This window comes from Lissotriton vulgaris, chromosome 6 (genome assembly GCF_964263255.1).
Source record: "Lissotriton vulgaris chromosome 6, aLisVul1.2, whole genome shotgun sequence".
NCBI lineage: Eukaryota > Metazoa > Chordata > Amphibia > Caudata > Salamandridae > Lissotriton > Lissotriton vulgaris.
The window spans coordinates 400,457,669-400,529,757 of record NC_141694.1 but is presented as its reverse complement, the minus strand read 5'-3'; positions in this window follow the sequence as shown (position 1 = coordinate 400,529,757).

Below are 72,089 nucleotides of genomic sequence, written 5' to 3'. Positions count from 1 at the left end.
ACTCATATCCTGTCAGACGAGCACTAGTTAAGTGCGGCGCCTTTGTTTGATTTAAAAGGGCATCAACGGCAAGAGGTACCAACACCAACAGTTTATGTGATAAAACTATCCCTTCACTCTGGCGTATGGACACAGCTGTTGCTGCAATGGAGCGAAAACAACCAGGCAACGTTCGAGCAACAGGATCAAGTACTGCTAAAAAATATGCACAAGGGCATTGCTTATCACCATGTGTCTGTACTAAAACTGACAATGCACTTCCATCCCTCTCGTGTACCTACAATGTAAAGAGCTTCGTGTAATCTGAAGTACCTAACACTAGTGCTGAGCAAAGGGCTTGTCGTAACTGTCGAAAAGCACTCTCACATTCATCTGTCCAAGGGAGGGGTATTGGAGTATCTTTTGTCAAAAGTGCTAGCAAGGGTTTAGCCATGTATGAAAATCCTAATATCCATTGCCTACAAAAAGAAGTAAGACTTAAAAATGCTCGAACCTCTTTTTGTGTGGAAGTACTGGTGTGTCTAGAATTGCTTGAATGCGATCTGATGTGAGTGCACGCCTCTCCTTAGACAAAAGGTGACCTAAGTAGGTTACCTTTGGTCTACAATACTGCAGTTTCTTTCTCGATACCTTATGGTGATGTGAGGCAAGGAAAGAAAGCAAAGACAAAGTACACTTCTCACATTGCTCAGGGGTATCAGCTGCCAATAAAATATCATCAACATGCTGTATGAGCGCCACACCCTCGGGTAGAACAAAAGAATTAAGTTGTCTTTTCAATGCTTGGCTGTAAATACTAGGACTCTCAGTATAGCCTTGAGGAACTCCACAGAATCTATACGACCGATTATTCAAAGTGAAACCGAACAAATATCGGCTATCAGGATGAATAGGGATCGAAAAGAAAGAATTCTTCAAGTCTATAACAGAGAACGTAGTTACAGTAGGTGGAACTAAGGTTTAATTGTAATTTCACCTATACAGGAGAAAAACCTTTTACTAACTGCAAGCTCTGCAACCCGGCCCTTACCAACGCAGAATGCCACAGACTTCAGCTCGGCCTCCTTAACTGTAGGTCTCTTCTTAAACACTCCCACGAGATAAACCTTCTTGTCCATGACCTCGCCTACAACATCCTGTTTCTTACGGAAACCTGGCTCACCCCCTACACCGAATCTGACATCGTTAATGCTCTACCACCTGGCTACCAAATCCACTCTCAGAACAGACCCCTCGGCAGAGGAGGTGGCCTGGCAATAATTTACCGAGAGCATTTCGCCTGCAGAACTAACAATGGTAACATTGATGACTGCGAAAGCTGTCATTTTGCTTTACAGATTTCACCTGTTACCTCCCTCTCTGGTCTACTGATATACCGCCCACCTGGAGCCCCAGCCAAGTTCTCCAGCGCCCTTGTTGATGCGGTTACCCTTATGGCAACAACAACTCCCAACTTTCTCATCCTGGGAGATCTCAATCTCCATCTACTAGACCCCAAGGACATAACTGCCTCCGAACTTCTCCTTGACCTCACGTCTTTCGGCATACGACTTGTGAATTCAGAGCCCACCCATGATAAAGGACATCTTCTGGACCCCATTTTCACTAACATCCACGACCTTAAAACCCATGCTCACATTCCCTTACCATGGACAGACCATTTCTTGATTCCTATCGACTGGCATCTTTTTGTCCCGCCACACCAACCGTCCAAAACCCGGGTCATCGATAGATGCTGGCACAAACTCTCGCCAGAAGAATGGGCTTCTACGCTCATGGTCACTCTCCCCCCCACAGCTCCTGACCCAGTTACTGCGGATATGCAGTTTAACTCCTGGCTCACTCATTCACTGGGCGATCTCATCCCCAAAACAAGTACCTTGAAACGAGCAAAAAAGTGAACCCGGCCCCCTGGTACACTCCTGAGCTTAACCTACTACGTAAGGAGTGCAAAAGGACAGAGCGCTCATGGAGGAAGGACAAATCCACAGCCAAAAAAGCTGCCTTCCGTGCCTCCATAAGAAATTATAAACTCGCGCTACGCAATGCTAAAGGCCAATTCTTTGATGAAAGAATAAAAAACTCCTCCTGCTCCGCCAGAGACACCTTCATCATCTTAAAAGAACTACTCAAAGTCCCAGACCCTCGGCCAGAGAAACTCCCAGATCCCAACACCTCTGAGGATAAATGCCACAAGCTGGCTAAATACTTTGACGAGAAAATTCAGAAAATTCTCGCCTCCCTACCCCCAGCCGACCACAGTCTAAACGATGAGGGTTGCTCCAAATCTGACCCAACCACCAACCACCACCCACCTAAACACCCTCGGCCCGGTAACCATTGAAGAGATCTCGACTATGTTCGCAACAATTAAAAGTGGTTCCCCTAGCAACCCGGTCCCCTTGCGCATCCTCAAAAAAGTGGCTCCTACAATCGCCCCCCCTCTTACTGACCTTATCAATTCGTCTTTACTTCAGGGAAAGGTCCCCCCCAGCTGGAAAGCAGCTGTTGTCAAGGTTCTCCTTAAAAAACCTCTACTTGACCCTCTGGACTTGGCCAATTATAGGCCAATTTCCCTCCTCCCCGGTATCAGTAATATCACTGAAAAAATAGTCAATAAAAAGCTCTCCCAGTTTCTGGAGTTTAACAACCTGCTCAGAAGCTCGCAAACTGGATTCCGCCCAGGTCAGGGCACGGACACTGCCCTCCTTGCTGCGATGGAGGAGACCAGATGCATTCTGGACGCAGGAGGATCAGTGGCAGTGATCCTCCTGGACCTCAGTGCGGCCTTTGACACTGTCAACCACTGGGTTCTAATCCAGCGACTCAGAGACATCGGTGTGGAGGGCACTGCCCAGGCCTGGTTCGCATCATTCTTAAACCATCGCTCCTTCCAGGTTTGGGAATACGACACCCGCTCCCCAGCCATCCCCCTCCAATGCGGAGTGCCGCAGGGCTCTTCACTAAGCCCGACATTATTTAATGACTACATGACCCCGTTCGGAGTGAAAATCATCAGCTACGCGGATGACACCCAGTTAGTGGTGTCCCTATCCCATCCCAACCAAGAACCATCTAACCTCCACAACTGCCTTTCCAAAATCCAGGGGTGGGGAACAATTCTGCGTTGAAACTCAACGGTTCCAAGACGGAAATCCTACTCCTTGGCCAAAAAGGGCTCTCCCTTCCCTCTAACATCTGGCCCTCCTGTCTGGGTGAACCCCCGGTCCACAAAACCGAGATCAAGAGCCTGGGAATCTTGCTAGAGAAAGACCTGTCCTTCAAAACCCAAGCCAAAAAAACTGCTGGGATTTGTTTCGGGCTATTTAGATCAGTCAGGAAAATCCTGCCCTTACTCCCTCCCATCTCCCAGAAACTGCTTATCCAAGGCCTTATTCTTTCTAGGCTGGATTACAGCAATGCCATCTATCTGGGAGCCCCTGAAGCCACCTTCCATAAATTACAAAGGATTCAGAACACCGCTGCCCGGCTTCTCACCAACACTCCGGCTAGATCCTCAGCCAAACCATCCCTGAAGCATCTCCACTGGCTCCCAGTAAGAGAAAGAGTTTAATTCAAGGCTATCTGTCTGGCCCATAGACTCCTGCAGGATAAAGGCCCCCCATCCTTAAAAACTTCATCAGGCCTTACAAAGCCACAAGATCTCTCCGCTCTGACCATGAACACCTCATCACAGTTCACAGAGTGAAGAAGGTGCGCACAGGCGGACGGCGATTCTCCGTGAACGCAGCCCACCTTTGGAACACCCTCCCCCGCAATCTAAGGATGGAATCTGATCACCTCCGGTTCAGGAAACTTCTGAAAACGCACCTCTTTCCCTGATCCCCCTTCCCCACTTCCTCCCGCCATTCCACCCTCTTGACTGTCCTGGTCTCAGCGCTGGGATGCTTCCGGGTTACTATGCGCTTTACAAAACCCTAAATAATAATAAGTGTTGTGATATCAGAAACCTCTGGGTATTGTAGTACCACTATCTTATTTACCTCCCGTAAATCAATAATAAATCTGTAAACCCTGGTATCAGTGTCTTTCTTCAAAATTGGGTGGATCGGATTGTTACAAATGTTAAATGGAACTTCCTCAACAACTCCAACTTCAATGAGATCCTGTACAATTTGTATGAGTGCTTCCTCACCCTCCTGTTAAATTTCGATATTGAGGCAGGTGTGGCAACACAGCTCCCTCCTTTACGCTAATGTGCACTGGTGGAATAACCATCTGACCCACATCGGTATCCGAAGTAGCCCACAGAGTTTCATGTAGGGAGGCTAATGCAGCATCCTCTTGAATAATACAAACTCTGTTACTGGATAATTCTCATTCAAAATCACTCACACTCCTATAGGGAAACATCTTATTGTGGCTCTGAAATACTTAAGCATATCAAGACCCACAATATTATCTGGTGTATTTGGGGAAAGCAAAAACAGACATGGAGCAGCAAATTTATCAACATGAAATGCAAGTGGTTGTGACAATGAGCTAAGGGAAGGTATTCCATCGAACCCTATCGATGTAATCGTTAAGCCAGACAGGGGAGCCCTTGGAACCAATTGTTTAGATAAAGAGCTACGAGTAGCTCCTGTATGAACCAGAAACTGATCAGTAGAACCCAAAACATGTGCTGTAACATAAGGACCCCTCTGATCTACTGGAACTTCAACTGATTCCTTACCCCATCCTACGCAATCCTATGCATAAACAGAATCATGCAAGCGAGGCTGCACATAATCAGACATCTGGTATTGGTTGCGCCTATCAAAAGTATTGAACCCATTTTGCACCCACACATTAGAATCAAACCTAGCACGATCATTCATGGCACCTCTGGGTCCTGAGTTCCCCGAGCCTTTCCTCATGGATCCTCGGCCACGAACATAGCGCTGTGAGTGCAACAATGGACACTCATCTGCCCAATGACCAAATTTCCTACAATACGCACATTGATCGATGGCCAAAGAGGGACAAGTATAAGAGGAATTAGAAAATCCCTGTCCGCCTCTCAAGCTACCTCGAAGAGGTGGACCATAAACCTGAGATAACATAACCTTTGTTTTTATTTCTTTGGACTTTTTATCTTTGTTACCCTTCGCATCTAGTTCCTGACGCTCGTAATATTGAGCCATCGTCAGGACGGATGCCGGAGAAGAGGTGGTCCAAGAGCTTTCGCTAGCTTTCAAGCGGCTAGCCAATCCTGGTAATAGATTCGTAACATACTTATCTGCAAACAAGTGTCGGCCCGTATCGTCCGATAGGGACTGGCCACTGAAATCATGAAAAGCTTCCTCAAAACGTGTGAAGAAATCTGAAACTGATTCATCCGTCTTTTGGTTACAAGATGCTAAAATAGTCCAATCAATCTTTTTAGGGGGGATAATCATTTTTAACTTAGCTAATATTGCACCGGGAAGATCTAAAATCAACTGACATGGCTTCTTCGCTGATTCCCTGGCCTCATCTTCTCCCTCTATATCTTTCCATAACGCCCCATACGTTGCGCGATCATCGATTTTTACGCACGGATCTCCACATATCAGGCGGCAATATTAGCCCAAAAAATAAATCAATATCAGCTAAGGTCATGGTACAAGAATTTAAGGCTCCCTCAACTTCCTCATAGAACGCGGCAGGATTTTTACGCGGACCAGGCAATGCAGCTTTAAGTGCCATAACATCTGCTCTATTCCAGGTAGTAAATACCCAATTATAAATAAAATACCCTTTAGCAACTACTGAATATTTATCCTCACTTTTACCCGTTCCTTTAGGAGGAACATATAAAGGCGCGGCCTCTCGCATAGGCTTTGCATGCACTATTGCGGTCTTATCTTTTTCCAAAATAGATGATTGTTTCCCGTCGACCAATCCCGATCGTTCGTCTGTTCTAGCTTTCCGTTTCTCCTCCCGTAGTCGAAGCGCCTCATTTCGAAGTTTAACCAGCCCCCTGATAATGTCAGTCACCTGGGAAAGAGTAAAAAGACCCTTATGTAATTGCTTACAATCGATTGCCACAGCAGGTTCGAGAATATCAGAAACTTTTCGAAACATGTCAACAACTTCTTCTGCAAAATGTTCAGTAAAAAATATCTGCTCTCTATCTTTCCATCCCTTTAAAGTCTCTAAAATATCGAAACAACAACAGTATCCTTAAGTGATTGTCGAGCAAACTTTCTAAGTTCAGCCGCACGATCGACCGGTATCATGGAGCGGGTATCACATTTCGTTGAATCTGCCCCGGAATCCTCATCTTCACCGGATGGAGCGGACGGAACGACATACGGAGGCGGAGAACGATCTAACAAAGAAAAATCATCTTGTGGTTTATTAAGGACAGGATAAAGAGGTTGTCGAACAGCATATTGGCCAGATATCTAATCTATGCTCCTTCTCGTGTCTTTCTTCCAACTCTTTCGCCTCCTTCTTTCTTAATTCTTGCACTTTTTCATACACATTCTTCCATTGTTCTTTGTCAAACAGCGCTTGCTCACGTTTCTCACGCTCACGTACTTCTTTCACCCACATACGCACTCTCTCAAACATGTCTTGTCTAGATTTTCGCTTAAACATATACTGTTCCACATACTCAATTTTTCGCATATCAAACGACTCATACTTCGGCCAACATAACTCAGGATCCTTTCGCGTGTATTTCCTCCACAATGTGCTGTACGTTATAGAAGAAAGACCATATTTTAAGTACATCTCTCGATGATGCGTCCACTCTGGGGGAGCCGGCTGCGATTCCTTAAGACTTAATCGGTTATTTCAACAAAAGCAGCACAACTTACGAAGTGCGCTAAAAACAGGCATGCCAAAAATAGTGCAAAATATGCAGAATTATGATCAAAGTAGCACTTAAGGTATCTGTAATACGTTGTGCCGTTCAAATCAAAATCGCATTGTGGAGAAAAATCTCCTCATTACCTGCCTATATATGTTGCAACACATATATTTCACATACACATACACATCATTGACAAGTCATTCCAAACCAAAATTGCCACAGCAAGTGTGTCCTAAAACTGCCTTGCCACTCCCAGGCTTCCAAACCCACAGCAAGTACCGTACAACGGTTCTTACCAATCACAGGGCGTCCAGATTCCGACTGCCTAGTTCTAAATTCGACCACGGCAACGCACTCTACACCGGAATAAACAAAAACCTCATCCGCAAGCTACAGAACATCCAGAACGCCGCCGCAAGACTGGTCCTCAACCTGCCAAAACACTGCCACAGCTGTGCTGAACCAAAAAGACAGTAAGTGGAACCAGGTGTAGTGAGAAGAGTGGGGCACGGCCTATTTATGGGGTTAAGTTATTTGACTAAACAAATTTCCCCACAATTAAGCCTGATGATTCCTTCTCTGTTTTAACAGTAATTGCTTGCCTTTTTTCAGTGAGATAAAATTACTTTAAGCATTAATTGAATAAATCCAAAAGCATGCACAAGGACTCACTACAGTGACCTGAGTTTCTTGGCAGTGCTCTATGACAATTGATCAACTGACTTATCATTGATGTGCTTTGCAGCCTGATGCCTTTCCGACTTGACTTTTCTTACATGCATTTTAGTACAACAAGAGCAGACATAGGGGCAGGCAGGTGTCCCAGATGGTGGCCGCAAGCAATTGATGTCTTACAACTCTTCCCATGTGCATTGAACAGTTGCTATTAGGCCTCAACTACTGTGGTCACACGTATTCACCCCAACAGCACTTAAAGGTGAAGTGTTACTGTACTCCTCATCCATACGTTTAGAGGAAATTCCTGTCAAGTCTGTAGTGTTGTGTGTATTATAGAGTGTGAGATCCTGACATTCCCTAATGGACTCCGTAGTCTAGTGATGTAAGTGCTTGTGTGTGGTTAATATAATTCATGACACAGTACGTGTTCAGTTAACGCTTGCACTCTAGAGAATAAAGATGTGTAATACTGTGCTCCGTGTGTCGCATAATTAATTTACATAGTACGGGAAGGGGAGGATACTACAACTGGAGATGAGATAGGGGAAACGTAAAACCCACAACCCAAAGAGTAGAGAGTGGCCTCTCAGAGAGTTTGATGAGGTCCAGAAAACTGCTCCTGCACGTATGTGTGCCTCATTCGAAATGAATAATTGACTGTTTTGTTATGTGGAGGCTTTCAAAGAAAGTGAAGGCCCCACATATAGCTTAAATTATTGTCAATCAGAAAATTGCTAATGCGACTGAGATAAGTAGTGGGATGCCACGACTTTAAAAAGAGGCATCATTCATACAGTACGGTATGGCTAAGGCAATGACTGCCTGGTACAGAAAGCGCAACAAGTGGTGCCAGCCAAATGCACGAGAACGCTGGAAGGGTAAGCAGATAAACTCAAAGGAAGGCTAAAGATGGAGAAAAACTGTAGAAGGGTGAGAGTGGTGAAGTACAAGAGCATGCATCCTTCATTTTTGACATTGCGGCAGGTGGTGCTCTCAGCACCGCCCGCCGCAATGCCAAGAAGGCATGTCATGCAGTTCCATGCACAACGTGTTAGGCACCGTGCGGTGCATGCCATGTTGTGCATGGAACAGCAGGGTACTATAAGTACCCCCCATGTGTACCCCCCATCCCCCAGAACCCCTGGGGGCACGCTACGGGCCCCCAATTGCGAAAACCGCCTGCATTTCTGTGGTGCCTTTTTTTGTGCAGGAAGGGGCACCATCCTGAAAAGAAACATTCCTTAGAGGCATATTGCTTCTACTATGTGTGCTGCAGAAAGCAGAACTTGTGGAAAGTGGAATTAACAAGGATAAATAAAGATATGTCTCTTTGTTACGTCTGTGTTGGGTATGCCCACCATGATGTCACAAATCTAGCTTTACAAGTCTTTATGAATCTAAGTATGCACCGAAATACATGCGTGTTTGCATGGGAACACTCATGCTCCACCTATGTAATGCCTATGTGAAACAAAGTAGCACAAGGCAGGGTATGTGCTGTGTTGTGTTATTTTGTATCTACTAAACCATGCTGAACCATGCAAAGTGACTTGCGTGGCTTGTTTTCAAGATCTACCGACCCATCTCGCTCCTTCCTTTTCCTGCCAAAGTCATCGAGAAGACCGTCAACAGACAGCTGGCCGTCTTCCTCGAGATGAACGGATCCCTCGACCACTCGCAGTCTGGCTTTCGGGCCAACCACAGCACCGAGACCGCCCTCATTGCAGCCACCGACGACATCCGAGCCCTGCTCGACAACGGGGAAACTGCGGCCCTCATCCTCCTGGACCTCTCCGCCGCGTTCGACACGGTCTGCCACTGCACCCTAGTTCAGTGCCTGAACAACATCAGAATCCAGGAGAAGGCACTGGAGTGGATCGCCTCCTTCCTCGCCGGAAGAACCCAGAGAGTCCGCCTCCCCCCGTTCAGATCCGAGCCACCAAAGTCATCTGCGGCGTACCACAAGGATCTTCCCTCAGCCCCACGCTGTTCAACATCAACATGAGCCCCCTCGTGGCCATCGCTCGCCAACACAACCTCAACATCATCTCCTACGCCGACGACACCCAGCTGATCCTCTCCCTCCCCAACGACCCCGCAACTGCCAGAACAAACCTACACAAAGGGATGAAAGACGTAGCCGAGTGGATGACGAACAGCCGCCGAAACTGAACTCAGATAAGACGGAAGTCCTCATCCTGGGATCGCCACCCTCCGCCTGGGATGACTTCTGGTGGCCCCCTGCCCTGGGCAACGCACCCAAACCAACGGACCACGCACGCAACCTGGGCTTCATCCTGGACTCCTCCTTCTCGATGACCAGACAAGTCAACGCTGTCTCCTTGTCATGCTTCAACATCCTACACATGCCAAGTAAGATCGTCCGGTGGATCCCCACCAAAACCAGGAAGACGGTCACCCAGGCCCTTGTCAACAGCCGACTGGAATACGGCAACTCCCTCTACGCAGGAACCACAGCCAAACTACAGAAAAGACTCCAGCGCATCCGGAATGCCTCAGCACGACTCATCATGGACATCCCCCGACACAGCCACATCACTGGACACATGAGAGACCTGCACTGGCTCCCCGTCAGCAAGAGAATCACGTTCCGACCCCCCATCCCCCAGAATCCCTGGGGGCACGCTACGGGCCCCCAATTGCGAAAACCGCCTGCATTTCTGTGGTGCCTTTTTTTGTGCAGGAAGGGGCACCATCCTGAAAAGAAACATTCCTTAGAGGCATATTGCTTCTACTATGTGTGCTGCAGAAGCAGAACTTGTGGAAAGTGGAATTAACAAGGATAAATAAAGATATGTCTCTTTGTTACGTCTGTGTTGGGTATGCCCACCATGATGTCACAAATCTAGCTTTACAAGTCTTTATGAATCTAAGTATGCATCGAAATACATGCGTGTTTGCATGGGAACACTCATGCTCCACCTATGTAATGCCTATGTGAAACAAAGTAGCACAAGGCAGGGTATGTGCTGTGTTGTGTTATTTTGTATCTACTAAACCATGCTGAACCATGCAAAGTGACTTTGCGTGGCTTGTTTTCAAGATCTACCGACCCATCTCGCTCCTTCCTTTTCCTGCCAAAGTCATCGAGAAGACCGTCAACAGACAGCTGGCCGTCTTCCTCGAGATGAACGGATCCCTTGACCACTCGCAGTCCGGCTTTCGGGCCAACCACAGCACCGAGACCGCCCTCATTGCAGCCACCGACGACATCCGAGCCCTGCTCGACAACGGGGAAACTGCGGCCCTCATCCTCCTGGACCTCTCCGCAGCATTCAACACGGTCTGCCACTGCACCCTAGTGCAGCGCCTGAACAACATCAGAATCCAGGAGAAGGCACTGGAGTGGATCACCTCCTTCCTCGCCGGAAGAACCCAGCGAGTCCGCCTCCCCCGTTCAGATCCGAGCCACCAAAGTCATCTGCGGCGTACCACAAGGATCTTCCCTCAGCCTCACGCTGTTCAACATCTACATGAGCCCCCTCGCGGCCATCGCTCGCCAACACAACCTCAACATCATCTCCTACGCCGACGACACCCAGCTGATCCTCTCCCTCACCAACGACCCCGCAACTGCCAGAACCAACCTACACAAAGGGATGAAAGACGTAGCCGAGTGGATGACGAACAGCCGCTTGAAACTTAACTCAGATAAGACGGAAGTCCTCATCCTGGGATCACCACCCTCCGCCAGGGATGACTCCTGGTGGCCCCCTGCCCTGGGCAACGCACCCAAACCAACGGACCACGCACGCAACCTGGGCTTCATCCTGGACTCCTCCCTCTCGATGACCAGACAAGTCAACGCTGTCTCCTTGTCATGCTTCAACATCCTACACATGCTAAGTAAGATCGTCCGGTGGATCCCCACCAAAACCAGGAAGACGGTCACCCAGGCCCTTGTCAACAGCCGACTGGAATACGGCAACTCCCTCTACGCAGGAACCACAGCCAAACTACAGAAAAGACTCCGACGCATCCGGAATGCCTCAGCACGACTCATCATGGACATCCCCCGACACAGCCACATCACTGGACACCTGAGAGACCTGCACTGGCTCCCCGTCAGCAAGAGAATCACGTTCCGACTCCTCACCCACACACACAAAGCTCTCCACAACCACGGCCCCAGATACCTCAACGACCGCCTGATCTTCTACACTCCCACCCACCAGCTACGATCGACCAACCACGCCCTCGCCGCCGTTCCTCGCATCCAAAGAGCCACAGCGGGAGTAAGATCCTTCATGGTCAGACATGGGATGCATTGTACCCTCATAAACACAGTGCAAGACTGCACTTTCCTATTCAATCAGCTTGACTAAGCAAGATAATTCCTTGTGTAGTGTTGCACCACATGTCTATGAAAGATGCACCTCTGTCTCTCCTGGACCCATGTTCATTAACCTTAGGCTCCAAATTCCTACAATACAATTGGTAGCTCACAGGAGAGTCAACATATCTGAGGGGTGATAGATATGTGGGCCATGGGTAGTTTGTACACATAGAGACATTTCAAGACTCAAGTCCATCCTTCCCTAATTCAAACACATAGTACGCGGCTGTTCTGGTATGCAGGTTCAGAACACACAGGTGTTAGCTGCCATGGTATGGACTATCTGAACCCTCTCAACTACATATATGACCGGGTGTGTGGGTGATTGCAATTTATGTACACAAGTTGGCCAGGGGGCATATTTTGAGTGATAACAGCTTTACTAAAAACTGGGAAGTTTGGTAGCAAACGTCTCAGCACATTAAATCCACACTGATGCCAGAGTGGGATTTATTGTAAAATGTACTCAGAGGGCATCTTAGAGATGCAACCTTAAAATTGACCAGTCCTGGTGTGGTTTCTGAATGGCTACTCACCATTTGCCACCACCAGACAGGTTTCTGGACTCCTGGATACAGAGCCTCTGATCTCTGGGTCCAGAAACATCCTGGGCAGAGGTATCATACTTCTTCCCCCAGGATGGGCTTGGTCGAAGAAAGGGGAAGCTTCAAAGGCCTGGTGGATTTGGAGACTGTCTCTGCCTTTCGCTGCCCCCAGCAACTGGCTCCCACTCGTTCTGGCCCCCACTTTAGGCAGGAGAATCAGCAGGAAAACCAAGCTAGGAAGAGAGGTATCCTCACCTATGCCAACCCCACCCCGTAGGTGAGGCCCACATCACAGCCCCCTCCATCTTGGAGATGAGGGAACTTACCCAATTAGGAAAAGCCTCATGCCCATCTGACTGGATGGTGGCATAATAGGGGATTTACCCACCCTAAGGAAAGGACCTATTGGTCTCAACCTGCACACCCCTTTAATGCCCCTGAATCTAGTATATTTGGGTGACCCTGAAGCTTGCCTCCTCAGATCTGAGGAATAAAGAAGAAGAACCGAAGTACTGTGCTGACCCAGGAAGGAGAAGAGGACACGAACTGCCTAGGTCCTAGCCCTACTGGCCTGTCTCATCAACGACCTGCCTACGCAATAACCCCTGTGAGTCCAGTAACCACTAACGCCCAGAGCACGCAAGACCTGCCCTGTGCCCTTCCCACAGACTTTGTCTCGCATGAGCACAGGAATTGCTCAATCATAAACTCACCTCCAGGATCCAGATTCCGTTAACACCGCGGATCTGCACCACTATGCACCTGATGCCCACAGTCTGAGTTTGAGTGGCCCAACACCCAAAGGAGGTCTCCCAGCAATCCTGTCCTGGGATTTGATAATCCCCGACCTCCCCCAAGACTCCTGATGATGTTTGCAGCCTCAACAGGAAGTGTCCCCCTACCGGAGCTGGTAGGAAAACTCGATGCCAGAAGACACCATTGCACCTGATGTCCTACGGCCTTGGGTGGTCCAACCGACAGTGTCCAGGCATCCCCAAGCATCCAACTTACCTCTCCAGCTGGTCGTCGCCTTCAGGAAGTCTCGCTGACTGAGCCTGCCGCATCTTCCAAAACCGAAGGTCTCCATTGGAAAGCACAGGGTCCATAATGTCCCTTTTGCACCCTGCACCTGGCTACCCTCGTTCCGTTGGCAGTGCAGCTCCAGTGCTGGTAATTGGCCCTGCAGTGCTGACCTTAACCCTAGGAGCTTTCCTCCCCCACCTGAGTGGCCTGCTCGTCAGCAGTCCCTAACCTAAGGTCCACTTAGCCCCATTGGCAAACATTGGGCCTCTGCACTCTGCACACAGCCATCCCAGAGCTGCTGCTGGTGTAACTTGAGTGGCCATCCAGAGCTGTAGGGAACTTTGCTCCTAACCCCCAAAGCTTGCCCTGATAAAATGATTACTTACCTTCAAAGCTGATAACCATTTCTTTCCCATAGAAACCCATGTTATAAGATTTTGGTACATTCAAAATCGACCCTGAGCACACAGTTAATACATTTAACAGTCCATGATATATTGAGAAAGTCCAGTAATTTTCAACCCAAGGACCATTTATTTATTCAGTCTTTCCAATTCTCAAAACAGAACCAGGTAAACTTTTCTAGACACAGATAGATCTTCAGTTTACAAAGCAAAACAGCCAACATGAGTTTCGTTGTGCAGTATGATGCACAATTCAGTTCTTCAGGGCAGCAATCTCAAGAGGAAGTGGATTACGCAAACATTCTACATAGTAACATGTGCATATGAAAGTGGAATGTGGATTACAAAAGTATAATCCACTACCACAGTATAAGTGAAAAATCTAAATGAAGTGTGGATTGCAGGAGTTTAATCCACTATTACAGTATAGGTGAGCACACCCACCAACGAAGTGTAGCCGAAATCCAGTGAAGAAAGAATAAAGTTGTAACAAATCCCCATAGACGTGATTACCAGAGAGCAGAAACTGATCAGATAACAGAGCTCCAAATCACCTGAGAAGAAGGATTATTTATAAATTGTAAATGATAGAGTATTCCAAGTGTAGGACTCCTATAAGATCAGAAACCTATAGAAACAAAAGACACAACATGAAATCATCTCCATTAAGGACTATCTACTTAACTTAGTCAACCCAAATTATTAACCATAGTGTCAATTTCTGTATCCAAATTTCCCAGGATGTAATATTATGACCTAAAGTAAGTGCCTATGCGCAGAGTAAAGCATGAAAGAAAAAGATTAATTAAAAAAAGCTTTATTAAAAAATGAATAAGTCTGAGACACCCCAAACACACCTAAATTCCATCCATGCCGATATTTAATACTCTCACCTGCGGTAAAGGAGATCAATATCTGAGAGTGATATTTCATCAGCCAACTTCTCTAGTGCCCAAGTAAGAGACGAGCATAAAAAAACATGAAAAATCACGAGGTTGTGCCCTACGGACACAACAAAAAGGTGTAAGACCACAATTTTCTAATTTCGAATTACATTTTTTCTAAATTTAAATTATTAATATTAAAATTTTGACACAACTTTTTAAAATTACTACCCACACTTATCCCCTATAAACCCAACATCCTGCTCCTAAAATATTTACAAATTTTTAAATTTCATTATTAAAATGTACAATTTTAAATTACTACCACCCTTATCCCCTATAAAATAAACATCCTGCTTCTAAAATGAATATAGAAATGTTCCCAATTGTTTTTTCACTTTTATTCTTTGTGTATAGGGTGTATAGGCATTTATATAGCGCACTACTTACCCGGAGGGTCCCAAGGCGCTTCGACCGCTGCGAAACCCTTCCTGGCTTCCCTGAGAGATGGTCCCTTAATGGGTATCTCCAGGGTGAGGCCAGGCATCCCCGGCGGTCTGGTGGGGCCGTTAGTGAAGATGAGGCAAGCTAATGCCCAGAGTTGCCGAGTGTGATCGCTGATCAGAGTGGGCACCGAGGCGAGAGAATTATCGAGTCCGCTGACCCTGGTCCAGAAACCTGCCATGCCGGGAATCGAACCCTGGTCCCGGGCCGTCCTCTGCTCTCGGGTCTGCCGCCTCTAACCAGTGAGCCACACTACTTCACATTCTTTCCATACAAAGATTAGAAATTTGAAAATATAACATAAAATAACTGATAAACAACTAAATAAAATTCACTTCATATACATAAAATGGATATTATTTACATCGATATTTTTACATCTATATTTATAATATCGATATTTAAGATTCTCGCTATTCTTACACAACTAACAAATCGATATTTTTACATATATATTAATTACATTGATATTTAAGACAAACGATATTCTTACCTCGAATTTTATGTATGTCGACATTTCCCCGTCTGTATTCTTGCTCTGCTTGCTTATTTAGTATTAAATTAATTTGGTAGATTGGTATTATGATTCTCAATCAACGACATGATGGTTTGAGAGAAATAAGATGCAGTTTTTTTTAGATATTTAGACGTAGCGGAGTAGTTTATATAAACTATAATCTATACTACATTGATCACTATAAGATGGCGTTTTTTTGCATTGTATGTACAGAATGCCATTTAATGGCACTTATTTTGTACGCTTTCGAGTGAATAGAATTACCAAAACACAGCATATCAAACAGATAGGTGAGGGGGAAGCAATTACATTGATGTTATAGATTGTAACTGTGGCATTCGTTATTTTGGGCATTGACTGCTTGCTGTATAGCTAATGAACAGGTATCTTAACTTGGTAACTAATTATATTAAGTTTGTATATTGCGTACCACTCTAAGATGGCACCTGTTCTGAAATAGTGTATAATACTACACCAAGATGGCGCTTATGGTGTATGCCCTCAAGGGAATATGTCTACCAGGACGCGGTAATCTTTACAAGTATGAAGATGAGGATTTACGGTTTGATTTTCCTGGATTGCTATTTCCATTAATATTTGCTTTGTTGACTTTTGGTCCTACACCTTTTTGTTTTATCAGTAGGTCACAAACTCGTGATTTTTTAGTGTTTTTTATACTTGTTTCTTACTTGAGCTCTAGAGAAGTTGTCTGATAAAATATCACTCTCAGATCTTGATCACCTTTACCATAGGTGAGAGTATTGAATATCCTCATGGATGGAATTTAGATGTGTTTGAGGTATCTCTGACTTATTCATTTTTTAATAAATCCTTTTTTAATAAATCTTTTTTTAATTAATCTTTTTCTTTCATGCTTTACTACAGCTCATAGGCACTTACTTTTGGTCATATAATTACATACTCGGAAATTTGGATACAGAAATTGACACTCTTAAAGAAGAATTTAGCGAGGTGAATATGGTTTATAATTCGGGTTGACTACGTTAAGTAACTAGTCCTTAATGGAGATGATTTCATGTTTTGTCTTTTGTTTCTATAGGTTTCTGATCTTATAGGAGTCATACAATTGGAATACTCCATCATTTACAATTTATAAAGAATCCTTCTTATCAGGTGATTTGGAGCTCTGTTATCTGACCATTTTCTGCTCCCTGGTAATCACGTCTCTGGTAATCATGATATTGGTGATTTGTTACAACTTTATTCTTTCTTCACTGGATTTCGGCTAAACTTCGTGGTGGGTGTGCTCACCCATGCTGTAATAGTGGATTAAAGTCCTGTAATTCACACTTAACTTTGATTTCTCACTTATACTGTGGTAGTGGATTGTACTTTTGTAATCCACATTTCACTTTGATATACATGTGTTACAATGTAGAATGTTTGAGTAATCATGTTCCTCTTGGGATTGCAGCACTGAAGAAGTCAAATGTGCATCATACTGCACGCCGAAACACGTGTTGGCTGTTTTGCTTTGTGAACTGAAGATCTAGCTGTGTCTAGAAAAGTTTACCTGATTCCGTTTTGAGAATTGGAAGGGCTGAATAAATACATGGACATTGGATTGAAAAATACTGGACTTTCTCAATATATCATGGACTGTTGAATTTACTAACTGTGTGCTCTGGGTCGATTTTGAATGTATCAAATACCCCTCAGAGGAGGGTAACCACAAGATTGAATTGGTAACCAATCTTTATTCCCTTTTGCGCACCACCAAGGTTAGAAAGTGTATGGGTACTTAACCCGTGACAAGAGTAGAGGGCTCAGTAGCGTTACCTGGTTACCAAACTAAAGTTGTATTATAAGATGTTGGGCCTAAAAATGTTCTAACTGTGGAACTGTTAATGTATGGAGAACAGTGACCTCTGGGTGTCGTGGGTTTAAAAGTTCCAGATGCCAGCATATGTAGTATAGCCAGTAGCTTGGCCTGTTCAGTTATGTTGGTGCAGCGCTGCAATGTTGGCTACAGCCTTGGCGGATTCTGGTGAAGGAATCGGACAATGGTCTCCCTCCTTAGCCTGTATTGGGCAATTACCTTCTACTCCCTGAGTTCATTGAGGGTTATCATCTTGCTGGTGCCTACTCCCTTCTCCTGCACTGCCTCTATGGTTGCGGTGAAGGTCTTCTTGGTACTCCTGGCTGCAATACAGTAGATCCATGTCATAGTTGAGCTTGTCAAATTGCTTTGACCTGTTCTGCTTTTCTACCAGTGTGCTAGCATCATTTTTAAAACGAGCTTTTCTTGAGCAGTAATAAACTGCCTTTAATGGGAGTTAGTGACAGTTTTTGAATAGTAGAGGCGTTTCAGAAAATCCTTGTACATATGGTGACATCAGTTTTGCAAGGGTTTTTCCAGGGGAATCTCTACCTTGCATATAATTGTCGGAAAATGCTGCTAACAAAACTGGCGTAGACAAAAATGGGCGCTAACAGTGGAAAAGTGAAGCTGAGGGTCTTTATTGTCACTTGGTAAATATGACAAGAAAAAACAAATGCTGCAGCAGGATCAAAAAAGTGACAGTTCTTGTAAATATGCCCCTATTTGTACTGCACAATGCAGCACACATGGAAAGAGGTACAAATTAGGAAAAATAATAATATTTCTCCTCATTACGCCTGCTCTGGGCAGGCTTAACGTTTTGGCGCTAACCCGTGTTTACTTGATTAACCCCTTCCATGCTGATGACGGAATCGCTCCGTCATCAGCTACAGTTGAGCTGTGCTGATGACGGAGCGGTTCAGTCATGGCCCGGCCGCCGCGCCAGCGCGGCGCTGATTTCGCGCCTGCGCGGGCGTTCTAAAGAGCGGGGCGGGTCATGACGGAACCGCTCCGTCACCAGCACAGCTCAACTGTAGCTGGTGACGGAGCGGTTCTGTCACCAGCATGCGGCGGCCGCGCGGCCGCCCCGCCCCTTTAGCGCTGCGGCGGAATAGCCACCGCAGCGAAGGGGTTAAGTAAATCTGAGTCAGAGTTAAAGCCCATGGGTGTTATATGGGAAAACCCACTGCAACGCCCATGGAACATTTTCCTGGTGCAGAGTAGGACAACCCAGCGATTTGCACTGCTTTGTCTTACTCCAAATCTATACAGCTATTCAAAGGCACGCAAAGTGGCTTTGTGTGACCTCATAACTATGGTTGAGCGGTTTGCACCGCCAGAGCGTCAGAAAAAGTGACGCTCCTGCGGCGCAAGACTCTCATAAAAAGCCCCCTAGTTGCCATTTCTTCTTGGTGGAAGACTGACCTTTACACAGATGCGTACTTTACACCAGTAGGGAGTTAATGTAATGCTGAAATTAACAAGCCGAAAATAACAGGCTTAGAAAAAATGAAGGCGACAGCTGGGTGAGCTGATGGGAGACAATTTCTTTGCCATTGCGCTGTAGATTTATGTGCTATAAGTTGTTGCCCTTCCAACAGCAGCTGTTCTACATGTCCAGTTCGCTCAGCAGCTTGAATGAATCAGAGGTTTTTGCAAACGGCATCACTCAGATGGAAGACATGCGGGTCCTAAATAGGCATTTTCTCATAGCATAGGACGCTGTTTAGCTGTACACTCAAATAACGCGTGTTTGTGTGTATCCTATAATGCCTGCTGTAAGGAAAGACATTACATCTGAGAAATTGGCTACATGCAAATGTAGAATATATTTAAAATCTAGCTATAGTAGTTTATAATAAGATGCATAGATGCGTTTAGAAACATTAAAGGTATACTGCTTCTTTCCACCTCCCAGAAAGTTTAACAAACTGTTCAATTTAAATAACAGTTTAAGACCAAACAAGAAAATAAAAATAAATCGCTCAGCAAGGCAGGAGTGACTGAACACTAGATGGTAGCAGTGTCTTGTTTTTGATTTGAGGTAGAATTTGTGGTCCTCGAATCAGAACCTCAGAACCCGCACTGCAAGTAAGGTTTACTAAATCAAGCAGCTTAGCTGTAACCTCCTTTTGCTATTTATTGGCAAATCCAAACTAATAAAACTTTCTCCATGGCCATCTAAAATCAGAAAGATACTGCTGCATTTGTTTAGGAGGCAGAAATTCCACGGATTCCGTTTGAAGTGCAGACTTTACTGGGCAATATGTATTTGTCGTATGCTGAAAAACGTATGTGCATTTTCATTAGCTAGAAAGAAAAACCGCAAATGAAATTAATAAAGCGCTCATGTTTGTCAGTTAGATAATGTGACTTGGCGTTCATTTGCTGTGGGTGGAACTCCGCGGTGCTAATTCGATAGATGGAAACGTAGCTTATTTTAGGAGCCTTATAAATATGCTGTTCCTCCTCACCCGCACAGCTATTTCCCACAGATAAAAGGGTCACCTTTGGGCGCCAAATTACTGACAGTTTTCACCCCGAGGAGTAGGTCGGAGCTAGGACGTTTAATGGTGCCTGTCCTGGTGCAAGTAAGTAAATGGTCCACTGTCTGACAGTATAATACAGCTCTCATTTGGGTGCATTGGACACCTAACAATGCTGGGCCCTGGTACCGATGCACCTGCTACACTATTGATAACTACGCCCCAGGTTCGTAGAACTCAGTCAAGCTTCGAAGCTTGATCCTTGCTTGCTGACTAGTCATTTCACATAGTGAGGCCCAGATTCACATGTGTCATGCAAAGCAGCTGTGCTGTGTTGCATCACATGGAGAGAGCATGAGAGCACTATATTCACAGGTATATGACACTCACCTCCAGGGCCAGATTGGCCATAGTGGGCACCGGGCGTTTCCCCGGTGGTTCGCTTGGGCGGGGCCGATTTTGGACCCCTGGGGGCCGCAAAATTGGCCCCTGTAACAAAGTTGGAAAAACCGGAGGTGGGACACAGCCTGGCCGCTCCCAGGGGGGCCAGCCAAGCTCTTTGCCAGGGCCAATTTTGGTTCCCAGTTGGGCCCTGCTCACCTCCCCTCTCCTTAGCACCAGCGATGATTTGTTCTGCCCTGTGCCAGGCACACAACTTAGCACAATAGTGCTAGAGCGCATGCCTGTGTCCAACATAGGTTTTGTTTCTTTCATGTATAGTTTTTTAATGCATTTTGGTTTTGTTTAAACTCGCAGCACGTTTCAATTGATTTCACCTGTGTTGTTCTTGAAGCTTTTCTTGACCAGGGCCGGACTGGGAACCAAAACCGGCCCTGGCAAAGGCTCAGCCACCCCCCTCCACACCAGGGGGGTTGGGGGTGCCGCTGAGCTCTTTGCCGGGCCGGATTTGGGCCGATTCTGTTACAGGGCCGATTTTGCAGCTATGCTGCAAAAACGGCCCTGTAACAAAAACGGCCCCACCCGTGCGGCACACCGGGGGATTGCCCCGGTGCCTGCTACGGCCAGTCCGGCCCTGTTCCTGACGATTAGCCAGTCTGCACAAACTCTGGCTGCTCTTCGAAAATCACACTGAGCAGTTGCACCGCCGGTCATCAGAAATTGGACATTACATCATAGCAGATATAGATTACACTTTCGTGTACACTTGTTTGCTTATGCTCCGTCACTTTCATTTAGCATTTTCATTTTATATTTCATTTGCATATGACACTGGTTAACATGGGGCATGTTTTCTGGCATGGCGTAACAGTGATCACTATCTTTGTTTTGTTATTTCTCTGACTTTTCTGTGTTCAACTAACTACAAATATAATTGTTCGCAGCATGTGCTAGTGGTTGTGTTTCACATTATTTTGATGCACTGTATAATACTCTGTTACTTAATTTGTTATGTTTGGTTATGGACACAAGATTACTGTTGGTTACTAATAGGTTTTACCCCTAAGGAAGGGCGTTCTGTCCAAAGCACATTTGATACATCACTTGGTTACTTAGGATGAAAAATTAATCCCGACATGCTGTGGAACAAAGCCTGGACGTGCATTTCATTTGCATTTGAAGGCTGGAATCATGTTGCCTCTATATCAATTTTGAAAATATTGAAGAATGTGGATTAAATATTGATTACATTGGATTACTTGGATGAAATTGAACTCCTATTTTGAGTGGCAGTGCATCCTGGGCAGTGCGCAAAAATGCACCAGTTAGATTTGGAATTTCTCACGTACCACGGGGCAGAGCAGAAGTAGAGGTTGCACGCCAAAAGCTGCCTTCGAGCATTAAAAAAATTAGGTTTAAAATATGGTGTGCATTCCACCATTTTTTTGGACACAATGATATGTGCCATTTTGAATCTTTAGTTTGTTCTGCACCAAGACATGCATCCTGTACTGGCAGTGTGTATTATCTAGGTGAGGGATCACTAGGCTGGCACAATACATGCTGCAGCCCTAGTGGATCCTCTTCATTTCCAATGGCCTTGGTACTAGGGGTAGCTTTTACTAGGGACCTATAAGGGGGCTGAAGTTGTGCCAATTGTGGAACAAAGGTACAGTTCAGAGAAATAGATCTGACACTGGGAACCTGGTTAGCAAGGACTCAGTACACTTTAAGTCGAAATCACATTATGTTCCAGGCAAAAAGTGGGGCTAACCATGTCAAAAGAGGCACTTTCCTACACCTGTGTACAGTCTGAGGTTGTTTTGAAAGACTTGAGGGCTTCTGGTCACACCAAAGCACCAGTGGTTGACCATGCACCCTGGAGGGGACGGAACACTTTCTCCCACATGGGCACCAAATATTGTGCATGAACACATGCCTGCACACATATACAGTTATAAGAGAGGCTGAGCTTGCATGCTAAACTTTGCTGAACAAAGGATCTTTAGGAGTCTGAACATTTATGTGCCTGCAGGATGTCTCCAATACACGTCTAGGTGGGGTAACAGCAGGACTTTGTGCAGGTTAAGTGTGACTGAGTGACTATGCACATACTTATGGGCCATCCTGGGCAGGATGGGAGGGAGGAGCTGACATTAACATCTGAAAGGGCTGTGTTCTGTCCACACACAAAGAGCGTCACACTCATGTAGTGAGTTCGTAGCCAGACCTGGGTAGGAGGACCTCTGTGCACTAAAAATCCCCTCTTTCAAGTCACCACTTCAAAGGCACAACTGGTTATAAGTACTGGGCTTCTGACCCCACCAAATCAGACACAATTGGACCTGTGAAGAAACTCTGCCAGGGGGAAGTACTGCTGTGCTGCTACAATGACATGCTGCAATGCTGCTCTGAAAAAAAAAGTTTTCACTGTGCTATCCTGCTGCCTGCTACCCTCTGCCCTTCTGATGAATAACTGGATGCTTGCTTGAACCCTGAGTGATCTCCAAAGGCATGTTGGGTTGCCTCCTGTTATAAGACTCAAGGATATCAAAGTCTTACCCCTTGCCCATGGGCCTGACCCATTGATTGCTTTAGTGAAACTGATGCATCCTCTGCTGTGTGAGGCAGAATCGACGCATCCCCACTGTTGCAGGGACACAACCAGCATTTCACATGTGGAACTAGTGCATCGCCATTGGAATGGCTGCATCAGAACCTCTGCATCACCGGTGCTGTAGGAAAGATGATCAAAACATCCCCTCAATTGTGTGGAGAAACCCGGCGCATCACGCACAGAACCAAGGCATCTCGTAACTGGCGCTTTGTCTTTGTATCATTGCATTGCCACTGTTGCATGGAGAAAATTACCACATCACCTCGTCTTTGGGATCAAAACCGTCGCTGCGCTCTGCTGCACCCCACATCTCGCAATTCAGCCAATGTCAAGATACTTTGGTTTAGCGGGACTTGCATGGCTCCTGTTCCCGGCCCTCACTCCATCGCGGCAGGCCTAAACTCTTGACTTTGCTAAGGACCAGTGCAACCAGAGAACCGCTAAGGCGCTTTTTGCTTCTAAGCATTATTTTTGATTTTAATCTTTCAAAATTCTTATCTTGACTTCTACTTATTGGAATTTTGACGTTTTGGCCTCGTTTTATTTATAAAATATTAATCTATTTTTCGTAACTGGCGTGGAGTCTTTTTGTGGTGTTTTTACTGTGTTACTCTTTGAAGTGTTGCACAAATACTTTACATATTACCTCTTAAGTTAAGCCTGCCTGCTCTGTGCGAAGCTACCCGAGGGTGAGCACAGGTTAATTTATGGTGTGTATCTGACTTAACCTGACTAGGACTGTGGTTACTGCTGGGACAGGGTGCATATCTCTGCAAACCAGAAAGCCAATTTATACCAACCAGAGTGTACTATTTGCAAATACATACACTGCCTGCACACACACTCACCATGTCCATACCGTACAACATTTCACTTCACCAAAGCACATATACACTCAGCACACACTTCCATTGAGCACACACTGCACAGTGCTACATTTATCATGGAATATATTCCCTGCAGTTATTCATACATTCAGCACATGCGCTAACCACACATAAACTGAACAGTTGTGACCTATCCCTGTACTGTACCCGTCCCAGTCATACATACATTCTGAGCAGTCACTACTCATGTGTTGTGCAGCACTCCACATCTCCCTAAGGGGGAGTTTAGGACATAGCAGTTTCACTTTTTAAAAAGCGGGTGAGCCTGTAGGCCTACCTCCAGTGACAGAGAGTGAAAAGCACCTGTTCACTACAACTGATCACTACACAATATACTGCCGCTGCTGGGCTTCAGCTGCCTAACACTTAGTGAAGGTGGTAGCCTTCCATCACTATGATGATAGTTCGTTGGGCTCCCCTCCTGGTCCAACATGACTGCAATCTATGCGACAGGCCTATGGCATGGCACACATGCATGATCCATGTTAAAATATGCCCAGAAAATCAGCATAAGGGATCTGACAACAGTACAGTTGGGCACTCAGGATAGAGATACACGTCTTTAACAATACAGAGGACTTTTTCATCCTTATAAGGAAATTCAGCCACGAACGGCCTGATTGCAATATTGAACACACCCGATACATACCGATGCCACAGGGAATGTTATTTATTGGGTGTGATAAGTAGCATCTATTATGAGTCTGTGTGAAATAACAAACACATTTTGGGGCAGATTCCGATCTGGGTCGGAAAGCTCTCCAACCGAGCCTAATCCAGAGTGTTTTCTGACCAAGCCATAGTCCTGCAGTCTGACCGTGCGAGTACGATGCAGCCATATGCTGCCGGACTCGATTCGGTTGGACTCCCATAGAAGGGTACATCTCACGCAAGGGCGCCCCCAACGGTGGGTATGTGTCAGTGCTTTCGGCACCGTACATGCCTGTGTTGGGGAGACCCGTGGGTCTCCCCCTGTGTGACAGGGGGTCCGACGCGGATTCCCAAAGGCAAAGGCAAAGGCAACTTCCCGGATATTTTGCGAGCCGGGCACTTCGGCTCGCACCGGCTGTCCGACGCGTGCATCATACTGGCTCGGTGATAAATCACATACATTTCCCACCACGGTCAGCTTACGGCCGAGACTTACGCAGCGGTTTGGACCCTGGAAACGACTCTGTCGGTGATTTTCACGTACCTTGGGTGGAAAACAAGCAAATGGCTCGTAGTTTTTCCGGCTGGATCGCGGTCGGTGCCCTTCCGACACGGATCGGAATCGGCACCCAAGTGTTTAATGCACCAAAATACAAATTAAATGGTAAATACCGTCTGCGTTCCCCCATTACATTTTAGCAGGTTTGACCTGCCGAGCTTTAATGAAGTTTGAGGTATTTAACACATTCAATAATTATCTGATGCATTCAATACCTTCAAACTGGTAATTCTGACCTGTACATTAACAGGGAATTGTGCATGGGTCGAAATAAAACTAGGAACTCATAATCAGGGATTAAGGTGTTTTTTGCTCAGCATTTTACATCAACATTTACAGAGCAATTTTTGCAATTTTAACTTTGAAAAATTTATGACGATTTTAAAACTTGTAAAATTTGAAATATGATTCATGAAGTGTGTAGTGAAACTGCTCCCAACACTTGTGTATCTTTAGTAAACATGTGACCCACTCTCTACAAGCTTTTGTGTGCTTTCAGTCCAGGATATAGGCTGAAACTCTGATGCATATATGACAGACTCCAACATGCCTCTACCTGCACCTGCATTGATGGTAGAGATCTGGTCTCTCTCGCAGAAGCTTGTTTCCCACAATCTTCAGATACAGCTCAAAAGTTCAGTACCCCTGTGTCATCATAATTCATATGTATATGTGTGCAGCCACCATTGTGGTGGAGGGTTATCTTATAATAACTGATCGTGACTAGAGCTACACAATCCTCTTTGCGTATCTAACTCCATGGCAAAGATTTATTCTTATGGGCATGTAGGTTACTAAAGAATACACACCACTGGGGTAAGCTACAAACGAATATGTTCATGCACAGCTGAATGTGTCAAATCTGAAGTGCTAATTCATCCAATGGTGTATGGTTATTTGGAAAGAAATCCCAGTACTCATTGTGTAACCAATACTGTAATACAAGTACACACTCCTTTGTCATATTGTGACCAGATTCAATAAAGTCATGTTTGCAAATCAATTTCAGGGAGGCTACATAGCCAATAACTTATGTATGACCTCACAACAATGTGTGTGTTACAACCTTTAAGATGATTACAGAACCTCTGGTTCCTGGAAATAATCAGGCCTTCAGAAATGTAGTGTTCATCTGCACCTTATTTCAAGATGTATCCTCTAGGGCACATTGGTATTGTGATATTCAGAAATCCCAAACTACTGTTGGAATCAGCATTTGATGAGCCAACTAACTAATATATTCTCAACAACTTGTGATAACCAGCGCAAAAGTTACTTAACGCAACTTCCAACATTGCAATCTATCGCAGGAAAATTACGCCGTGTTAATCAAGCATTCTCAACACAGTGGTACCATGCGATAGGCTCCAGATAGCACACCAACTGACCGTGTTAAAATCAATGCCACCCCGCACAAATGCGAAACGCGAACGCAAAAAAAAGCCCCGACAAGGCTGATCACGAGACTAAAGTCAGCGAAAACCAGCAGCAGGCCTGCAATTCACACGCGTCATGTGGGGAAAATCACCCTAAAAATAGGAAAAATACTGACAAACAAATGCCAAACAACAGCGCATCACAATGGATGTTGCGGGAGCAAGTACAGCAGAGAACCAGAACCCCACAAGCCCCTGGAGGACCTGCCTGGGACCTCGGGGTCAGGGAAGGCCAAGGAGAAGAAGAGTAGGAAGAAGCGCTTCAGTCCGCAGAAAAACAGGATCCTGATAATGGAGGTGGTCGAACACCATCAACAACTGTTCATCACCTCCACTGTGTTATTGGCAACCAAAAATGGACTATGGCAGTCCATTGAGGACAAAGTGAATGCAGTTGGAGTTTTGAAGAGAACAATGGAAGAGGTCAAGAGGCGCTGGAATAACGTCAATCGGAAAACCAAGCTGAAACTCGCCAACAACTGGAAGGCAGCAATGCAGATTGGAGGTAGAAGTCCTGTGCGACAGGAGGAGCTGGATGACATGGAGGAAATGGTGTCCACAGTCATCAGTGGGGAGATGGTGACTGGAATCGGGGGACCGGACACTGCTCAACATGACCAGACACAACAGCAACAGGGTGAGTAACCACCAGGGACTGGGGGGATGGGGGAGATGGGCACAATGGCACACATGCACAATTGAACTGAGCACATCTGCAAACAAACCATGCCCCAGACCCCAACTTCCCCCAAGAGACCAATGTACACAAGTATGCAACATCTCAACACTGTATAAGAACTGAAGTCAAAGGCACACCACATAAAAAGGATAAGGGGCAGCAAAACAGAGCAGCAGGGGCCACACCCCTGTAATACAGCATACACATATGTAAATGTATTTGAGCTTATATAGCGCACAGCTACCCGCAGTGGGTTTCCCGGCGCTTGCTTAGGGAACCTGTCCTGATATTCCCCTGTGTGATAGCCCCAGCAGAGTATCCACAAGGTGAAAGTCAGGCATCCCGCTGCGAGGGGCCGTTGTGGAGATTAAGCAAGCTATTGCCCAGAGTCGCAGAGTGTGAACCCGTGAGTCGAGAAGGCACCGGAGCGAGAATTATCGAGTCCGTGGAATTTTTAGCCCAAGACCCACCGAGGGGGGGAATTGAACCCTGGTCCAGGACCGATCTCAGCTTACGGGTCTGCCGCCTCTAACCCCTGAGCCACACTTCCCCACATGCAGAGCACAGCAACACTGACAACAATGTGGCACAAACCGCAACATGGCCACGACGGAACACAGGACATGACTGGTGCCGACTGGGTGTAGACACTAGCCATTTACAAGTAGCATTGCAGGGAAATGTGAGATTACTATTTACAAGTACAAACTCTGTTGTTGAAATGTCCACTGTCCCCCATCAAATAGGCAACTCCTCCCAAACAGCCACGATGTACACAGTCATGCAGTCTGTATGTAAACATGTACAATGCGACAACACACATGTGAACACATTGTTAAACTGCATCTCTCCTTCATATTTCAGAGGGACAATCAACACCTCCTGCAGAGCACCTCAAACCTCTCTTGTCTGATGATAAAGAGGACCACCACAGCTTTGACTCGGACGTCCTGGAAGAGTTCATTGACAGCCTCAGCAGCCCACCTCCAGGAGCAGGACAGACCAGCTGCAACGAGGACATACCACCCCCTGCACAGACCACACAGCAGGCAGCACCCACCACCACGGCTGCCTCCCAGGACCCCCATGAAGAACACATGGCCTTCCAACGAAGTGTGTTTAGATGCCAGGAGCAGCTGGCTAAACAGGTGAGGATGGGTTTCGACCACATGGCAGAAAAATTAGATGCCATACGTGGGTGTCTAAGTCCCATCAGGGACCACTCACAGTCCCTAACGGACACCCACAGTCCGCTCCATGCTCTCTAATGAACCATGGCTGACATTGCCAGAGTCCTGACTCAGAGACAAGAATGAATGACTAGTCAGAGTGGTTCTATCGGGCTCGCCCAGGAGGTGGGACACATGCAAAGGCTCATGGAGACCATGGAGCAGGCCAATGCAGAAAGAGAGGCTGCCACTGCTGCACACCAGCGAGTGGTATCTGGGTTCCTCAATGACATCAAAACAATCCGCATGGCATTGCTGCCACAAGGCCTGGCGCTGATGCATGCTGCTGCTACCACTACAACCACATTACCGCCCCCTGAAGTGTCAGTGCCACACAGTGCAGCAGACATTCCATCTCCGACCCCTGAGGTGTCACTGCCACACAGTGCTGGAGAAAGGCCAGCACCGCCCACACGTGAGGCACACGGAACAGCAGAGGACAAAGATGTGGATGAATCTGCCATCATGGTAAGAAGGACACAGTAGCATTCATCTCCGCCATATGGGCCGTTTCAGCTTTGTTCTGCCCCATGCATCATCATCATCTTCCACTGTCTCCCAATACACTCTGTGACACTCAACTTGGACCTCGCAATGGACTGCCATATTCTGTTTGATCGCCATTGACACAGCAAACAGACTTTGGACTGAACTCTTCCTCTTCCTTTGGACTTGTCATTTCCTGAAGGACTCTGGGTGGCCCTCCACGGGACAACATTGTAAAGTGGAGTTTGCCAGGCCCTGTACTCTTCCAGATACAACACTCCACTGAATGTGCATTAAACAGTCCGAATCACACAGATGTGTCGTGTCTATGGTCTTTCATGTGTGGTAGTTTTGATGAATGTAGGGTCAGTGAATTCCCCCCACGTCACAGGGTAACACATTGCCGAATTTCGTCCGGGTGGCGCCAACGCAACAACAGTGGCACACACATTAGATACTTCCTTGTCCAGCCCCATAAAGTACCATGCCTAGAGCCCTGGGGTCATTGTTCATAACCCTTACGCTGGACTGTCATACGTCAGGTCAGCCCACTACACTTACGCTTCAGGGGGGACAACAACGCTACATGTGTCAGAACTTCCCCTTGGTGATCTGCTGCTCACAGGTCTAGTTGTCAGCATGCCACGGCCACTCCCTCACGGATTGTATACACCCACACCACACCCATCCAGCACACACGTCAAAGCACATGTGACCCTGCCAATAACAAGGGCCGGGCACACGTGCACAACACTATTTCCAACCTCTCTCGGGTTTTATACATGTGGTATGCATGTAGGCATAGGGGCCCAGGGGCCTGGGACATTATGGGACTAACTTATTACAGCAAATTATGAAAAATAAAATAGACCACAGAGGGAAAAAAAATGGGCAGAGGTCCGGGCAGCTGGCAGCGGTCTGGCACGGATGGGCGCAGAAGCGCTTGCCCACGCCGCCAGCGCGCCACCAGTGCGTCGTCTGCACAGTCCCGCCTTTTGTAGGACACAAGCATTAAAGAAAGGGTTCACCCAAATAAAGTCACTGGGACCTGGGTATTGTAAGTACTATGGAAAGGGGTCCCAGCAATCACATAAGAAGATTTAAAAACAATTTAGCAACTGATATGAAAAAACTTAATGAGCCTGCATTGTTATTTATTCACAATGTAGGTGTAAACTGATTCTCATTCATTTCAAATACAAAACCACACAGTAATTCATAATGCCCCTGATAGGGAGGGAGGTGATATAGTGCAGGGCGGTGTAGGTAAGGGATAGTGACAATAAAAAACAGCCACGAAGGGCCTCAGTGTACTATGTATCCAAGTTCAAACATAGACAAAACAAAAGACCATTGGTTCAATACATCATTCTATACTAATCGTGCTCCACATATCACATTAAATGAGCAATTTTTGGGGGTGAAGCTGAATAAACACAAAAAGCTGTCGACGTTTCGACCCTCTAGAATTAGCAGGCATTAATTATGTCCTTGCGTCGGGGTGTTCGTCTGGACGGGAGTGGGGCAGACAACCTATTTGGTATCTCTGTAGACCGGACGGCTGCCCATTATCATCAATATATGTGAGTGTAATTTCCCTCCCATTTTTAATAACTTTAATATGGACATAATTTTATCGTTAGGCTGCTAATCATAATCCCCTCAAGTGTAGAATGTGAAAATCATCTTCCCCGAGAGCGCCCTCTTCGTCATCCATCCTGGAGACAAGCAACCTCTGGTATGTCTTGTCTACCATTTATGTGTGCCAAATTAAGTAAATGCCTTTTGACTCACGCAAATTATACAGCAAGATCTTGGCATGAACACGCCCATTCGCTAAAGCAAAGAGCCCAAAACCTCAAAATGTTTCCTTTTCTTCTGGTAGGATCTCAATTAATACAACACTAAGGGGCCTATTAGGATGGTGGGCGGATTGCCCCCGCCATCCGCACCTAAATTCCCCCGCCATATTAGTATGGCGGGGGGACCGCGGCGGACGGAAAGACCGTCCGCCGCTTTTCCGCCCCGGTCGCCTTGCGGCCGGGGCGGAAAAGATTAATATGATGGCGGTGTCTAATAGACACCGCCAGCCATAATACAATGGGCTGTTTCAGATGCCTTTCCGTGGTGGTGATGCCGTCACGGTAAGGCTTGCAGTCTTCACTCTGGGGGGCCCTGCAGGCCCCCAGAGTGAAGGAGAGGTTGGACATGAGCATTTGCATACACGAAGCAGCAGGCACCGCGCGGTGCCTGCCGCTTTGTGTATGCAAATGCATACATTCATTTTTAGCATGGTACCGGGCGGTGCAGAGAGCACCGCCCGCCACGATGTTAAAAATGCAGGATGCGCCCGCCACTGTGGCGGGCACATCCTAATACTCCCCACGGGACCCCCGCCCTTATGGCGGGCAGTCCCGAATTCCGATACTATGGCGGGCGGACTAAGTCTGCCCGTCATCCTAATGACCCTCTAAGGGTCCAGGGCCTGAGAGGCACCTTTTGGCGATCAGAATATCACTCCAGGAAAGGCTAGCAGGAATTTGGCATATCCATTTGAAGGTCCTGGTAGGTCAGCTGTGCAGTTTCAGAGAAGATTCTGGAGCTTGTTTTGTCTACATAGCTCAGAACAGGAGTTCTGTCAACTTACCCTTGGAGTCACTTCAGCCTGGGTTGAAGGGCACAGGTCTAGTTTTCCTTCTCTGGCTGCAGGGCAGGCTGCAGGGTAATCCTCTGGTAGCAGGAAATGCTTTCTTCTGTAGTTTTCATGGATCCAGTAGTGCACTCAAGAGTGAGTCTAAGGGTCCTAGCTTTACACCTGGTGCTAGCTTTGAAATAGGATAAGCTTGTGGAGTTTTCCCCCATAGAGGTCTTTGGACTTTCCTGCCTCCCTGTCCTGGTCCTAATCAGTCTGCAGCCATAATAGGCTAGTGTGAAATTCTTTGTGTGTTTGCAGAGGCAGTGTCTAGGAGTTCAAGTGTGACAGGTGTCATCTCTGCCACCCTCATCACAACAGGATGGCGAGTCCTGCCAACAACCATGTCCTCTGTTGTGATACGGTCTGGAAGGTCTACACAAGGGCCAACTGCAAACTACACATAGAAATGTGACCCAGGAAACAGGCTGTAGGTAACAAATGGTTAGGACAGAAATTTCCAACTTTCTCAAAAGGCATTTTCAGAATTGCGACTTAACTCCTTGCATAGCAGTTTTTGGCTATTTAGGGCAGGTCATGCTTAAGCCTCCATAACTTTTTTCCACATAAAGTATCCATACCAAATTTGCGTTGTGTATTTTCAACATCCTGGGGAGTCCTCTGGAGCATTTCTTTTGTTGGACAAAATAGGAAAAAAGTGCTCCCGATCAAAGTGTCTGTTTTCTTTTTCTGACAATGGCATCAATAAATACCTTGCTGTGCTAAAGTCACAATTGTGCAGAGCTGAAGCAAATAACCAATTATATTTTTACCACAGTTTTGCCATTTTTCAATGAGGTATCCCATTTTTACTAGTTTTTGTGCGTTTAATCTATTTCGGGTTTGTGGTGGAAACTGGGGTGAAACACATGGGTGATCCTGGAAAGCTATAGATTTATTTAATGTAGACAGAATTCTGAGTTTAGCAAGGGAACATTTATGTTGATCCCTTTTAGTTTTCCCAACTAAACTAACTGTTGAAATAAAAAAAAATATTGAAAAGAGTAAGAAAAAACATCCATTTGTGACAAAGTTTTCATTTATAACTTCTGGTCATAGTGGAAAACGTACAAAACGAATACACCGTTGTGTCTGCTTGGATGCTTCCGGTTGTGGAGATATAAGGAGTTTGTAGGTTTTCCAAGAACACAAGGTAACCAAAGCCAACAACTAAACTTCCACTTTCAATGGTTTTTCATTGTGTACCATGTATAGAGCAGTTAATATGGTAAAATATAAAGACTGAAAATGGGTATAATGGAAACCTATGTATCTCTAAAATAGACACCATATAATGAGTTCAGGAGCAGTGGCTATTTGTGCATTTCTGCATTAGTGGGTACGCATGCTAGAGTGTGATTTAGAAGCCATTTTGCAAAATGTCTTCTTTCTTACACACTGACATACATTTGGAAGCCACAAATGCAGAGAAACACTATTTTGTATTCCCACATGTCTGCCGATAAAAATGGTACTTCACTTGTCTCGGTGGGGCTAGTGCCTGTACCAAGAAAGCAAACAAAACAGGTGATGGACAGAATGTGGATCAATGTCACACATTCAACCTAGTCCAAAGATCTGGGCCCAAATCCATCGTTTTTTTGCACCCCACACCACCCTGGGTTAGACAATGGCGATATGCAAATCAGCACTGACCCTGTGACCCGGCTAGCTTGACTCCAGCGCTGGGGATGCTCAGACGTGGGTCCCAGGCACTCCACACCACTGGAGTCAAGCTAGCCGGGCTGATGAGAGGTGTTACCTCGAAACCGGTCCGGTCCTCGGATGCTTGATTCCGTTCTGGGAAGGACATGGCTTTTGTAGTTCGGACTGGACTGTTCCCATGGGGCACAGGGTCAGAGCTGATTTGCATATCGCCATTGTCTAACCCAGGGTGGTGTGGAGTGCAAAAAAACGATGGATTTTGGCCCAGATCTTTGGACTGGGGCGAATGTGTGACATTGATCCACATTCTGTCCATCACCTGTTTTGTTTGCAATTGCCGCCATAAGTGCGCTGGGGATGCTCAGACGTGGGTCCCAGGCACTCCACACCACTGGAGTCAAGCTAGCCGGGCTGATGAGAGGTGTTACCTCGAAACCGGTCCGGTCCTCGGATGCTTGATTCCGTTCTGGGAAGGACATGGCTTTTGTAGTTCGGGCTGGACTGTTCCCATGGGGCATAGGGTCAGAGCTGATTTGCATATCGCCATTGTCTAACCCAGGGTGGTGTGGAGTGCAAAAAAACGATGGATTTGGGCCCAGATCTTTGGACTGGGGTGAATGTGTGACATTGATCCACATTCTGTCCATCACCTGTTTTGTTTGCAATTGCCGCCATAAGTGCGCTGGGGATGCTCAGACGTGGGTCCCAGGCACTCCACACCACTGGAGTCAAGGTAGCCGGGCTGATGAGAGGTGTTACCCCGAAACCGGTCCGGTCCTCGGATGCTTGATTCCGTTCTGGGAAGGACATGGCTTTTGTAGTTCGGACTGGACTGTTCCCCTGGGGCACAGGGTCAGAGCTGATTTGCATATCGCCATTGTCTAACCCAGGGTGGTGTGGAGTGCAAAAAAACGATGGATTTGGGCCCAGATCTTTGGACTGGGGTGAATGGGTGACATTGATCCACATTCTGTCCATCACCTGTTTTGTTTGCAATTGCCGCCATAAGTGCGCTGGGGATGCTCAGACGTGGGTCCCAGGCACTCCACACCACTGCAGTCAAGCTAGCCGGGCTGATGAGAGGTGTTACCTCAAAACCGGTCCGGTCCTCGGATGCTTGATTCCGTTCTGGGAAGGACAAGGCGTTTGTAGTTCGGACTGGACTGTTCCCATGGGGCACAGGGTCAGAGCTGATTTGCATATCGCCATTGTCTAACCCAGGGTGGTGTGGAGTGCAAAAAAACAATGGATTTGGGCCCAGATCTTTGGACTGGGGTGAATGTGTGACATTGATCCACATTCTGTCCATCACCTGTTTTGTTTGCAATTGCCGCCATAAGTGCCCTGGGGATGCTCAGACGTGGGTCCCAGGCACTCCACACCACTGGAGTCAAGCTAGCCGGGCTGATGAGAGGTGTTACCTCGAAACCGGTCCGGTCCTCGGATGCTTGATTCAGTTCTGGTAAGGACATGGCTTTTGTAGTTCGGACTGGACTGTTCCCATGGGGCACAGGGTCAGAGCAAATTTGCATATCGCCATTGTCTAACCCAGGGTGGTGTGGAGGGCAAAAAAACGATGGATTTGGGCCCAGATCTTTGGACTGGGGTGAATGTGTGACATTGATCCACATTCTGTCCATCACCTGTTATGTTTGCATTTGCCGCCATAAGTGCGCTGGGGATGCTCAGACGTGGGTCCCAGGCACTCCACACCACTGCAGTCAAGCTAGCCGGGCTGATGAGAGGTGTTACCTCAAAACTGGTCCGGTCCTCGGATGCTCGATTCCGTTCTGGGAAGGACATGGCTTTTGTAGTTCGGACTGGATTGTTCCCATGGGGCACAGGGTCAGAGCTGATTTGCATATCGCCATTGTCTAACCCAGGGTGGTGTGGAGTGCAAAAAAACGATGGATTTGGGCCCAGATCTTTGGACTGGGGTGAATGTGTGACATTGATCCACATTCTGTCCATCACCTGTTTTGTTTGCAATTGCCGCCATAAGTGCGCTGGGGATGCTCAGACGTGGGTCCCAGGCACTCCACACCACTGGAGTCAAGCTAGCCGGGCTGATGAGAGGTGTTACCTCGAAACCGGTCCGGTCCTCGGATGCTTGATTCCGTTCTGGGAAGGACATGGCTTTTGTAGTTCGGACTGGACTCTTCCCATGGGGCACAGGGTCAGAGCTGATTTGCATATCGCCATTGTCTAACCCAGGGTGGTGTGGAGTGCAAAAAAACGATGGATTTGGGCCCAGATCTTTGGACTGGGGTGAATGTGTGACATTGATCCACATTCTGTCCATCACCTGTTTTGTTTGCAATTGCCGCCATAAGTGCACTGGGGATGCTCAGACGTGGGTCCCAGGCACTCCACACCACTGGAGTCAAGCTAACCGGGCTGATGAGAGGTGTTACCTCGAAACCGGTCCGGTCCTCGGATGCTTGATTCCGTTCTGGGAAGGACATGGCTTTTGTAGTTCGGACTGGACTGTTCCCATGGGGCACAGGATCAGAGCTGATTTGCATATCGCCATTGTCTAACCCAGGGTGGTGTGGATTGCAAAAAAATGATGGATTTGGGCCCAGATATTTGGACTGGGGTGAATGTGTGACATTGATCCACATTCTGTCCATCACCTGTTTTGTTTGCAATTGCCGCCATAAGTGCGCTGGGGATGCTCAGACGTGGGTCCCAGGCACTCCACACCACTGGAGTCAAGCTAGCCGGGCTGATGAGAGGTGTTACCTCGAAACCGGTCCGGTCCTCGGATGCTTGATTCCGTTCTGGGAAGGACATGGCTTTTGTAGTTCGGACTGGACTGTTCCCATGGGGCACAGGGTCAGAGCTGATTTGCATATTGCCATTGTCTAACCCAGGGTGGTGTGGAGTGAAAAAAAAAACGATGGATTTGGGCCCAGATCTTTGGACTGGGGTGAATGTGTGACATTGATCCACATTCTGTCCATCACCTGTTTTGTTTGCAATTGCCACCATAAGTGCGCTGGGGATGCTCAGACGAGGGTCCCAGGCACTCCACACCACTGGAGTCAAGCTAGCCGGGCTGATGAGAGGTGCTACCTCGAAACCGGTCCGGTCCTCGGATGCTTGATTCCGTTCTGGGAAGGACATGGCTTTTGTAGTTCGGACTGGACTGTTCCCATGGGGCACAGGGTCAGAGCTGATTTGCATATCGCCATTGTCTAACCCAGGGTGGTGTGGAGTGCAAAAAAACGATGGATTTGGGCCCAGATCTTTGGACTGGGGTGAATGTGTGACATTGATCCACATTCTGTCCATCACCTGTTTTGTTTGCAATTGCCGCCATAAGTGCGCTGGGGATGCTCAGACGTGGGTCCCAAGCACTCCCCACCACTGGAGTCAAGCTAGCCGGGCTGATGAGAGGTGTTACCTCGAAACCGGTCCGGTCCTCGGATGCTTGATTCCGTTCTGGGAAGGTCATGGCTTTTGTAGTTCGGACTGGACTGTTCCCATGGGGCACAAGGTCAGAGCTGATTTGCATATCGCCATTGTCTAACCCAGGGTGGTGTGGAGTGCAAAAAAACGATGGATTTAGGCCCAGATCTTTGGACTCGGGTGAATGTGTGACATTGATCCACATTCTGTCCATCACCTGTTTTGTTTGCAATTGCCGCCATAAGTGCGCTGGGGATGCTCAGACGTGGGTCCCAGGCACTCCACACCACTGGAGTCAAGCTAGCCGGGCTGATGAGAGGTGTTACCTCGAAACCGGTCCGGTCCTCGGATGCTTGATTCCGTTCTGGGAAGGACATGGCTTTTGTAGTTCGGACTGGACTGTTCCCATGGGGCACAGGGTCAGAGCTGATTTTCATATCGCCATTGTCTAACCCAGGGTGGTGTGGAGTGCAAAAAAATGATGGATTTGGGCCCAGATCTTTGGACTGGGGTGAATGTGTGACATTGATCCACATTCTGTCCATCACCTGTTTTGTTTGCAATTGTCGCCATAAGTGCGCTGGGGATGCTCAGACGTGGGTCCCAGGCACTCCACACCACTGGAGTCAAGCTACCCGGGCTGATGAGAGGTGTTACCTCGAAACCGGTCCGGTCCTCGGATGCTTGATTCCGTTCTGGGAAGGACATGGCTTTTGTAGTTCGGACTGGACTGTTCCCATGGGGCACAGGGTCAGAGCTGATTTGCATATCGCCATTGTCTAACCCAGGGTGGTGTGGAGTGCAAAAAAACAATGGATTTGGGCCCAGATCTTTGGACTGGGGTGAATGTGTGACATTGATCCACATTCTGTCCATCACCTGTTTTGTTTGCATGTACCAAGAAAGGGCCCACAACACAATATAGGCACAACATGTCAATATATTTATTTCTTTATTTGATTACTTAAAACCATAAAAGACACAGGATAGGACATCCAAACCATGCAACAGCCATATTTCCAATGAAGCAATAATGCAGAATTATTGACAAAGTAATAAGTAATAATCTCAGTCTACAATCATTATCTAAGATAATCAAATGAGCAAATGAATAATTCATTTATATTAAAATCTACATGAGTTTTTTAAAACACAGAAAATATAAAAGATAAGTTTATCCAAATCAATTCAATTAATTCCTTCCATCATAAAATATGTCCCTTGTCCTCAAAACTTTTAAAAGGTTTGTCTAAGTGTCATAGCCCAGTAAAAAAATTTGCTATTTTATAACATATTAATTAATTGGCCAACATCTGTGGAAAAATCAGGGACGGTCTCCCGTTAGCAAATTGTTTCCCTATCAATAAAGGTAAAATATGCCTTTGATGCAAGGCTCTAAAATTCTCACAAAAAATTTCAAAGTGCATGATATCTTGATCTGAGATCGAGATACAACTGAATGGACCTAGATCCTCTCATTTATTCCAGTCACAAGGTCCTTCTAAAAGACAGTGCAGTAAATGTAATCTATACTACTATTATAAAGAAAAAACAGAAACCTTTTGGCAAGGTAAACTCGGGAACCACAGCGTCAATCCACACACCCAATACATTGTTGTAATCCTCATGGTGTGTAGATGGATATAGGCTGCATAAAATAAAAATAAAACGTAAATTAAAAAATTAAACTTTAAAAACAAAGTAGTCCCCAAAACTAGCGCCGGCCGCGACGTAGCGCTGACCGCGACCTACACCTGCGTGATGACGACAGGTGGGGAGGAGCGGTGACGAGCGGCGACGAGCTCGGGTAAGGCGAGGCAGAAGGCGGTCCGGGCAATGTCGGGGCGGGCGGTGGCCTGGGAGTGGCGGTGAGCCCGGCTGAGGTAAGGCAGAGGTGAGAGGAAGGCGTGCGGGAGGCAGGCGGGCGGGCAGGCGGGCGGGTATAGGCAATGTCGGGGCGGGCGGGCGGGGGCCGGTATAGGCAATGTTGTTTGGCCGGTATAAGTAATGTCGGGGGGCCGGCCGGGACTAAACAAAAGCACAAAATGCTGCCCCCAGCCCCCTTCTGCCCCCCGGGCAACGCCGGGGCGGGCTGCTAGTCTATTTTAAATGTAGTCAGCAGAAAACAATAATGCTAACGTGTGACCAGTGTAAGATATGGTTCTATAGACCTTTTGATTTCAATGTACTATAAACACTTATCGATGTTTTGCATATTTTCCTCAATTCTCTCTTTTCTTGAACTAGCAATATATAGTACCTATTAATCAAATTAAATCAGCATAAACACTCCATTCAGGAAATCTGAACAGATCTGTGTGACCTAGATCAGCAAAAGTGGTTTTGATGTATCTTTTCCATAGGAGGCTACTAACCCTGTCTAGGTTCATGCAATACTTTAATATGGGCGGATTTAGCCCCAACTCTGTATTTAACCATACCAAGATCCACCTAAGTACCGGTTGCATTGAAAGTAGGTCTGATATCTACCCCTAGTTCTTCCTGCACAATATAAGAAGTGGTGGAGTGAGGCACAGCTGACAAGCATGGCATGAACTTGTTTTCTATTACTTGAAACTCAAAGACCTGTCTATACCATGGATACACATTAAGCATGCTAAATTGTAATCATAGCGTTACTCTATTTATGCACCAGTAAGTAGGCAAAATCATTCACATACTTACCCACCCTAGCCATTGTATTTATTTTAGCTGCTACCATCAGTGCCCCAGAGCCTTTCTCGTCAAACAAAACACTTACATAGTAAAAGGTCTTCACCATGATACTCTCTCTTCCCGCTAGTCTAAGATATATGTTCTATGTCTAGTTCCCCTGGGTCAGATAACAAACTTGTGTGATTTACTGTAATTAGTACATAAGTCCAACCTTCCATAATAGTTACAATGGACTTAAAAAGCTGCTACAAGTTGATGGCAGTTTTCCCGATTAACATGGCATCATCAGCTTTCAATAATGCAGGAATGAAATGTGTTCCCACTCATGGAAAATCTTTACTACTGCACATATAGTTGGTAAAATACTGTGTATGTACTGTGTGAACAATATTGGAGCAAAGATACACCCCTAGCTCAGACCCCTCTGCACCCTAAAAGGAGTGGTACAAGTCCTGTCTTTATCATATCTTACCAAAGCTGTTAGGTCCTTGTGTAAATCATGTAAGAAGCCAACTATATCCCTATCAATTCCCCTATCACAAAGGATTGCCCATACTTTACTCCTGTTAACACTATTAAAGGCATGGACCAGTCTATTCTTCGTCCTTAGCATAATCTTAACTACAGAGTCAATACGTAATATTGCTTTAAGACAACAATGATCATCCCTCTGCCCTTTTTTTAAAACAGGTAATATAACAGACCTAGACCATTATAGAGGCATGCCCACTTTACATGCAGCATTTAAGGTTTTGGTAAGTATTGTCACCCAGCTAGAGGGATCAAGTTTATATTGATCAGCAGGTACTCCATCTGAGCCTGGTGCCTTATTCTTTGATAAGTGTGTGTGATTGCCTGACTTACTTCTTCAATCTGAAATTCTAAATTATATTTATCTATAGAAATCTATCTATCGATGATTCGTACCTCAGCAGAGTTATGGACATAGATCTTCTAAAAAATGTTGTACATAACTGTCAGGGGCAATATGACCGTTCACTGATACCATATCATTTGCAGCAAAAAAAGAACGATTGTATATATTCCAAATGTAGTGCTACATGATTGGGTACTGGCCTGTATGAGTTGATCTCAAGCATTTATTTTAATATCATTTATCCGTTCTGCTATAGCTGTCATATATTTTTTCCAACATAAGGCGACCTCTGATGAAATTCTTGTTCTCTTCAAGGCTTCTAACAAGTTCAGGTGGGCCACTGAACACTTGTGATCAAACCAACCACCTACTAATAACTTTTCCATGTTGAACACCAGGTCACCTTAAATATGGTTTAATAAAGTTACAAAGCCTATAAAAGGCGTTTAAAATTGCCTCCTGGTGAGCGGTAGCATTCAAACAAATATGGACATTCTGACCACAAACAGTTGTTAAATTAGCTAAGAATACCTCTGGAACCATTACATTCCAATTCAATCTATGGCCTTCGGCAATGGTCTTTATGAGTTGGTTTGTTGGGCCCTCCTTGCGCCACACCTCTTCCTCTTGTCCTCACTCTATAGTAACAAACAGTGAATTATGACAGCTAAACATGTTTCCAATAATCCCAAAGCATTTAGCATAGTTGGCTGAATCAACAGAAATAAAAATGTTGTTGTTTTGAACCCTCTACCAATAAAAGTGGGGATATTTCCCCGCTTTCCTTTTTTTTGTAATAATTTTTGGGGGAATTTTTCAATACAATATATGACAAATACAAAGTAACACCACCTCCGGTAGATCTCGCCGGGGCTCACGTTTTCGACAATTGGTTATCTGTTACAGTTTGTGTGTTAGATGCATATATGCCAGTGCGCCTATGCCCTTCTGACTTTTAAACACTTAACATAAAACATATAGGTAATTTCGATTGTTCTTGGCTCTAGAGTTTAACACAGTTAACATAAAACATGTAGTTATTGGCTTTTTGTTTTATGGTTGCCGTCCGTCTGGTGCGGAAGTTTGAGTCTACTGACCATCCGAACTCCCTGTATCGTCCCTACCCCTTTCTGCTCTAGATGCCCCTTCTTAGCGATGTCTGGATACTCTGTTTATGGCGGCTCGTATGGGTCAAGGAACTTATCCAAGGTCGCCCACATCCCTCTGGTGGGGTTCTTCCACAATGAGTCCTTAGTGCTGTGTTGTCGGCATCTCTCAAAAATGTCACCCAGTTCAGTCACCCCTTGAACGTGGCTTTTGACGTGTCTTTCCATTTGGCGAGCACTATTTTGGCTGCTGTTGTTAGATGGAAGTCTAGGAGGTTTCTATCTTGATGTGTGTGTAAGTCCGCCATCACGAGTGCTGTGGTGATTGTGGCAAATTCTTCTTTTTGTGTGCAGTCTAAGGCTCTATTTATGAAAGCAAAGACCTTTTTCCAGAACTTTCTAATCTTAAGGCAGTGGTATATAAGATGCGCTAGGTCGCCCTTTTCTGAATCGTAGTTCCAACAGCGGTCGTTTTCTCTGAGACCTAGTGACGCTAATCTTGCCGGAGTCCAGTATGATTGGTGCAATAGCCAGAGTTTTGTCTGCGCTAACACTGGGGAGATCATATTTTTTGTTGGGGATGCTCAGAGGGTGTGTAAGTCTTGCTCCGTGAGTGTGGTGTCTAGTTGATTTCCCCAGTACCTTGTACACTTGGCGGTGAGTTTTGAGAGGCAGGGCGGAGGAGTTTGTATAAGTGGGACACTTGGTGACCCACTTTGTATAGGTTGCATGATTGAGGGATTGTGCTTTGTTATTTTAGATTTTGTTAGGGCTGTTTTGATTATGAGGACGTTGTATAGTACTATGTCCGGGAGGTTGTGTCGTGTTTTGAGGTTGTTGAAGTTGAGGGGCTTCCCCTCTTCTTCTAGATGTGCCGGGAATGAGATGCCAAGCCTCTTCCACAAGTCTATGCCCAGGTTTCTCCCTCTATATTGGATTCTTGGGTTTGCCCATAGGGATGCCCAGTTCGAGCCTTTAATGCTATGTTCAAGCTTCTGGTCTACCTTGAGGAGTGCGAGTCTTGTATTTCTAAGTATTGTGATATTCTTTTGGGCCTGCTTATTAGCGGTGCGGATTGCCATCGGTTCAATGTTGTTTAGAATGGCCTTCTCGATGGAGAGCCAGGTGGGCGTGTACTTCTGGTTTGGTAGTACACAGTACATTCCCTGTCTAGCAGTGAAAGCCGTCTAGAATGTTCTGAAGTCCACCACGTTTAGTCCCCACTAGTTCCTTTTCTAGTCTTAGTTTTGGGAGGCTTATTCTAGGCTTTTTGTCTCGCCATAAGAATTTGTTTATCATTTGGTCTACCTTACGGTGGAAATCGTCTGAATGTGTGAGGGGGAGCATTCCTGCCAGGTAGTTTAGCACTGGAGTGATCATCATTTTGATGGTATCTATTCTCCACCACCACGTGATGAATTTAGGTGACCATGATTCCAAGAGCCCTTTGATCTTTCCGAAGGTTAGTTTCTCGTTGTTTTCGAGAGTGGTCTTCATGTTTTTCCCGAACTGGATCCCTAGATATTTGATAGGCCCATTTTGCCAGGCTAACCCCGCGGTGCCTATTACCTCACTGGTTGTGTGTACATTGAGGGGCATACACTCCAATTTATCTCTGTTAAGTTTGTATACGGAGTGGTTTGAGTAAACATCTATGGTGTCTATAAGTGTTATAATGGAAGATTCTGGGTCCTCTGTTATTATCAGTATGTCGTCCGCATAAGCTGCGAGTTTGGCTGTCGTGTTGTTTATGTTTACACCTTTCTGTTCCTATTGGCCAAGATGTCTGTGATCGGGGGGTTCGAGTGCGAGAAGGAACATCGCTGGGGAGAGAGGGCAACCTTGTCTCGCTCTCCGCTGGAGGTTGAATTGGTGTGGTGTTGACCCATTTATGGCAATCTGTGCCTTGGGGGATTTACATAGAGCCATAACCTTCCTTATGTAGTTTTCCCCTAGGTTGTACGCTTGCATGCTCTGTTCTAGGAATTGCCAGGACACTCTGTCAAAGGCTTTCTCAGCATCTAGTGTGATTGCTACCGCCGGCCTGTCAGAGTTGGAGAAGTGTTCAATAACATGACAAAGGAGTCTGGTGTTATCATGGAACATCCGTGTTTTCATGAAGCCCACTTGTGTACTTTTAATCAGCTGAGTGAGTAGAATGTTTATCCTTGTGGCAAGGAATTTACCATAAATCTTGCAGTCTAAGTTTATAAGTGAGATGGGTCAGTATATTTTGGGCTGCAGTGTGTCCTTGCCTTCCCAGGGTATGACTATTATGTTCGCTTCTGACATGGATATCAATACTTCCCCCTCGTTCTCACAGTGATTAAAGACTTTTTTCATGATTGGGATTACCTGGGCTTGGAACGTTTTATAGAAGGAGGCCGTGTAGCCATCTGGCCCTGTGGCTTTGTTGTCCTTCAGCGATTTGACAGCCACTGCGATCTCGTTGGTTTTATTTCTTGCCCTAGTGCCTATGCCTCCTCGTTCGATATCTTGGGCAGGTTTAGTCTGTCTAGGTAAGCCCTGCAGCCCTTCTAGTCCAGATTTTCAACTCTTTTATAGAGGTCTTGGTAGATCTCTTTGATCGTGCGAAGGATGTCTTTATGTTGGGTATGTGTGATGTTTTTTGTGTCTGTGATTGAAGAGATGGAGTGCTGTCTATGTTAATGCTTAAGGTATGATGCTAGAATTTTCAACACCTTGTTTGCCTCGCAGAGGTTGATTTGTTTCTATTTTTTTATCCACAGGCCTGCATGCTCACTCAATATTCTGTTGAATTCTTACTTTTTCCTAGTGAGATCTTTTAGGTTGTTGGTGTTTCTAGTGTCCCCAATGTGTTTTGTTTCTAGTTGCTTGATGTCTCTTTCCAATTGGTCTAGCTGAGATATTGCTTCCCTGTCTCATCTTGCTTTGATTTCTATTAGCGTCCCCCTGATTGTCGCCTTTAGCGCATCCCACAGTGTTTTGGGGTGTATGTCTGGTGAGTCATTGTCTGCTATGTAGTTCCTGATCACCTGTTCTACTCTATTTTTGTCCTCCTGCCTTGCCAAGACCATGTTGTTGAACCGCCATCTGCGGGTAGGGGATTTGTTTTTGCGACCTGATAGTTGCAGGCTGATGCAAGAGTGGTCAGAGATTCAACTTGCTGCTATTTCTGTGTGTTCTGTTAAGTGTGTGTGTGAGCCTGATATGAGGATGTAGTCTATTCTTCTGTAGGAGTTGTGAGAGTTGGAGTAGAAGGTGTAGTCCCTGGTGTCGGGGTGCTATAGCCGCCAGAGATCTTTGAGGTTGAATCTATTGCATATGTTCTTTAAGGTGATATGTGATGCAGGGGGTCTGCCCTGGGCCGTCGACTGTCTGTCTAGGGTGTAGTCTAGTGCCATATTGAAGTCCCCTGCTAGTACTGTCATGGTGTTCAGGGAGTTTGCCTCCTGACTCTTTGATACTCCCTCCCAGAATACTGTGTCTTCTGTGTTGGGTGCATATGTGTTAGCTACGATTATGGATTTGCCGCCTTCTTCAGTTGTTTGATTAGTAATCTCCCCTCTTTGTCTTGCTGTTCATTTTCAATGGTTATCTTTGATTTTCTATTTGTCAATGTGATAACCCCTCCCTTCTTGTTCCCTTCTGGTGAACAGGCTACTTGTCCTATCCATCTCGCTTTGAGTTGGGCGCGTCCTCAGAGGAGAGTTTGGTTTCTTGCAAGAGTATGACATCACCTTTAGTCTTTGCTAGGTAGTCAAGTACTTTTTTCCCTTGATCGAGTGATTTAGGCCCTTAACATTGAGGGAAACTATCTTCAGGTTTGTCTGCAGGACTGTGCTGTGGTGATCTGGCGTAATTGTGTTAGTGGTATGTGTCATGGCTTACGCAGCATGGACCTCGTTTCCCTTCTCCCCCGCTTACGTTTCTTTTTCTTTATTTTGGGAGCGGTGCTGGTTTTCTTACTGTGGCTCTTGAGCTCCTTTGGTTTAAAGGTGTGAGCCAGGGTGAATGAATGCAGTAGGAGAATCATGTGGGATGGTGTACCCTCAGTTGTAAAGTGGACAAAAACGTAGACAAAATACTCCCCCCCTCAGTACCCTCCCTCCCCCCTCCCTGAGCTAAAACATTGTTCTTTAGATGTGCGATGGCAAGATCCCTCCCGCCCGCTCCTTCCCCGGGATATCGTGGCACCCTATGGTATTACCACATTAGTTTAGTCTCTGCCTCCTTCCCTTATGTATACGGCTAGTTAACTGCCCTCTACGATTCCAGAAGAAAGGATATAATCAAGTCTTACCTTCGTCCTTGATTGTCCGTGAAGTCTTTCTCTCCGCATATCTGGTGCCAATGTCTAAGTCTTATCACTTATTGCTTTTGCGTGTTCTTGAGGTCAATTTTGTTGTCTTGAGGTATATAAGTTGTCCCTTGATGTTGCTTCATTCAGATCTCATATTTTCAACCATGGCTCCTATGTGTTATTCCTGAGAGACCATTGCTACATTGCCTAGTCCACCGCCAGGTCTGGTGATGCTCACCTCTTGCTCGACGTCAGCGCTGCCGTCTCCATTTCCTGCTGATCTGGCCCTTACAGGTACCTTGATAGTTCCATTGGGTCTTCAAATGTGTGCAACCTCCCATTGCTGTTTATCCTAAATTTGGTGGGGGTCAGCAAATGAGAAAGTGATGTTTTTGTTCCTTAATTTATCTCTCTGGCTCAGCAATCCTTTCCTTATGTCTACTGTGGTCTTCGAGTAGTCTTGTGTGAGAATTAATTTGTGGCCGATCCATTGTAGTTTTGGGTTTTTCCTTGCACCTCCATAGATTGAGTCCATGTGGTGTGAGTGTAGCAGTTTGCATATAATGGGTCTCGGGCCCGATCTACTTGTTGGCTTGAAGGCCGGTACTCTATAAGCCTTGTTTAGCTCAAAGGGGTTTTTGAATTTGAGATTAGTGAGCTTGGGTATAAGGGTCTGTATGAGTGACACGCACGAACCCGCTTTCTCCTCCTCCCCTTCCGGTATTCCTAGGATCCTTATGTTTTCTTATCTGCTCCGGTCCTCAAATTCTGCTGCTTGTTTTTGGAGGGCCGTGCTCACTTTAGCAAGAGTGCTGATCTTTTTGGTTGTGTGTACGCCCCCATCTTCTATATCACTCACACGCTGTTCTACCACTGAAAGTCTGTTGTTCGCTGCATTGATGTCTGCTCTGACTGCAGCCAGTTCGAGTTGGATAGCATCCGTTGTTTGCTTGGTAGATCTGGCCAGGTCGTGAACTTCCGCCAATTTTTTCAGTATGCTGTCCAATGTGCTGTTAATGTCAGGTTTATGCTTGATGGGGGACTCCGCATGACCTTCTGGTTTGTTTTTTTTGGTGGTTGAGAGATTTTCCCCTCATTGCCGGCCATGTTATGTAGCCCTCTCTTTACCTGGAGATGCTCAAATCTCCTGCTCTTGATCTGTGGTCAAGCTGGGTTGCGTACTGCTGCTGAGGTTCAGCTTGTAAGACTGTAGTTTGTGCTTATGGACAGTGTAAACAAATTGGCAAATTATCGACATAAATCAAGAGAGAAAAGTAAGTAAGACACCAAACTAAGTAATTAAAAAAGTATAAAGTATCATTTAATTAGTCGACATATGTTCATATTTTAAAAACAGTTAATAAAATACATAAATTATACACAATAAATCTATTACAAAAAACAACCAAATAATTATAAACACAATGTTTCCCTTAAAAAATTCCTGTAACATAACATATATTTGTGGCAAACAGATGGTGTTGTTCGACGCGCGTTTCGGCGTTGTTAGGAACGCCTTCTTCAGAAACCACACTATTATCTGAAAAACATATTAATGCAATGAAAAAAAGGGGATCAAATTATTTTTAATTTACATAAAGACAGAGTGCAAGTATCGTCCATATATCAACAACATTTTCTAAATTTTAGAAGGTGTCTTTTTCACTATAACTCCCTACTCATACAGCAGAATATTACTGTATAAGGAACAAACTACAAAAGTATTTTTTGAGCAGCACAAAAATCCCAGGGGAAAAGAAGGGAAATAGGTAAGGAATTAAATGTATGCAGACATGATATCTCTCAAAATGTATGAAGGGTACCAATATATAAGCATTATTGATCTCTGTATATGATATCTCAATAATGTTAGAGATGTATAAAGATGGATGGACTATCCTAAACACACTATGGGTAGAAATTCCTCATGTAGATCAATTGGTTCACTTACCTACAGCAAGGAAAGTAGTAAATGAAGTTGATACTGCTTTTATCAGTCAGAGTCTTGAAGAAACAGTATAGGTTTCTATTAAGAACATATAAAAATGAGACTTAGTCAGAGAAAAGGTTAGCTTATATAAGTGTAAATAGAGAACACTGAAGCAGATATGATCATGATAGGGGTCATAGTTGATCAATTATTGTATACTAGTGCCGGTAAGTACCTAGATTGGTTAAAGCTAAAGGCAGGGTATTTGAAATGAGGCATAAAATGGTGGTACTCAGATGGGCGTACCAGACTACCTGTGCCTCACAGTATCATGATCTCAAGAGACAAAATTGATAACACCCCCCAGTCTGGTGCATGTAGCTACCAGTACCTAATCTTCTCATGTATATGATCTATCTAGTCTGATCCGAATGAAAATTGCAGAGAAACAGCTTACCAAAGACCGTCAGAGATTACTTTCTTTAGTAGGGAGGAATTCTTTGTGTGAAGGTCAGATAGAGGATATGTCTATCTGGCTTGTAATGCCTCCATTCTTTGTTCCTGGAAATAGAGGGAACATTACGGCTTTACTCTTATTGAGAAGGAATATTTCAGTGTTTGATTATGTGTATCTGAACAGGTAGTTAGTTACATTTAAATACCCTATTCTAGTTCTCTAGTTACATGATGGATATTATTAAACATGGCAAATAGACTAAAGAGCTGGATATTTACGATATATAGAGTATTATTTTATTTACCCCCGTTAGTACATGTTAAAAAGTATTTGTTTACTTCAAGTCCTATAAACTACCTAATGACATAGCTCGGGATAAGGGAGGAAGGCTTACCGGAAATAGCTAATAACTAAAGGCTCGTAGCGCAAATGATGTGACAGAGTATCTCGGTTTTCAAGGTTAAAAATGTTGTATCCGTAATGCGCCCGGAGTTGAGAGAATAGTCTCAAAATTGTGGCGTGGCTGAAAAACAAACACATCGAGGAAAGACGCCGTGGTTAAAATAATACATTATAATAGAAATCCAGGCAATTCTAACCATGTGGCAATCGATGCATTTCCTTACCGAGACTAAAAGACGCTTAACTACTTCCAAGCGGTTTGTTGTTTTTTTTCCCCACGAAGTAAAGAAGTGCCGCTTGCAGTCAGATTAAAAGTAATAAATCCCGTGGTGTCAGTACCTAACAAGCAAGACAATAAAGAAACTAACTAATGATGTAGACTCGGCAACAAAGGTCCGTTAAATAACTAAAGCTGCGCGATTCCTACCTTAACGGTACCGATGTGTCCGTTAAACGCAACCTACGAGACCCGCGCTGATGCAGACTGCTGGCGTCCCGCAGCCGTTGCAGGAAAAGAGTAGCTCGATGTATGCGTGGCCGGGTCTATTTGAATTGGCCCATGTGGATATTTGGATGACGTGTCTAAGAAAAGTGACGCCCCATTAAAGGTAAATCCTTCAATCTGGGAAAGGAGGATCGCTAGTAACACGTGGGTGTCGAGATAACCTTTCGAATGGGCATTATTTCACATCAATGATATGTGGAGACATGTTCGTGCTAGTAATAGATGGTGAGAAGCGTGCTTGACAGTCTTCAAAGGGGCGGCAGATAAATAGAAAACAACAGCGCCTGGTAACGCGAGCATGGCCACGTGGGGCAGAAATGTCACCGCGTAATCACACAGGCCACATAAATAGCATGCAAGGCAAACCGCTGTCGGCGCGCAAGTTATTGCGTATATAAAAACACTGTGTAACGAACAATTGCTAGGCAGTCTTAATATAGCAGCCGATATAGATAATAGGCAGTCTCCATAGGGAAACAAATAATAAGAGTGTGTCAGATCACGTGGATCTAAGTGCGCAGAGTAGTAAAATGTCACTGTATAGTCCCCTGGGCCAGGTTATTCGTAATTATAACCTGTGAAGCGTGGCACAGCGAACAAGCAAGATGTAGTAAATTCATGATATATGTAAGGATAAACAAACTTACCCTATGACGTTGCCGGGTGACTATGGACCTATGTAAATCATATCAAAAATTGGTTAATTGTAAGTTAATCTAGCTTTTCATGATAAAAGATCCCAAGGTGGACAAGATCCTATATCTTACGGCACAGGGATACCTTATAGTGGCTGAAGGTGGAAGGTACTGAATTTTAAAGGTATTGGCGCGTTAGAGTTGAAAAAAGAGAGGAACAGGGAAGTTATTGCAGAGCATTTTCCCAGGGTATTTCACTATTCAGACCCTTTTTATAAGTATCCAGGACAAAAATCCAAAAAACTTCTCTTTTTTTACGGATGGCACAGCCTCCATTGCTGTCTGCAGTTTTGATTTTTTCTAGAACGCGCCAATTGAGGTCTTCTGGCTTATGATTGTTGTCAATATAATGTTTGACAAGAGGGGCATTGACCTTTTTTGTTTTAATAGCCGATCTATGTTCGGTGAGTCGTGTTTGGATAGATCTACAGGTTTCGCCCACATATCCGAGGCCGCAGGGGCAACTAATAAAGTAGACCACATTGGTCGTTTTGCAGTTCCAAAGATCTATAGCTTTTGCTGTAAAACCATTGTGGACCAGTGTTTCTCCACCTAGGATTGTCGCACATGATTTACAGGAAGAACACGGGACCGTACCCCGGATTGGTAGTTTGGTCAACAATGATCTTTGTACACAGTTGGTGTTACTGGTATTGAATTTTGAATGAATTATTTTATCTTTTAAATTTCTGTTCCTTTTGTAGGCATATAGGGGTTTGGGCAGAGTAGATTCACAAGTGCGGTTACAGTTGAGAATATGCCAGTTGGCATTGATAATTTGTCTAACACGATCATTCAAAGTAGAGTGGGTAGTTACACATACTAATTGAGTGTTCGCTGGACGTTCCTTGGGGGTTAACAAGGCGTCTCGATCGAAGAAACGGGCACGTTTGTACGAGTTTCTAATAAGTCTATGTGGGTAACCACGTTCCAGAAATTTCTTACGCATTATAGTTGCCTGCTTGTCGTAATCAGATAGGTTTGAACAATTTCTGCATACTCTTAAGAATTGGGAGAACGGAATGCTCTCCCTTTGACATTTGGGATGAAAGCTACTGAAATGTAGTAATGTATTACGAGCCGTAGTTTTGACGAAGAGGTCAACCTCTAGTTTTCTGTTATTGACTCGTATTAACAAGTCCAAAAATTCCACTTGGTTTTCATCGAAATGTGCGGTAAACTTAAGATTGCTGTCAGTTAAATTAATCCATTAATTCCTAGGATCCTTATGTTTTCTTTTCTGCTCCGGTCCTCAAATTCTGCTGCTTGTTTTTGGAGGGCCGTGCTCACTTTAGCAAGAGTGCTGATCTTTTTGGTTGTGTGTACGCCCCCATCTTCTATATCACTCACACGCTGTTCTACCACTGAAAGTCTGTTGTTCGCTGCATTGATGTCTGCTCTGACTGCAGCCAGTTCGAGTTGGATAGCATCCGTTGTTTGCTTGGTAGATCTGGCCAGGTCGTGAACTTCCGCCAATTTTTTCAGTATGCTGTCCAATGTGCTGTTGATGTCAGGTTTATGCTTGATGGGGGACTCCGCATGACCTTCTGGTTTTTTTTTTTTGGTGGTTGAGAGATTTTCCCCTCATTGCCGGCCATGTTATGTAGCCCTCTCTTTACCTGGAGATGCTCAAATCTCCTGCTCTTGATCTGTGGTCAAGCTGGGTTGCGTACTGCTGCTGAGGTTAGGCTTGTAAGACTGTAGTTTGTGCTTATGGAGCCTGCTCCTGGTTGTTAGTCTTGAGATCTTCTTTTTAGACTTTTGTGTTAGAACTGACCCCCCTCTAGTGTTGGCTTCCTTGCTTGGTGGAAATTTGCGGGCCTCGTTGTCTGCAGTGGCTAGGTTCCTTCTAAACTGATTGTGCCACCAGTAGCTCTTGATAGGTTTTTTGGGGTGTTGCTGCGTGTTTCTGCGGAGAGCGCCCAATGGTTGTGTGGTTCTTCTTTGACTGTTTCTCGTGTACCGTTACTCCTACCGCAAGACTGATCTATTTTGTTCAATTTTCGCCGCCCTGATAGCGGTTGAAGGGGTAACTCTCGGTTGAATACCCTCTGTTAGGTGGTTTGTAGATGTGTGATCGAGTTGTCTCCTTTGGGTGACTTATGAGAGACTTATAAGATTTATGAGAGCACTTGGGATGTGTTCTCAAATGTATGTGTCCCCCCGTGTCAGCCCTGCAGTGGCTCACAAGATGGCGGCCCCCTGTACCTCCTTCACTTTCGCTTTTGATATTTCTCGGGGTTTTATTGCACTTACTCCCTGTCGACGGGGGTTTCCCACGGCAGTAGGGGCTTTCCCTGCTCCACCTCCCTGCGCTCTTTCCTTGTTTTACTGCTCTCTGCTGAGTGTTGTGTGGGCTTTCTCAGGTACTAGCCCCACTTAGGGGTGCCAATTTCCTTTTGGGTGTCCTCCTCTGTTTGCTCGCTCCCGCCGATTCTTGACCTCTTGCCTCTTTATTACCGATTATGACCGCTAGATAGTTGGGGGCCATAGGGTATGTGGTCAGTATTTGTTTCTTGTCTATACTCCTCGGATGATCTGCGTTCCTCTGTTGTGTCACTTTGCACCCCTCTCAAGATGGTGTCTCTCTGTGGTGCCATCGGTTTTGGTTTTGGTCACTAGGCTGGTTGGGAGCTGGTGCTCTTAGCAGGACATCGCGGTGCGGGGGTGGGGTGCACTGACCTCACTGCCTGTCTCTTCCCTCCTCGCCGGCTGTTTACGCTGTGGCGGTCTTTGTGCAACTCCCTTAGCACGCTGGCGCCATTTTGGGAATTGTCTTTATTCCTGGGTGACCGTCCCTATAACTTCAATTTATAGCTTCAGACCGCTAGTTTGTTGGGGGCATCGGGTGTGGGTCAGACTTTCCTTCTTGTCTGTACTCCTCGGCAAAGCTGCGTTCCGCTATCCTTAGCCCCACCCAAGATAGCGTCCCACTGTGGTGCCTTCAGTTTCGGTTTTGCTTGGTACTAGGCTGGATGGGCGCTGGGGATATCGCGGTATGGCGGCGGCGCGGGGGGGACTTCGTGGTGCGAGGGGTGTAGTGCACTGACCTCGCTGAGCATTTCTCCGCTCCTTGCTGGCTGTTTTCACTGTGGTGATCTTTATTTGTCTCTCTCAGCGCGCCGGCGCCGGCGTCATTTTGGGTATCACCGTTATTTCTGGGCGTCCGTCCACAACAGAGGTGTAGAGGCTAGGGGAGATATGCAGACTGTTTTAGTGGTTGGAACAAAGAAGGGAGATTAAGCTGGAGGGTTCCCGGATTCTCGATATACTTAATCCTTCTGGAAAACAGGTCTCTCAGTGTGGGGGCTCTATTCAAATTCTAAGGGCGAGTCCTTTCACTGCCACTCCCCCTGTAGTATTCAAAAGGTTGCCCTATCCCAATATTCAAAGCATTTCTATATTATTTAAGAATTTTAGGGAAATGGAGGTTCAAGGACATGGTGATGTTATTTCCACAACTCCCTCTAGTCAGTTGTGAGGAAATACATAGGTCATAATCCCCTGACCATATTTTTTGTTCTAGTGGGTATTCTTAAATTCTTAATGGATGACTCTATATTAAATAATCTCTCTTGTAGACTTTCAACAACAACGTTAATTAAAGCTACTGCTACTGCTTTATGATAATGTTCAGTCATCAGAGTTTCTTAAAGTTGTCATTGTCCAATTTCATTCATGTTCAGATCACTATTATCTGGGTCGGCAGTTCCTAAAGAATCTTTACTGCTCTTACTGAGACTTCCTCTCATAGTAGAGAGTCTCTTTTTAATTCCTAAGTTCCTCTACACCTTTATCTTCACTGGTTGGTCCAGATCAGGGAGAGAAGCAGCTGGAATGTGATAAACCTTTGCTACTGTAACAACTGATAAAGCGTCGGGCCACTGCCTAATGCCTTCCATTGGTCTCTTCGCTGCCAAATCTGATTCCTCAACTTGATTCCCCTCTTTTTGTTGGGCATTACTGGGAATTGCAGAGGGCTCCCCAAGACCCAATTCTTCATCCAGATATAAAATGTATTAATTTAAAGCTCCAGCTGTCAACTGAGGAATTAAATTATAGAGTAGCCTTTAAGAGCACACTTTAAGGCAATAGGACCCGTGGGACAAGGCTATTTTCGCTTTCCATCGTACTCTAAAGTAAAAATAAATCTGGCAATCGTTAGAGAGGTGGCCCAGCCCAAGCCTCTTCTGGGCTCTGACAGACACAGTTAGGCCCACTCTTTGCCTTTTCTAGGTCCAGTCATGGTTCCAGCCCTGGCTCGTGCCAGGACACCTCCATTGCAGGTAGCCATGCGCTGAATAACTGTCCTATTGATTGACTGTGTCCAGTGCTATACAGCCCTGGCCAGCCAAACCTCATTGTCGTCCCCTTCTTCTTTAATAGTGGTCCTGTGGCTCATAGTCCTGGTCCACAAGCTGTTTGTACTAGGCCTAGGTAGGCCTAGTATCTGCAACAAGAAAGGGCCCAAAACACAACATGGACACATCACATTTTTCCACTGAAAACCAATCCTTTTTTAATGTAGCTAGTTGTGAATTTTGGATCCTAACTCAATTAGGGAAACCTAACAACTGTGTAATTTTTTTAAAACTAAACGCCAAGGGGAATTTAGGGTGAGGTGACTAGTGTGACTCCCACGAGGTGTCCCTACCCAGAAGCACTTGCAAACCTCAAGGTTTGAATAAAAATAAATATTTGAATCACATTTCTCTGAAGAAGCCTTCTGGAATATGTGGGGAGCCCCTAATTTCCTGTCACCAAATATTCCCCTAGTTTCACAATTAAAATTGGCACCTCACTTGTGTGGGTAGGGCTAGTGCCCTCAACAGGAATCCCCCAAAATGCAACATGGACACATCAAATTTTTTCACTGTAAACTGACTCTATAAAATATGGCTAGCTATAGATTGTGGACCATAGCTCAGCCGGCATCTAGGGAAACTTAACAAATCTACCCATTTTTTTAAACTAGACACCTGGTGGAATCCAGTGTGGGGTGACTTGCATGGATCTCACCAGGATTTCTTACTCAAATGCCATTGCAAACATCACACATTTTCCTAACATATCTGTAATGGAACTTTCTGGAATCTGCAGGGAGCTACACATTTCCTATCACCTATCATTTCATTAAGTCGCCTAGTGGGCGTGACAGGAAAGCCAAGAAGCAACTTGGACATGTCAGTTTTCCATCAAAAACATACTCTTTTTTTGCAATGTGGCTAGCTGTGGATTTTAGGTCCTTATTCAATCGGCACCCTGGAAAAAGAGACAAGTGGGTGAACGCTGAGTGGTAGGAATTTTGTGGATTCCTTCTAGTTCTGAAAAAATGTGTAATTGTAAGCAAATGTTAATGTTTGCTGGGCATTGTGGGTAATACTTTGTGGGATCCACAAGAGGCACGCCCCTGGGTGTCAAGTTTTCCAAAATTCCTGGGTTTGCTACTTTTCCATGGGCGACCGCTGAGCCAAGGCCCAAAAACTGCAGCTACCTCTTTTGTTGCTTTTGTCACATTGAGTTTTGGACCCCATCCTTTTTCCAGTACTAGGCTCACCCACATAGGCAATGTACCATTTCTACAGGGAAATATTTGGGAACTCTAGTTGGAAGGAAATGTGTGGCTCCCATCAGATTCCACTACTTCAAGTCACAGAAATATGAAGAAAGCTGAACTTTTAGGCTATGTTCGAGGATCTCAAGGTCTTCTGGGTAAGAAAACCTTGTTAGATCCACCCGAGACACACCACCCTGGAATCCAGCTGGTGTCTAGTTTCTGAAAATATCTGGGGTTGATAGATTTTTCTCTAGAGACAATGTACACCCTGGCAGAGAAAGGCAGAAAAGAAGAAACTATTACTGTACCACCATCAGGCATAAGGGTGGGTGACGAATGCTGCATTGCTGGCAGAGTTTGTGGAGTTTTACCCACAACGCACTGAGCGTGAAGTTCTGAAAAAATCATCAAAGTGGCATGGAATGGAGTTTTTCCTCTTGTGTGGTTTGCCAACCTTAAGTTGGCGAGCGAGAAAAATTATTTCTAGACAAGCTCCAGCTGAGATTTCTCAAAGTGGGTGGTCAAGGCAGGTTGCTACCGCCCATGTTGAGGAAGATGCCGCTCAAGTAGAACAGCTAGTCGAGCATCAGAAAAAAATAGAAGTGGGTGGAATTTTCATAGTCGCGCTACGCAAAGTTCCGCGAAATGGCAAAAAAACTCAGCGAGCAAGCGGAATTCCGTGAGCTCGCGGAAGTGCCGCCGAAAGAATTGTTGTTTCCAGCAGTGACCATTTGTGTCTCTAACTATGCCACCACGCCGAAAGGCGCTGGGGACCCTTGAGTGAGTTGTCTATCATACTGGGTAAACAGTGGGAAGACGTTGCATACCACCAGTGTGTATGGGGCGGGGCTTGTATGCAAATTCACATGCCTCTTGTTTATAAAAGGTCAGAGACCAATCAGAGCAGCAGATGAGGAGAAAGAACCTCCTGGTCACTGGAACTACACAGGGATTGCGCTAAAGAAAGTCATGGATGCAAAGACCACAATGAAGGATCACAGCAAATTTTTGATGGTAGATATGCAGAGAAAGCACAACTGCCCAGCCTTGACCGTGCTCACGAATGTTTTGGGCTGATTAATGCATTACTGAATTTGAGATTTAACTCGGGCACCTGCTTTATATCTATAAGTGCTTTCTGTTGAGGTTTACATTTTGTGACAGGAGCGACGTGCCAGAATGAATCATGCCCAGCAGCACATAAATGAAGATGTCACCATTTTGTGCAATACCTCTACTCAACTGGAGTACTACTGGCTAATTAGTAAGTGCTACCTCGTTGGGTAAATGTATAGTGCCTTTCCTACACTACAGCTGCGTAAAAGGCCAGAAGATTTGTCTCCACAGTAAACATGTGTATCTGCAATTTTGCCACCGCGCCGTAATGTGCCGGGGTCCCTTGAGTGAGCTGTCCATCATAGTGGGAAACGGGCAGGAAGAAATTGAAAACAGTGGGAAGACGTTTCATACCGCTAGTGTATGTGGGGCCAGGCTTCTCTGCAAGTTCACATGCCTCTTGTTTATAAAAGTTCAGAGACTGATTAGAGCAGCAGATGAGGAGAAAGAACCTGCTGGTCACAGGAACTACACAGGGATTGCGCTTGAGAAAGCCATGGATACAAAGTCCTCCATCAAGGATCACAGCTAAATTTTGATGGTAGGTATGGGGAGAAAGCACACCTGCCCAGCCTTGACCGATCTCACGAATATTTTGGGCTGATTAATGCATTACTGAATTTGAGCTTTAACTCTGGCACCTGCTTTATATCTGTAAGTGCTTCCTTAAAGGTTTAATTTTTGTGACAGAAGCGACGTGCCAGAATGAATCCTGCCCCGCAGCATATAAAAGAAGATGCCACCGTTTTGTGCAATAGCTTTACTCAACTGGAGTACTACTGGCTAATCAGTAAGTGCTACATCGTTGGGTAAATGTATAGTGCCTTTCCTACACTACAACTGCGTAAAGGGCCAGAAGAGTTGGCTCCAGTGACCATGTGTGCCTGTAACTTTGCCACTGCGCCAAAAGGTGCAGGGCTCCTCTGATTGAGCTGTCCATCATAGTGGGTAAAGGGCGGGAAGACGTTGCATACTGCTAGTGTGTGCAGGGGTCGGGGATTCTATGCGAGTTCACATGCCTCTTTTTAATTGGCACAATTGGTGTAATGGTTGGTGGTGGTATTTTCTGTTATGACTTGGTTCCCCAGTTTATGGGGATTATAATAGGGTATCATTTATTGTTACAGCCCTGATGAAGTCATTGGGTGATGCCCCTTGACGAAACACGTGTTGGCGTTTTGGCTGTTGTATTCTATACCAAGACTGCATTGCTGTATTTACAAGTCTTCGTGATCATCTGGATTGGATAATAAAATAAGGACTTTTTCACAACTTGGTTACACAGATATGGACAATCATTACTTGAATAGACATTTTCTGTAAATTTTTCAGATACTTGTATATATATATATTTTTTGTGCTCAGGGAACTCCACAAACTTTCACATGCCTCTTGTTTATAAAGCGTCAGAAACAGATCAGAGCAGCAGTTGAGGAGAAAGAACCTCCTAGTCACAGGAAATACACGGGGATTGCGCTCGAGAAACTCATAGATGCAAAGACCTCCATCAAGGATCACAGCTAATTTTTGATGGTAGATATGGGGAGAAGAAAGCACACCTGCCCAGTCTCGACCATGCTCACAAATTTTATGGGCCTATTAATGCGTTACTGAATTCGAGCTTCAACTCGAGCAGCTGCTTTATCTGTAAGTGGCACAGGGCTTCCAGTTGAGGTTTAATTTTTGTGACAGGAGCGAAGTGCCAGAATGGATCCTGCCCAGAATATTGATCCAAAGAAGATGCCACCGTTTTGTGCAATACGTCTACTTAAGTCAATATACTCACCAATGCCCACGATGTCCGGTACGCCACGGATCGTGAATTTTCGGCAATACAACATTCCGTGCGGAATGCGGAAGTTACGAAATTTTGCAAAGTCCGCGAGCGGAGTGGAATTTGCAGCCCACCCTTAGAAAAAAACACTGCCCTCTTATGCTGTGTATGGGGGTCTGTGGGCAGCTTGATACACTGGAAAGTTACCTCTCATTAGCCGCAGATAGCTTGACTGAGGATCAACTACTCCTACTCTGCATAGATACAGCAGGCAACAAAGATATCCCACTAGAAATGTAAAACAAAAACTAAATATGCTACAATTACTACAACCAATAAAAAAATTCATGCAGGGCAATGATACTCTTTTGAAGTAAATATTACAAAATCGTTCATTACCAAACACATGCAACTGCACAAACTACCGAGCTACCAGCAAGCACAAGTTACCATCAATTAAATTAAAAGCTTTGCACTACAATAAAAAAGAGAATTAAAACAGTAAGACAAATGCAAATGATGACAAGAAATAAAACCGTTAACATTATGATCTGCCCCCAAGTGGGGCCATAGCAAAGCAAGAAAGTGGCAGCCCAGAGGGAGTGACTCTTACCCCAGCCACCAGCCAAACACAAGTCAATCACCTAGTTCACACATACCACTATTCAAATGACAGACACACACATCACCAGCCAGAAAGCTTGTCCACACAAACTGCCAGCAAAACCCCCAATTCAAACACACCATCACACTGCCAGCAAAAACAAACATATCACCAGCCAAGTGCCAGCCACGAGCCAGTCCACACACACTGTTGGTCACATACCAGTAAATGCACACGGCCAGTGAAATTCAAGTTCACACACACAGAAATGTATTCCCTGGTGTCCAATGGCTTTCCTTTGGGCAGTTTGGCTCAATCTTCCCCAGAGAGAGCTAACAACAAATGACACGTGTCGACAAAACTGGAGAGTGACTCTTGCCCAAGGGGTTTCTACACCAACTTATATAAAAATATAATATCTGCTGTCTTTTGGTTGTCTTTCCTCCCCTAGGGCAGATCAGCTGGAAAAATATCTGATCTGTCCCCATGGTGGTGGGTGGAAATCAGCCAAAACAGGTCTCCACAAATGGGGAGAGACCCTTCACCAAGGAGCTGTTCCACAACATACATAAACAATAAAATCTCTGTGGTCCCCTTGGGATTAGTACAGCCTAATAAATGGCCAATCTGCCCCCCAGTGGGCTACAAATGACCAAAACATGTCTCAGAAAATAGGGAGCAACATATGCCCAATATGTATGCTCCCCAGCATACAAATACATTAAACTCACTGTTGTCTAGTGATTCTCTACCCCACCTTGGGGCAAGAACATCTTAAATGATGGCTAATCTGCCCCCCCCCCCCGGAGGGAGGGGAAATGTCAGAATAGATACCCAAATATTTTGGGGAGCTACCCTTGCCCAAGCGGCTGCTCCCAGACATGCATACCTTTGAAATCCCTGGTGTCTTTTGGTTTTCCACTAAGCCTGGGCAGAGATTGTGTAGTGACAAATAAACCCCTCCAAGCTAAGTGGAGTTCCATGAGTGGCGATGCGAAAAACCTCCAGCCGTTCAAACTGATTTTTAGAGCCAGGTGTTTGTCCCGTGCTGTAAAATCAGCACGGCCGGCATCTTGCACAGTACAAGAGGATGCTGCTTTTTTCTGCAACTCAAGTAGAAGTTCTTCTCGAGTGGCAGCTTCCTCAACACGAATGAAAGGTTTGTCAATGCGATCGATAGCGACGAACTGCAACCGACCTCATTGAGAAATCTCGCTGGGAAGTGGCTTAGCATTGGATTTTTCTCACTCGTGCTTCCCAATTTAGCAGAGTGTTTTGGAACTCCACAAGTTCTGAGGATCGCAGAGTGCGAAAAACTCCACAAACTCCGCTAATGGAGCAGAGTTCACCGCCTGGGCTTAGTTTTCTTCCCTGGGGGATGATCGGCCTAAAAATGGCCAATTGGCCCCTGGGAGAGGGAAAATAAAGGAAAATTGTTCTCCTGTAGAGGAGTGACCTTTGACCAAGGTGTCTCTCCCCGCCAAAAATACATGTACATCCCAATCCCTGGTGTGTAGTGGTTTTCTACACCCTGGGGGAGGAAGATCAGCATAAAAAAAGTCTGATCTATTCCAGGGGCCAAGAACAGCAAAAACAAATGCCCAAGTATTTTGGAAAGTGACCCTTGCTCAAGGGGCTACTCCCTGTACCAAAAATCATCCCGGTATCTAGAGGGTGCATTCATGCTGCGGGATCACGGTCCCTGACACAATCCAGCAGCAGGAATGTACCCACTAGACATTTGGGGAAAGGAAAAACTCTTTTATTTCCCCTGGTGTGCCTCTTCAACACTATTCCCTCCTCCAGTAAGTGAACCTGCCTGTCACAGGTCCTGAAACCACGACGCGCTGGAAGCAAATCGCTTCCAGGGTATACTGGCTACTTATGAAGATATCGGTTTGCTGGGTGCACACTGTAATCATCAACACTCTAGGGGAGGTATAGGGTTTTGGCAGCAGAAAAGCTTCTGCTGCCATCCCTGGTGGGGGCATGTGGCACTGCCCAGGAAGGTGCCAACACGTCCTCCGTGGCAGGTGCTAGGATGTGCTGGGCACATCCTCAGCACCTGAAAGTCAGAGCTGAGGACATATACAGCACGTCCTTAGATCCTTAGAGCCTAACAGGTTACAATCCGACTGTACCATTGAAGCAGGTTTTAAACTGCAATTCATCAGACTCCAAATAAGACATTCCTAACTTCGCCCACGCAAACGTTATCACTTATTAAATGAAATAAGGTAACGCAATGTTATTCTATAGGAGACGTAGGTCTTGCAATAGTGAAAAACAAAGTTGAGACTTTTTCAGTACCAGGATATGTAAAACTTAAAAGCACCTGCCCAACTTTTTTAATACAATGCACCCTGCTCTGGGACCTGTTTAGGGCCTACCCTGAATGTAAATTATTTGTTTTGAAAGGGAATGTTTGGGTCTACCAAAATGTTTATTTTGTGAAGTCAAAATGGCAGTTTGAAACTGCACACACAGGCTGCAATGGCACACCTGAGACATGTTTAGAAGGTTTAGAAGGCTATTTACATAGGTAGCACAATCTGTGCTGCGACCCACTAACAGCATTTAATGTACAGGCCCTGGGTATATGTAGCATCACATTAATAGGGACTTATAAGTAAGTGAAATGTGTCAATTGGGTTAAAGCCAATTTTATCATGTTTTAGGGAGTGAGCACATGCACTTTAACCCTGGTTAATTGTGGTAAAGTGCAGAAAGTCCTGATAACAATAGAAACGTATCAGCAAAACAAGAATTGAGAAAGCAAAATGTCTGGATATGAACCGGCAGAGAGGGTCAAGTCCAACAATAATTATAACTTGCACCCCGCCATGCACAGTGTTTTCCTCAGCGATGTAATTTCAGATGTTACAGTTATGTTATCAGATTGGTGTCATAGAACATGTCATGAGTGATGTAATGTTGGAGGTATTTAGCAGTGTAGGGCAAGGGCCTGAGTTATAATACGTTAGGGCTCAAGTTACACCATGCATTTGCAGCAAAATATTTAAACAATATATCTTTTTGTACCTTAGTGGCAGGCTCCCACAAGGCCTAGTGGGGCAGGGTGTCCCTACCCTGTCCCATTATATATATTTTATAATGTTTTTCCTAGGAGTTAGGACTGAATCTCAATTAATAATAGGGCTTCAACACCATTGTGGTGTCAGCCATTTAGATCACATTTTGAGATGGGGATCCTCTGTAGTGTGAAATAACTATAAAATTTGAGTTACTGTTTCTCAAAAACAACTAAATGGAATTTCACAAAATCACAGAAAACATGATTTGGGGATTAAGATCTTGCTTTCTCCAAATTCGGTGATATTCCAATCAGTTGTTTTGGCTGTAGCTGCGTCTAATTTTTCTATGGAAAAAAGAATGGGGGAAACAGGTTTTTATGCCCCTCTCTTGTTCTCAGCCCCTGCTTGATAGATCATTTTAAATCCTCCAATAAGTACCTGAGGTGGATGAGACTTTCTTTTAAAGTTTCCAGAAGATTCGTCAAACAGTGCCAAAGCATATAACACCTACTGGTGATCGCCAGTAGGTATTCATAGATAGGACCAAGTTTCCATAGGCAAACACTTTATGACTTACCTATAATGTTGGCATTGTTTGACTAATCTTCATGAAATTTGGTGCAAAAACATGTCAGAGTAGCTTCTGTGTGACATGGAAAGCTCATGGGTGATCCGTGCAGTGGGGACTGAGAAATAGGGATGCAAAATAAGGGTGCGTTTGTAATGTTAATTCCCATAGGAACGCATTGCCGAATCTACATCCCCAATTGGTAGACAGAATTACACCAAATTTGTCAGAAAGGTAGATGTTGTTACACAGATTGTGCTTTTTGTTATTTGGTACAAATCCGTTCAGCAGTTTTTTGAGAAATTAAAACCGAACAACATAGTAATATCTATGGCTGCGGATATTTTGTGGTGGTTTCAAGGTGTTCACAGTTTAATTGCAATTATTTGTGTCAAAACTAACATAAGGGGTCAGGGTGGAGGTACACTGACCCCCTTTTTGAGAAATAGGGATGTTAGTGACACAAGATATGTGTCCAAAATAGTTTTTTGTTTGTCACGCGCAATATTCGTGACAACGTAGCGACTGTCAAACCGGCCCTCCATGTACCATCACTGGAACTTCGCGACTATTGGGACATCTTCGCAAATATTGGTGGAAATATGAAAATATATATATATTTTACACACTCGCTGGTCACTGTCACAGTCTCATGTACCCACTCAAAAACTCACTCAGACACTTATACACCTATTCACAGACCCACTCACACACTTGTACATCCAGTCACATACCCAGTCAGGCACTCATGCACTCACTTACAGACTCACTCTGAGAGTGATGCACCCATGTACAGACTCAGGGACTCATGCACCTACTTGGAGACCCACTCATAGACTAATATGTACAGTCGTCTACCCACTTAGAGACTCTTACATCTAATCACAGACCCACCTGAGCACTCATGCACCCACTCACAGGTCCACTCAGATACTAATGTACCCACTTACAGACTCACTCAGAGAGTTTTGCACCCATGTATAGACCCACTCAGAGACTCAAGTACCCACTTACAGACCCACTCACATACTCATGTATGTACTCACAGACCCACTGGGACACTCACACACCCCCTCACACACCTATACCATCACTCAGTCAGTCACATACCCTCTTAGAGTCCTATACATGAATTCACCCAGTCACAGACTCACTCAGATTTACATGCACCCACTCACTCAGCCATTCAAAGACTCATGCATCCACTCACAGACCCACTCAGACACCCTCAACTCCCAGTCACAGACCCACTCAGATACTCATGCATGCACCCATTCACTCATAATGATGCTCTCACTCACAGACCCATTGAGACACACATATACCCACTCATAGTTCCAATCTGACACTCATACACCCAATCACAGACTCACCCAGATACACACACAACCATACAGTCTCTCACTCACCCACTCACAGACCCACTCAGAGATTTATATACTGAGTTACTGATATACTCAGAGACTGGCACACCCAATCACAGTCCTACTCCGAGAGCCATGTACCAATTCACAGAAACACTCAGACACTCACGCTCCCAATCATTGACCCACTGAGAGACTCATGCACTCACTCACGAACCCACTCAGACAGTCATGCACCCACTCACCCTCTCACACACCCACTTAGACACTCATGTATCAACTCACAGATTCAGTTTGACAGTCATATACTTAGGTTCAAACACACAAATGCACTCATCCACTTACTCACAGATTGACCGGGAGTCGCATTCATCCAATCACAGGTCCAATGATACACTAATGCTAGATAGATAGATAGATAGATAGATAGATAGATAGATAGATAGATAGATAGATAGATAGATAGATAGATAGATAGATAGATAGATAGATAGATAGATAGATAGATAGATAGATGGATAGATAGATTGATTGATTGATTACTGGAATGATAAAGTTAAAGGACATTCAAAATATACACTACATTTGAAATATGTGACATGAAACTAATAGAAAGTAGCCTCAAAAAATACAAACAATAATGTTAAAAAACAAACATAATTAACATATACCAATATATTATTAATATTAAAATAACATTATTTAAGAAACATTTAAAGTTATAACAGCTCAACAAATATTTAAAACACAGCTAAAATTCCGACATACTAGCACATTTAAATGAAAAATACAGAAAAGTATCTCAAGTCATGAAAAACATAACTTGGACAATAAATATAATGCTAATGACCTCACTCTTAATGAAACAGATGCCATTACAAATGTGAGAATACTTATCATATTAACCTTACATTTAGCACTCTGACTGTTGTTTAATTGCATTGGTTTTGCTCAGCATTATAAGGGCATCAAATATATCTTTCTGTGTAAGTCCACCAGTATTTTTCATGGTAGTCTTACAGAGAGTTTAGTCTGAGCATCCACCTTAAAAGGAGTTTCACATCCTCCAATCTTTATGGTGAAAGTATTATAGGGGTGGGTGGAATTTGCGTAGTCGCGTTACGCAAAGTTCTGCAAATGAATAAAAAATCTCCACAAGCTACGATGAATTCCGTGAGCATGCAGAAATGTTTATTCCGCCTGTTTGCGATGCATTTTTCCTGTTCGGGGACGCTGTTTGCATGCTTGTGGGAAATATCTTGCGAACTTGCCCATGCAGTCGCCAATTGGGGCGGCCATCTCGTTTCACTTGTCCCACCCGCTCGGGATGCGTGTTTCCTGTTCGTGACCGTGAACGTCTGATGCCGCAAATCTGAATTACTTGTTTTCGCGATCGCACACTCACGTGGGATCGCGTGGCTTGCTACCAAAATCTTGTGGCGCATGTGGATGGATAGGAAAACTCATCGGCAAATGCAGGGATCCCGGTAAGTCGCTACTGCACGCACAAGCTTGCATATTCAAAGCGCGAACAAGGAAAAAATTACGCTACGCCGCAGATCGTGGAATTTTCGGCAATCCCACGTTCTCCACGGAATTGATAAAATTCTGCAAATCCGACAAGCAGAACAGAATTTACCGCCGGGCCTAGTTAGTAACTCCTGATCCAATAGTGGAGCTGTGAGAGCACTGATGATGTTCTTTTCGCCTCTTGTGGGACTGAATATGGTATTTACACCTCCAAATGTGCAATGACAATAGTCTATTGTTTTTAACAATTCACTTGTTTCTCTATCCAGATTTTTTTGCAGTCTGCACTCATTTTGATATTTTGGATTTCCAATCTGTGAACAGCTTTTTCTTATTTAGCAAAGGGTTCTCTCTCTTTGTTATTGATTGATGTATGTTTAGATACTTGTTTAACTTGAAGGTGTATCAACAGCACTTTACAATAATCATCCCGCATGGCAGGATAGAAAAAACTGATAGGCAAGAGAGAAAGAAATAGGGAGAGAGAGAGAGAGAGACGGAGAGATAGAGAGAGAAAGAGAGGCAGTGAGAGACCACTCCCATGAGCACATGTTTTATTCTATAATTGTGCCTGTGCTGCATAGGAAGTGCAACAAAAAGCCACAGTATCACACAAGGTTTAACACATTAGGAACAAATTCTAAAGTCGTACAGAACTGGTAAACAATTTGATTGTGCTGATTTTGTCACAGTGTACGCTTGTATGCCAGCAGGGGAACAAACACTATAACAGGGCATGTAAGCATTATTAACTACACAGCTTGCTTCATTTTCTTCACCATGAGGGTGTCTGTGCTCACCAAGGTGAATTGTGAATTGTATAACTTGGCTGTTTCTCCACAGTAGTAGGGTCATCAAATGTAATCAAATGTGTTTAATGCCATAGTGTGCACATGAAAGAATAACTGGGACTGAAAAATGCGCAGTTCCATTCTTGATATTTTGAAAAATCCCAGTAATTCAAATTTACTGAAAAGAGTTAGTAATGGCCCTATCATGTGCCTTAACAATATTGAAAGAGTGATGTGGACAACAAGATGGTAATGAGTTGCTCTTTGAGTACTTGACAATCTATTTCTTTAGTTAATTCTGCTCTTAGAAAAGATTGCAATGTGTGAACTAGACTCCTTCCGTTAACTTCAGTTTCCAATAAGAGCATTGTCATTTTTTGGAACATTTAATAATAGACAAACATTGTCAAAGCTAATGAGACTTATTGGCTGTGCCAAAGGTTGTTTTTGTATTACTGAGATTGGTGCTGTAGAATCTCTGGTTAAGGAAATCCAATTTTTATGCTTAGTCACCCCTGATTCCTTAACTTCTACTGGCCCCTACAAACTTTCTGGCCTTAAAAAGCTGTGCATGTTCCCCCTGCTAACAAGTGATGAAGTGGTTGTATAAATCCATAGAATGTGGTGTAGAAATTGAACACAAGGCCTGGAAAGTAAAGGCCTCTAGTGCACTGCAGCACCTATTGTGCAATTCACTTTAGTGGCACAGCAAACATGGCTACAGGCCTACCCTGTAAAGCCTGACTGCTGCAGCATAACCCATGTAGTACGACTTATCAAGATAGCGACTTTACCAGGAGAAAACCTTCTTTTTGAATATTAACACTTCACCAGTTTGTAGACACTGAAGATCACAAGGTAGGGTGCCTAGATTTTAAAAGTAGGAATTGTTGGAAATCAATGTAGCCATACCTACAATGACAAAGCCCAAAAGCTAGTTTCACTGTGCCAGGACTAGCGGCCCTATGTAGAAACCCAGAGTATAGATTAAAATACTAAGACTGGATCGCGTGAAAGGGACAAGCCAGAAAAATAATTAAACCACTATTTTTAATAATAAGCAAAATCGAACTCAATGGTGAAGTCGGATTTCTACTAAATATTGTAGAAATGCATTTTCTAGAAATGTAGGCATTACCTGTCTAATTGTCAGAAGGAAAATAGCATAAGCCTCTGCCAGTTCTTAATCTGTGCTCAGTCTTGAAAAGGGGTGAAATATGTATAAAATGATTCCCTGAGGCAAACAAAAGACTGACCGAAACGGGCATAGATGACTCCTCGGAACTCCACTGGATGTGCGGGGTGAGGAGTATTGGTATCCTTTTTGACACTACATTGACAAATCCTGCTTGACAGTCTGTTGAGCCAAATGTAACACTTGGGCACACTTGAAACAAAACTAACTGGATACCTAGGCAGTTCATGTAGATCTTCAGTCTGGGTGTTGCAAGACTCTGCTTGTGCTCTACCAGACTTCTGTCTCTATCTGGAGTTTAGTGCTAGATGTGAGAGGACATTAGGATTACCATACTACACACCCCCAAATATCCCCCGCAATCAGAGCCCAAGTTTAATGTGGTTGAAGACTTTCACCATCTTGAAAATACCCTGACACTTGCCATTTGGGTATGTTTGTAGTAAGGCAAACAGGAATTACTGAAAAAGTCGGTACGGTTAGCCCCAGGAACGTATACCCCATTGGTTATGGTATTCCCAGGAGTCATTATCACCCTCTAGCTAGTGCCAGGCATAAATGTGGCATCTCCATTCATGCTTTTTAGAACACTTCTGTACCTGCGGAAGAACAGAAGAGGACCTGCAGTCTGTGACCTAAGAGGAGTTCTAAAGAACTGGACCTGTTCCATCTTGTATGCGGGACACATGAGTGGACTCCAAAGGGTAAGTGGTCAGACCTCATGTGTGGCTACAGGGCTTCAAAATCAAAATGAGGACTTCTCCTGCAACTTCAAGCAGACCTGTAGCACCTGGATCTGGCCTAAACCCTGCTCTGGCCTCTATTGAATTGAGTCCTGTCCCAAACTGGTGTTCTGCAGTTTCTGGGTCCTTTAGCTGTGTTTCACTGGATTTCCCCACCATTCCTGAAAACCTAGGACTTAGAAACATTTTGGACTGGGATACCTCCGGATGACTAGGACCAATTTGCCAAGCCAATCTACCAAAGGTGTATTGCCATGGAACTGATGAAAAAGCAGGAGAAGCATATTCAATTCAGCTGGACCTGGGAAAGAAGATATTCAGCCTTTAGAATCCCTTGTTAGATAAAGCCTGCGGCCTTGCCTTACTGGTAGATTACAATCTCCAAGAAATAGGCCTAATTTAGATGTTGGCAAAGAAGGAACACCATCACAATGGTGATGGTGTTCCTTCCTCACCAACAGAGTAGTCTCCCAACCAATTTAAATGTGGGCAGACCATAGGTTCATCCACAGCAGAGACTACCCCCTCTCCACCATGATCAAGTCTCTCCAATGGCCCTATGGAGTAAGGGGTGTTGGAGGAAGACCTTTAATTCCACACCTGATTTAGATGAGCTCCTTTAGAGGCCTGTGCTCACTGCCTGGAGAATCCTGGCAGACAGGGGCAGTGAAAACTGCAAAATGCTCCCTTCCCCAAGAGAGAGAACTCCCATTGTGAAGGCATTGATGTCAATTCATTAAAGTACCAGGGGTAGCAGAAGTGCCATCACACACATTGACATGCCCCTTATGACATCACAGGAAGTTATCTAACAACATTCAGCATTGGCTGTCTTTCCAGGAAGGTATATTATTGTACTTGAACGGCCTACAACAAAAGGAGGTTACCATAATAATAGAAAATAACAATATTTACGTTTTCTCACATTTATTAGGGATGCTGCATTGTATGCCCAAGGTAAACAGTGAGCAACTAAGGGGTTTACCATCATAGGCACAACGATCTAATGCTCAGGTACAACCATCATATATTTAGACTCTGGACCTCATTACGACGGCGTTCAGAAGAGCATCTGACTGCAAATATTTTGGGCGCAAAGCTGTCTGGCAAGGAGTCACTGTTTTGACAGACCAATTATGATACGACCACCATGCAGGCACTTATAAACATGCTATTTTCTATTGCCACTTGTGCTGTGGCGTGGAAGAGAACCACAGCACAAGCCGCAGTAGAAACTAGCATGCACCCTGTACCAGGCATCATATAGTGCATGGATGTTTGAAAGGCTGGCACATATGCCCACTGGCCCATATAGTGGAGCCCCACGTGTGCTGGGGACCTGCTGGGGCCCGCTAAAGTCACTTTCCAGCAGCCTTGTCATGGTGGTTGGACTGCCATGAAAAGTTATCAGAAACTGACATTGTACTTCCTAAGGCAGTAAGTGCGCAGGCATCGCCTTCATTGTAGGTTTCACGGTTTGAACCGCTGCCCCGATGGGCTCCTTGAGCTTTTCGGAGGTGGCGGTTTTTCTCCCACCCGAACATCGGTATTCTAATCTGGGGGTCAGACCACTGTCTCAGATGTCAGACAGACTGTCATTGATAGCCTGTCAGTGGCGTTCTGCTTGGCATCAAAATTAGGCCCTTAGTCTCAAATGTCCAGACATAAAATCTAATGTCAAATTACATAATTATATGTCCAGGAAAAACTTTCACATTTTACCCAGAACCTTCAGACTTAAACTCTATGTGACCTGGTATACTCTGACATGCCCTGGAACAACCTCGTAAAGCATATGGACAGACACTTCTCTATCTCAATACCAGTCTGCATGAAAGCTGCATGGACACAAACAATGAATCCAACTAATATCATTATTATTATTATTATTATTATTATTATTATTATTATTATTATTATTATTATTATTATTATTATTATATAAGATGATAATATACACTACTACTATTATTGCTAATAATACTAACAATGTGTTTTTTATACAGCGCTTCAATCCACACTTATGTAATTTCTAATCATTGTAAACAACGTATTAGTATTATCAACTTATGTTAATAACATTTTATTCTTAACAAGCTGAAAATAGCTGACCCGAAATATCCGTCGTTTGTTTTTTGAATGATAAGTAATTCCAAAAGTTTCCTGTTTTATTCGTTCTTTTTTTATTAATTTTTTGAAAAAACACAATTAAATTACAAAATTGTTAAAAAAATAAAAAATACATACAAAAAAAGAAAAAAAAAGTTCTTATAAGTACTACCTTATTTGGTTAAAGAAAGAACTATAATTGCAAGGTAATGTGTGAAAGTTTGGTTGAATATATGTTATGTATACAGCATGATTGACTGAAAGACTGCATTAGTAGTGTATGGTGAATTTATAGGTGAAGTTTTATGAGGAAGTACTGCTGTAACATATGTACATGAATATGTTGCAACTCTGTGTTTCCCTCTGCACTGCTGCACAAACTGCAGCCATGCGGTGACTCAGGCACACTTGCACCATGGTGCAACGATGTCTGTGTCGTTCGGAGATTGTTTTTGTGCAGGAAGGGACACCTTCCTGCACAAAAACAATCAGTAAAGGCATTTTCCTCTTTTATTGTATGCTGTGAAATGCAGCATGCATTAAAAGATGAAAAAATGAGGAGAAATGAAAACAATTCTCCTTGTTGCGCCTTGCTACACAAACTCTAGGATGGCGCAGAATTCACACACATCTCCAGATTTACGATTTCTCATAAATCCGGAGATGTTTCTTGTTCTATGGGTGTTGCGTGGGAACACCCACAGCAACATCTATGGAACACCCTTCAACGCAAAGTTCTGTGTATGAAGGGGTCATATTTACAAGGAGAGAAAACACCACGCAGGGTTGCTTTTCCTCTTCTTGTAAATGTGAAGGAGCACCTGGCGCCATCACTACGTTACAAAAAGTGATGTCTTGGTCGCGCTGGGTGCTTGTAAATCTGCCCCATAAGTGCTTAGGTATTGGCAGACGGATACAATAAGAACATAGTTCTGGATGGGTGATTGAAGAATTGCATGAGACTGACTGGAGGTATCCTACGCTGCATGACTTCTACTTCAGTATTTAATGGAGTGGATCAATTGTATGTATCTGCTTAAAGATTTGTAGGGATTATGCACAGAATGTTTTATGTGTACTTGTGTTGGTGCCTAGGTCATTTTATAAGAATACCACTAGTAACTGGAATGATGACAGTGCTGCAAACAGAGTGAACACCTAATTTATAAGTGCTTAGGTATTGGTGAAGTGATAGGATACGTAGATAGTGCTGGATGGATGAATGGAGAACTGCATGGGACGGACAGAAGGATTCCTAGACTGTATAGGTACTAACTGAGTATTTAAAAGACTGTATCAATGCTATGTAGCTGATTAGAGGTCTGCATGCATAGTGCACAGAATATTGTAGCTGTACTAGTTTTCTGGCAAGGCCATTTCTTAGGTACATGACTAGGAACTAGAATAATTTCAGTGCTGCAAAGAGAGTATGTTATATCCTAAGTACTAGTATAACATGTACTCTAGCTGCTCAGCCAGAGTGTGACTTGTGAATGTTGGTGTGTCTGTGATGCGTGGAATGCGTGGATGCATGGAATGCCTGGCTGGCTGGAGTACAGAGAGATGTAACCTGAACTGAAGACTGAATAAAGAAGACCTAAATATACATCCTGGCTCCTGGTGTCTTTCTACATAGGACACAACATAGTACATGCTGAATTTCTAAGTATTTAGGTATTGGCGGAGTGATAGGATATGTAGATAGTGCTGTATGGGTGATTGGAGAAATACATGGCACAGACAGAAGGATCCCAACACTACATTGGTACTAACTGAGTATTTTAAGACTGTATCAATGCCATATAGCGGATTAGAGGTCTGCAGGCATAGTGCACAGAATATTTTAGCTGTACTAGTATTGTTGTCTATGGTTTTGAGGACGGTAGTCTGAATTTTAGGGTGTGAGGAGGCACATCAAATGATCCTGTGGATGATGTCATCCGTGATGTCATTTGCGAAGTCATCAGTGATGTCACTGACCATGTCATGAGTGATGTTATATGTGACGTC